The sequence below is a fragment of the Rutidosis leptorrhynchoides genome, chromosome 7 (assembly GCF_046630445.1).
Source record: "Rutidosis leptorrhynchoides isolate AG116_Rl617_1_P2 chromosome 7, CSIRO_AGI_Rlap_v1, whole genome shotgun sequence".
NCBI lineage: Eukaryota > Viridiplantae > Streptophyta > Magnoliopsida > Asterales > Asteraceae > Rutidosis > Rutidosis leptorrhynchoides.
Window position 1 is genome coordinate 158,909,195 of NC_092339.1, and position 72,089 is coordinate 158,981,283.

Sequence of the window (72,089 nt, forward strand, 5' to 3'; positions counted from 1 at the left end):
CTATTTCTTCTCTAAAATTTCTTTAAAATTTCAAAACGAAAAATTATTTTAAGTGGTTAAATTGATAGACATCCATTTTCTGATTCGTAGAAATAGTTGGATTTGTACGTGGACCGGGTTATTGGAGCCAAACAGTACTCAATTATATTGAGACCAAACGAATCCTGCCCCTCTGCTGCATCTTTTGGCTATTCGAAACGTGGGCAAAATCAGAAAAGTCTATTAATTTGATAACTTATATAATTTTTCTTATTTTTATAACTAATAGGATATTCAGTGAATGCACCGAGCAAAACGGTCACCACATTTTGTACGTTCACCACCTGTAACTAGATCAAGACATCTAGCAAATATTGTCGCCGTTGATTTTTCTTTAGAATCGTCATCCAGTCGACCAAGTACTCCAATTCAAATTTCCGATAATCCATTTTTTGAACCCGACCTCACAATTGAGAATCCGGAGAATATTCAGGGACAATTCAGAGATCCTGAACCATTAATCTTTCCTCCGGAACCACCAATCATTCAAACAGAGATTGTAAAGGAACCAACCATTAAATCAGAATCCTCTAGTGATTCAGATTCAACATATTCAATCATGGAGAATCTGGAACCTCTAAGTATGGAAGACCAAATGAGAGCTAAACGCACTGGCCAAGGTCACGCAATTACTCAAACAGGCATTAATGCGCCAGATTATGAAATCAAAGGATAAATCCTACATATGGTAACAAATCAATGCCAATTTAGTGGTGCGCCGAAGGAAGATCCAAATGAACATCTTCGAACCTTTAATAGGATCTGCACTCTATTTAAAATAAGAGAAGTGGAGGATGAACAGATATATCTCATGTTATTTCCCTGGACTTTAAAGGGAGAACCCAAAGATTGGTTGGAATCGTTACCTGAAGGGACAATTGATTAATGAGATGTTTTAGTTGAAAAATTTCTTAAACAATTCTTTCTGGCATCTAAAGCCGTAAGACTTCAAGGAGAAATTGTTACGTTCACACAGAAGCCAAATGAAACTTTATATGAAGCGTGGACAAGATTTGGAAAGTTATTAAGAGGATGTCCGCAACATGGTTTAGACACTTGTCAAATAGTACAAATATTTTACCAAGGATGCAACATCACTACAAGAAAAGACATCGATATAGCAGCTGGTGGTTCTATTATGAAGAAAACCGCAACTGATGCTTACAAAATTATTGATAACACTGCTTCCCACTCACATGAGTGGCACCAAGAAAAAGATATCGTTAGATCATGTAAAGCAGCTAGAGCCGATTCTAGCCATGACTTAGATTCCATTTCTGCAAAAATAGATGATGTCGAGAGACGAATGGAAAAGATGACTAAAGATATCTACTCAATACGAATTAGTTGTGAGCAGTGTGGGGGATCACATTTAACAAAAGATTGTCTCAGTATTGAACTAACAATGGAACAAAGAGAGAAAGTTTCATACATAAACCAAATGCCTGAAAATAATTATCAGAATAATTATCAACCGCCAAGACCCATCTACAATCAAAATCTGAATTATAACCGAAATGTTCCATACAACAACCAACAAGGTCATAGTAATCAACAAGTATCCAACAATACTTACAATCAGCAAAGACCTATTTTTCAAAATAAACCACCACAAACCAATGATAAAAAGCCAAATTTAGAGGATATGATGTCAAAGCTAGTTGAATCTCAAACACAGTTTTTCACATCTCAGAAACAAACTAATGAACAAAATGCTCAAGCATTTAGAAATCAACAAGCCTCTATTCAAAATCTGGAACAAGAAGTGAGCAACCTAGCAAGGTTGATAGGTGAAAGAAAACCGGGAAGTCTACCTAGCGATACAAATGCTAACCCCCGGAATGAAACAGCTAAAGCCATTACCACAAGAAGTGGTATTTCACTTAAACCACCTGAAATACCTGTAATTTCTGATGAAGCTATTCCTACTCCACAAGAACCACAATCTAAACAAGATAAGGAAAAAGAACCGGTAGTTGAAAAGATTAATGAAGATAACACAGTTAAGGCAAAACCTTATGTTAAACTATACCAACCACCACTTCCTTACCCGAGTAAAATGAGAAAAGAAAGACTTGAAGCCGAGCAATCCAAATTCTTGGATATGTTTAAACAAATAAATGTAAATCTTCCTTTCATTGATGTGATTTCAGGAATGCCTAGATATGCTAAATTTCTGAAAGATCTAATCACAAATAGAAAGAAAATGAAAGAACTCTCGGCTGTTACTATGAATGCTAATTGTTCTGCAGTACTGTTGAATAAGATACCAGAAAAATTATCAGATCCAGGAAGTTTCACAATTCCATGTTTTCTGGGTAGTCTTAGTTCAATAGAAGCATTGGCAGACTTAGGTGATAGTATAAATCTAATGCCATATTTACTATACGCTAAACTAGACCTTGGAGAATTGAAACCAACACGAATAAGCATACAACTAGCCGATCGATCAGTAAAATATCCTAGAGGGATAATGGAAAACATGCTAGTTAAAGTTGGTACTTTAGTATTTCCAGTAGATTTTGTTATTCTGGACATGGAAGAAGATTCTCGAGTTTCTCTCATATTAGGAAGACCATTCTTAAACACGGCCAAAGCAATAATAGACGTGTTTGGTAAGAAACTGACCATAAGTATAGAGGACGAGAGTGTTACCTTTTCTGTTGATAGAGCCATGCAACAACCGCAATCTGCAGATGATACATGTTATTATATTCAAACTATAGATTCACATGCAGAATTGTTAGAAGAATTTCCAGAATTACAAGGAACAGGAGAATGTTCTTTAGGAGAAGGAACTGAACCAATTGATGAAACTGAAATGTTAACTACACTTATGGCTAATGGATATGAACCAACAACAGAAGAAATTCAAATGCTAAAAGAGGAAGACAGATATCGATATAAATCATCGATAGAAGAACCACCGATATTAGAGTTAAAGCCACTTTCAAACCATTTGGAATACACTTATTTACATGGTGAATCTGAATTACCTGTAATAATATCGTCTTCTCTTACTGAAAATGAAAAATCTCAACTCATTTCTGTGCTAAAAGCTCATAAACCAGCTATTGCATGGAAGATTCATGATATTAAAGGAATAAGTCCTTCGTATTGCACACATAAAATCCTTATTGAAGAAGGTCATAAAACGTATGTGCAACGCCAACGAAGACTAAATCCTAATATGCAAGATGTTGTTAAGAAAGAAATTATTAAACTACTTAATGCAGGTTTAATTTATCCAATTTCTGATAGTCCATGGGTAAGCCCAGTTCAATGCGTACCTAAGAAGGGTGGCATGACTGTCATCACAAATGAAAAAAATGAGCTTATTCCTACTAGGACTGTAACAGGATGGCGTGTTTGTATTGATTATAGAAAATTAAATGACGCCACCAGAAAAGATCACTTTCCCTTACCTTTCATTGACCAAATGTTGGAAAGATTAGCCGGAAATAGTTACTATTGTTTTCTTGATGGTTTTTCCGGATATTTTCAAATTCCAATAGCACCCGAGGACCAAGAGAAAACCACGTTCACGTGCCCTTATGGTACTTTTGCTTACAAACGCATGCCATTTGGACTTTGCAACGCCCTTGCAACCTTTCAAAGGTGAATGATGGCGATTTTTCACGACATGATAGAAGAATGCATGGAAGTTTTCATGGATGACTTTTCAGTCTTCGGTGATACTTTTGAATCATGTCTAGTTAATCTTGAACGATTGCTTATTAGATGCGAACAATCAAATCTAGTTCTTAATTGGGAAAAATGCCATTTCATGGTTAAAGAAGGCATCGTTCTTGGACATAAAATTTCAAAGGAAGGAATTTAAGTGGATAGAGCTAAAGTAGATGTAATTGTTAAACTTCCACATCCCACCAATGTTAGAGGAGTTAGGAGTTTTCTAGGGCATGCCGGTTTTTACCGACGTTTCATAAAAGATTTTTCTAAAATTGCCACTCCTATGAATAAACTCCTAGAAAAGGATGCCCCATTCATCTTTTTAGATGAATGCATAAAATCTTTTAATATTATTAAATAAAAACTCACTAATGCGGCAATCATGATAACTCCAAATTGGAGTCTACCGTTTGAACTAATGTGCGATGCAAGTGATTTTGCAATGGGAGCCGTTTTAGGTCAAAGGATTGAAAAATGATTTCAACCTATATATTATGCTAGTAAGACGTTACAAGGAGCACAAAAAAACTATACAACTACTGAAAAAGAACTCCTTGCTATTGTCTTTGCTTTTGATAAATTTCGTTCATATCTCGTTCTAGCTAAAACGGTGGTCTATACTGACCATTCTGCTCTTAGATACCTATTTTCGAAACAAGATGCTAAACCACGATTAATCCGTTGGATCTTACTCTTACAAGAGTTCGATATTGAAATCCGAGATAAAAAGGGAGCAGAAAATCTCGTCGCTGATCATCTTTCTCGTCTTGAAAATCCTGAATTAGAAGTTCTAAATGAATCGGCAATACAAGACAACTTTCCTGATGAATATCTATTGAAGATAGATTATAATGAAATTCCATGGTTTGTAGAGTATGCAAACTACTTAGTATGTGGATTCCTTGAAAAAGAATTGTCGTACCAAAAACGAAAGAAATTCTTTAGTGATATAAAACACTATTTCTGGGAAGATCTACATTTGTTTAAAAGTTATCCCGATAGAATAATACACCGATGCATATTCGGGGATGAAGCCAGTCAAATCTTAAACCATTGTCACACAGGACCAACAGGAGGGCATTATGGGCCTCAGCTCACAGCAAGAAAAGTTTACGATGCTGGATTCTATTGGCCTACAATTTTCAAAGACGCACACCTTCTTTGCAAATCCTGTGATGCTTGTCAAAGGGCCAGAAAAATAAGTCAACGTGATGAAATGCCACAAAATGTCATTCAAGTATGTGAAGTATTTGATATTTAGGGTATTGACTTTATGGGTCCATTTCCAAAATCTCATAATAATCTCTACATTCTCGTTGCCATTGATTATGTATCTAAATGGGCGGAAGCACAAGCTCTCCCAACTAACGATGCACGAGTTGTAGTCAACTTTTTAAAACGTCTTTTTGCAAGGTTCGGAACACCGAAAGCTTTAATAAGTGATCGGGGTACTCATTTTTGTAACAATCAACTTGAAAAACTTCTCAAAAGATATGGAGTAACTCATAAAATCTCAACCGCTTATCATCCACAAACAAGTGGACAAGTTGAAAATACCAACCGAGCTTTAAAAAGTATTCTAGAGAAAACTGTAGGATCAAATCCGAAGGAATGGTCCATGAAATTGGAGGATGCACTCTGGGCTTTTAGAATAGCCTACAAAACTCTAATTGGAACCACACCTTTTAAACTCGTTTACGGAAAAGCATGTCATCTTTCAGTAGAAATTGAACACAAAGCATTTTGGGCTTTGAAGACATGTAATCTTGATTTACATGAAGCCGGACGTCTACGTTTAAGTCAATTAAATGAATTAGAAGAATTAAGACATGAAGCATACGAAAATTCGTTAATCTATAAGGAAATAATGAAGAAATGGCATGATAAAAGAATTAGAAGTTCAAAAGAATTTAAAGAAGGAGACAAAGTTCTTCTTTTCAATTCACGATTCAAGCTATTTCCTGGAAAATTGAAATCAAGATGGTCTGGACCATTCATAGTCAAAAGAGTTTTCCAGTACGGAGCAGTAGAATTAATAAATTCAAATGGGATTGAATTTAAAGTTAATGGTCACAGAGTTAAACATTACATACATGGTCCGATGGAAGTTGACAACGAAGTTAATCACAATTTCAACACCACATCTAACTAAGTGTGGGGAGGTTCGAATCTCTTTAGGGTAATATGTATTTCTGTTAGAGTTAGATATTCTGTTTTCGTGTAGTTCTCGAGAATGGAATCCAAATGGTCTTTCCCTAGCAGACCCTAAAGAACTAGTCTTCTCCCCCCATTCTGAATTTTTATTTTTTTTTAGGTTTTACAAGATGAAGACTTCCTGTGAACTAAACCATGGTCTAATGCTACACGCTTTAATCACTAAACGAAATAATGACACCCTTCCAAGTGAATTGGTATCATTAATCAGAGGCAAATTGGACGGAGTAAGAAAAGAATCCAGGAACGAAAATAATAAGTTACATTTTGGTAAAGGAAAATCAAAATCCGCAGCGAAAAGAAGAGCACGACACCTTGAATGATGTCACAAATGCGAAAAATGGTCACACGAAGGTAAATGATCAAATAATCAAATATATTCAAATACCGAGTTCGTTACTTTATGCAGAGAAGGACCGTTCATATGTTTCGAAGAAAAAACGTTGAATGCTCGAGGTTACGCCTATGTAGCTATGGAAAACCAATTAGTCCGACTATCTTATGAGTGGGCTAAAGCAGGTCACTGAGAATTCTATCTCACAGGTAAGTATGTACAGTTTTTTATTTTTTTTATTATTTTTAACCTTTTGATAATAAACGCTAAATCGTTCTCTATAAAGTATTAAATTGGTATTCAATAAAATTAGGTTTTGCGACCGAAATTATTGATATCATACAAAAATTTATTACATCACTGCGAAATTTACCGTTTATTCTTAAGGTATAAATATCTTTAATCAATCAACCCAAAATATTTCAAAAATTCGTCAGGAGTAAAACTAGGTAATATAGCCGAAATTACTTTACCGAAAAGAGGGGCGTATATTTTTGATAATATTTGATTGATTAAAGTGGGATAAAAGACCAAAAAGATTTTTAATTTTATTTTTACTTTGTTTTTAAAATTAATATATAAATATTAAATTATTATTGTAAACTTTTTAAATCAATATATATTTAAGTTTGTAAATATTTGAAAAAATTAATATTTTTAATATAAGTTTGTATGTATAAAAACAAAAATATAATATTAGTTTGGTGTGAATTTTTAAATAAAATGAATTTTTAATTTTATGCATTTTAAATTTAAGTTTGGTGTGAATTTAAAAACAAAATTTTACTTTATTTCGTTAAGTTAAAAAAATATGATTTTTAAAATTCGTCGTGAGTTGAAAACTAGGTCGTTGAACCGAAATTGCTCTACCCAAGGGAGGGACGAGAACTTTTATTATCATTATTGTTAATCTTACTGAATTAAAGTATGCCAAAAATATTTAAAAAACCCAAAAATCTTTGCTTTTAAAACAACGTTTTGAATTGACAAAATTTTAAAATTTTGTTGAGGGACGGACTAGGACATCATTCCGAAACTCCCTCATCCTAAAAAGAAACAAATTTTTAAAATCTTATTAATATATGTTTTAAAAGTTATAAGGTTTTTATATAAAAAAAAAGCAAAAATGTACTGTACCCGAACCCCGTTGCGATCGCATGGGATTTGGCCTTCCAATCCATGCGATCGCATGGAGCTGAAATTTTGGCCAGGATCAAATATCAGTCGACTGGTCTGTCTCCTCACAAAAACACACACATATCACGATAATACACCCAAATAATCTCTAAAAATCGAAATTTTTTACCGTAATTCGTCAAATTTCTTGCTCTAATCATGCCTAGGTTCGGATTCTTCAACAAAAAGGTAAAAATTACACCCCTAAACTCATAAATTTTCGAGTTTTTGTGATAATTACCAATATTTTACCTACTGCAATTTTGTTAATTTCTAGTGTAATTAATGTTAAATTGTTAGTATTTTATGCATGTATAACCTAGATTGATGCTATTTAACATGATTTGAAGCCAAAAACTTCAAAATTTTTAGAAATCTAGGGTTTGTGTTCTTGAGCAATTTGGGGCTTTTTGATATAAACAGGTTATGGCCGATTTTTGTCATGAATTATTGCTAAATTAAGTAGTGTAACATGTTTAGGTAGTTAAATGATCCAAACTTTGATCCTAAACATATTTTTTGGAGATTAAAGTGGACTTTTTAAGTCTAAAATTCATAAACTTGATTAATTTGATGTAAATGCCATTTGAGACTTGTTTAATTGCTAGTAATGACTATTTTGACATGTTATTTGAGTTAAATGCTTATGAACTTTGTATACATTTTCATATGTGCTTATTTGAAAAGGTGTAAAATTGTAAAAAATGTGAAAATGTGTATAAGTTTAATTTTGATTGAACATATTATTGTGATTGTTTTAAGTTGTTATTTTGCTAACACTAATGCACATTTGGATGCACAAATTTTGTGTTTAATGTGTTTTGCAGAAAACCGATACTGCTGGTGCTTCATCATCATCTAGACAACCACAACAAGAACCTGAACCAGAATATGAGCCGCAATACGAGCCAGAACCCGAACAAGAACCACAACAGGAACAACAACATCAACCTGATCAACATGTACCTTATTATGATCCGCTACAATTTGTTGATGCCTTCACAGTATTTTCGATACATCCGCCAGTAGAATACCCAACGATTCCTGAACATACATTGCATCCTAATCTGAGATTTGATAGAAGCTGGAGAGATTACCCGGCATATCAAAGTAATAAATTCAAATTAGTAACGAAAGATGTAGAGGTGCCTAGGGTAATTGATTAGAATCCTTTGGAAATGGTACATCTAGCTGACCGTGTTAGACTGCTACTGATTCAAAGGTATGGCAGTTCTTCTTTTACCGATTGGGAACGTCTATTCACCATTCGTAGGCCTGTATATAAGGAATGGTGTGTCGAGCTTATGAGTACTATAGCATTAAATGCAGATGTAGATAGGTTAGATGATAGAAGTTTTCTTAGATTTATACTTGGCCGTAGGATGTACAGGATGTCCATGCTGGACATGGCCAGGGCTTTGCAGATATATACGCCCGCTGAATTACTACTACCAGATTGTATTAATTTGATTTATCGTGGTGAAAGGGTAGATAGGAATTTTGATGCGAATGCCGTCTGGAGGCGTATGTCAGATTATAATGTTTTTGGGCGGGCAGGAACACATACCTACTTACATATTAACAGAGCCAAGCTTCGTATTATTCATAGATTTTTGGCTAACTCGATTACACAGAGAGGTCACAACAAGGAAAAATTGACCTTACATGATTTATTTTACCTAAAGTTTATTCGAGACCCAAGAGGCTTTGTTAATATCCCTTACTGTGTTGGTTTTTATTTATCTAAAATGGTGGAAGGAATACAGTAAGGGGGGATAATTGGAGGAGGTATTTTTGTTACTCTCATTGGAGAGTATTTAGGTGTAGATAGGGATCAAGGGGGTCCACTTTTGGTATGTAGAGAACAGGTTGAGCCTTTAGGATTGAGGGTTTATGCGGGTGCTAAGGTATTAAAGAGTAGACGCAATCAGGCAGTACCCTATGACGGTAGTCATCCTCAGGTAGAGAGAGGTTCAGACGAGGAAATGGAGGAAGCGAATGACATTAGGGATGTCATTCGGGAGGCTATGACTGACGTCTACCAGCATATAGATGAGGTAGATATGACAAACGTGGAGAGATTTCGTCGGATGGAGTAGTGGCAAGCCCGGAATGATTACGAGCATTCCAGAAACGACGGCATGATAGATGGGACTATCATCAACGTCAGATTATGAGCCGGCTATCACCTCAGGAGCACTACGTCCCGACCCGACCAGCTTACTATCCTCCACACCAGCCCGAGATGAGACCACCATTTACTCTCTACGACCCTAACCAGGCATACCAGTACACCTATCACCAACCATGGAACCCGGACGATGACATGAACTGGAACCCCTATCTAGATTGATTTAGTTCCTGTTGGTAATTTTTATGATTTTTATCTTTATTTATGTTTATACACATTATATTATGATACTTTTATTGTAATGTTTAATATTTTTATTTGTTGTACTAATGTTTCATATTTGATTTGAAAGTGGGATTTTAAGTCCCATTTCAAATTACCATGCATGTTTATATTTGTATTGTATGTATTTTATTTCATGTACATAACAGGGTAAAACAGCGCATTTTCAAAGACTGGCATTAAGTTCAGCAAAAGCTAGTACTTTTGATGACAAAACGAAAAAGAAATATGATGTAACAACAAGACGGAATGAACAAATGATGTGCACCATTTATCATTCAACAAACAAACGCCAATATGTTTGGAAACTTTGGTAAAATTTAATCATTTTTCTACGCTAATCACCCTCAATAATTTAAATTGTTACCGATTTCTTGCAAATGAGGGCATTGCAAGATCTTAAGTGTGGGAAGGGGTTAAATTCTTTTGGAATTTTAAAAATTTTTGACTTATACACTTGGTTACCATTAGAAATACTAGTAACGCAGTAGTTGTATTAGAATCTAGTGCTCTCTGATAATAAAGAACAGCCCTAGTCTTATATACTGACTACCCAATTTGAAATGTCTCGTTCATATTGATTATAAACATTCCATATTAACTAATTTCGTTGCGAGGTTTTAACCTCTATATGAGACGTTTTTCAAAGACTGCATTCATTTTTAAAACAACCATAACCTTTATTTTATCAATAAAGGTTTCAAAAGCATTACGTAGATTATCAAATAATGATAATCTAAAATATACTGTTTACACACGACCATTACATAATGGTTTACAATAGAAATATATTACATCGACATATGTTTCTTGAATGCAGTTTTTACATAATATCATACAAACATGGACTCCAAATCTTGTCCTTATTTTAGTATGCAACAGCGGAAGCTCTTAATATTCACCCGAGAATAAACATGCTTTAAACGTCAACAAAAATGTTGGTGTGTATAGGTTTAACCTATATTTATTAAATCGTAACAACAGACCACAAGATTTCATATTTCAATATACATCCCATACATAGAGATAAAAATCATTCATATGGTGAACACCTGGTAACCGAAATTAACAAGATGCATATATAAGAATATCCCCATCATTCCGGGACACCCTTCGGATATGATATAAACTTCGAAGTACTAAAGCATCCGGTACTTTGGATGGGGTTTGTTAGGCCCAATAGATCTATCTTTAGGATTCGCGTCAATTAGGGTGTCTGTTCCCTAATTCTTAGATTACCAGACTTAATAAAAAGGGGCATATTCGATTTCGATAATTCAACCATAGAATGTAGTTTCACGTACTTGTGTCTATTTTGTAAATCATTTATAAAACCTGCATGTATTCTCATCCCAAAAATATTAGATTTTAAAAGTGGGACTATAACTCACTTTCACAGATTTTTACTTCGTCAGGAAGTAAGACTTGGCCACTGGTCAATTCACGAACCTATAACAAATATGTACACATATATCAAAGTATATTCAAAATATATTTACAACACTTTTAATACATTTTGATATTTTAAGTTTATTAAGTCACTCGTTAGTAACCTACAACTAGTTGTCCAACGTTAGATGTACAGAAAAAAATTGATATATATTATCTTGAATCAATCCACGACCCAGTGTATACACGTCTTAGGCTAGATCACAACTCAAAGTATATATATTTTTGGAATTAACCTCAACCCTGTATAGCTAACTCCCACATTACTGCATATAGAGTGTCTATAGTTGTTCCAAATAATATATACACATGGGTCGATATGATATGTCAAAACATTTGCATACGCGTCTATGGTATCCCAAGATTACATAATATATTAGAATACATGTATAATACAATATAAGTTAGCTAGGATATGATTAATATAGATTTGTTACCAATTTTCACGTTGCTACAACAAGAAAAATTATCCAATCTTGTTTTACCCATAACTTCTTCATTTTAAATCCGTTTTGAGTGAATCAAATTGCTATGGTTTCATATTGAACTCTATTTTATGAATCTAAACAAAAAAAGTATAGGTTTATAGTCGCAAATATAAGTTACAAGTCATTTTTGTAAATGTAGTCATTTTTAGTCGAAAGAACGACGTCTAGATGACCATTTTAGAAAACAAACTTTCACTTTGAGTTTAACCATGATTTTTGGATATAGTTTCATGTTCATAAGAAAAATCATTTCCCAGAAGAACAACTTTTAAATCAAAGTTTATCATAGTTTTTAATTAACTAACCCAAAACAGCCCGCGATGTTACTACGACGGCGTAAATCCGATTTTACGGTGTTTTTCGTGTTTTCATGTTTTAAATCATTAAGTTAGCATATCATATAGATATAGAACATGTGTTTAGTTGATTTTAAAAGTCAAGTTAGAAGGATTAACTTTTGTTTGCGAACAAGTTTAGAATTAACTAAACTATGTTCTAGTGATTACAAGTTTAAACCTTCGAATAAGATAGCTTTATATGTATGAATCGAATGATGTTATGAACATCATTACTACCTCAAGTTTTCTGGATAAAGCTACTGGAAATGAGAAAAATGGATCTAGCTTCAAAGGATCCTTGGATGGCTTGAAAGTTCTTGAAGCAGAATCATGACACGAAAACAGTTCAAGTAAGATTTTCACTCGAAATAAGATTGTTATAGTTATAGAAATTGAATCAAAGTTTGAATATGAGTATTACCTTGTATTAGAAAGATATCTTACTGTAAATAAGAAAGATTTCTTGAGGTTGGATGATCACTCTACAAGATTGGAAGTAAGCTAGCAAACTTGGAAGTATTCTTGATTTTATGAAACTAGAACTTGTAGAATTTATGAAGAACACTTAGAACTTGAAGATAGAACTTGAGAGAGATCAATTAGATGAAGAAAATTGAAGAATGAAAGTGTTTTTAGGTGTTTTTGGTCGTTGGTGTATGGATTAGATATAAAGGATATGTAATTTTGTTTTCATGTAAATAAGTCATGAATGATTACTCATATTTTTGTAATTTTATGAGATATTTCATGCTAGTTGCCAAATTATGGTTCCCACATGTGTTAGGTGAATCACATGGGCTGCTAAGAGCTGATCATTGGAGTGTATATACCAATAGTACATACATCTAAAAGCTGTGTATTGTACGAGTACGAATACGGGTGCATACGAGTAGAATTGTTGATGAAACTGAACGAGGATGTAATTGTAAGCATTTTTGTTAAGTAGAAGTATTTTGATAAGTGTCTTGAAGTCTTTCAAAAGTTTATGAATACATATTAAAACACTACATGTATATACATTTTAACTGAGTCGTTAAGTCATCGTTAGTCGTTACATGTAAGTGTTGTTCTGAAACCTTTAGGTTAACGATCTTGTTAAATGTTGTTAACCCAATGTTTATAATATCAAATGAGATTTTAAATTATTATATTATCATGATATTATGATGTACGAATATCTCTTAATATGATATATATACATTAACTGTCGTTACAACGATAATCGTTACATATATGTCTCGTTTCAAAATCATTAAGTTAGTAGTCTTGTTTTAACATATGTAGTTCATTATTAATATACTTAATGATATGTTTACTTATAATAATATCATGTTAACTATATATATAACCATATATATGTCATCATATAGTTTTTACAAGTTTTAACGTTCGTGAATCACCGGTCAACTTGGGTGGTCAATTGTCTATATGAAACCTATTTCAATTAATCAAGTCTTAACAAGTTTGATTGCTTAATATGTTGGAAACACTTAATCATGTAAATAAAAATTTCATTTAATATATATATATATATATATATATATATATATATATATAAACATGGAAAAGTTCGGGTCACTACTGTACCTACCAGTTAAATAAATTTCGTCCCAAAATTTTAAGCAGTTGGAGGTGTTGACGTATCTTATGGAAATAAATGCGGGTATTTCTTCTTCATCTGATCTTCTCATTCCCAGGTGAACTCGGGTCCTCTACGAGCATTCCATCGAACCTTAACAATTGGTATCTTGTTTTGCTTAAGTCTTTTAACCTCACGATCCATTATTTCTACGGGTTCTTCGATGAATTGAAGTTTTTCGTTGATTTGGATTTCATCTAACGGAATAGTGAGATCTTCTTTAGAAAAACATTTCTTCAAATTCGAGATGTGGAAAGTGTTATGTACAGCCGCGAGTTGTTGAGGTAACTCAAGTCGGTAAGCTACTGGTCCGACACGATCAATAATCTTGAATGGTCCGATATACCTTGGATTTAATTTCCCTCGTTTACCAAATCGAACAACACCTTTCCAAGGTGCAACTTTAAGCATGACCATCTCTCCCATTTCAAATTCTATATCTTTTCTTTTAATGTCAGCGTAGCTCTTTTGTCGACTTTGGGCGGTTTTCAACCGTTGTTGAATTTGGATGATCTTCTCGGTAGTTTCTTGTATTATCTCCGGACCCGTAATCTGTCTATCTCCCACTTCACTCCAACAAATCGGAGACCTGCACTTTCTACCATAAAGTGCTTCAAACGGCGCCATCTCAATGCTTGAATGGTAGCTGTTGTTGTAGGAAAATTTTGCTAACGGTAGATGTCGATCCCAACTATTTCTGAGATCAATAACACATGCTCGTAGCATGTCTTCAAGCGTTTGTATCGTCCTTTCGCTCTGCCCATCAGTTTGTGGATGATAGGTAGTACTCATGTCTAGACGAGTTCCTAATGCTTGCTGTAATGTCTGCCAGAATCTTGAAATAAATCTGCCATCCCTATCAGAGATAATAGAGATTGGTATTCCATCTCTGGAGACGACTTCCTTCAAATACAGTCGTGCTAACTTTTCCATCTTGTCATCTTCTCTTATTGGCAGGAAGTGTGCTGATTTGGTGAGATGATCAACTATTACCCAAATAGTATCAAAACCACTTGCAGTCCTTGGCAATTTAGTGATGAAATCCATGGTAATGTTTTCCCATTTTCATTTCGGGATTTCGGGTTGTTGAAGTAGACCTGATGGTTTCTGATGCTCAGCTTTGACCTTAGAACACATCAAACATTCTCCTACGTATTTAGAAACATCGGCTTTCATATCCGGCCACCAAAAATGTTTCTTGAGATCCTTGTACATCTTTCCCGTTCCAGGATGTATTGAGTATCTGGTTTTATGAGCTTCTCTAAGTACCATTTCTCTCATATCTCCAAATTTTGGTACCCAAATCCTTTCAGCCCTATACCGGGTTCTGTATTCCCGAATATTAAGATGCTTCTCCGATCCTTTGGGTATTTCATCCTTTAAATTTCCCTCTTTTAAAACTCCTTGTTGCGCCTCCTTTATTTGAGTAGTAAGGTTATTGTAAATAATTATATTCATAGATTTTACTCGAATGGGTTCTCTGTCCTTCCTGCTCAAGGCGTCGGCTACCACATTTGCCTTCCCCGGGTGGTTACGAATCTCAAAGTCTTAATCATTCAACAATTCAATCCACCTACGCTGCCTCATATTCAGTTGTTTCTGATTAAATATGTGTTGAAGACTTTTGTGGTCGGTATATATAATAATTTTGACCCCATATAAGTAGTGCCTCCAAGTCTTTAATGCAAAAACAACCGCGCCTAATTCCAAATCATGCGTCGTATAATTTTGTTCGTGAATCTTCAATTGTCTAGACGCATAAGCAATCACCTTCGTTCGTTGCATTAATACACAACTGAGACCTTGCTTTGATGCGCCACAATAAATCACAAAATCATCATTCCCTTCAGGCAATGACAATATAGGTGCTGTAGTTAGCTTTTTCTTCAATAACTGAAACGCTTTCTCTTGTTCATCCTTCCATTCAAATTTCTTCCCTTTATGCGTTAATTCAGTCAAGGGTTTTGCTATTCTGGAAAAGTCTTGGATGAACCTTCTGTAGTAACCAACTAGTCCTAAAAACTGGCGTATGTGTTTCGGAGTTTTCGGGGTTTCCCACTTTTCAACAGTTTCTATCTTTACCGGATCCACCTTAATACCTTCTTTGTTCACTATGTGACCGAGGAATTGAACTTCTTCCAACCAAAATGCACACTTTGAAAACTTAGCGTACAATTCTTCCTTCCTCAATACTTCTAACACCTTTCTCAAATTTTCACCGTGTTCTTGGTCATTCTTTGAGTAAATAAGTATGTCATCAATGAAAACAATGACAAACTTGTCAAGGTATGGTCTACACACTCGGTTCATAAGGTCCATGAACACAGCTGGTGCATTAGTTAAACCAAACGGCATGATCATAAACTCGTAATGACCGTAACGTGTTCTGAAAGCAGTCTTTGGAATATCATCTTCTTTCACCCGCATTTGATGATACCTGGAACGTAAGTCAATCTTTGAATAAATAGACGAGCCTTGTAGTTGATCAAATAAGTCGTCGATTCTCGGTAGTGGGTAGCGGTTCTTGATGGTAAGTTTGTTCAACTCTCGGTAGTCGATACACAACCTGAATGTACCATCTTTCTTCTTGACAAACAAAACAGGAGCTCCCCACGGTGATGTGCTTGGTCGAATGAAACCACGCTCTAAAAGTTCTTGTAATTGGCTTTGCAGTTCTTTCATCTCACTGGGTGCGAGTCTGTAAGGAGCACGAGCTATTGGTGCAGCTCCTGGTACAAGATCTATTTGAAATTCAACGAATCGATGTGGGCGTAATCCCGATAATTCTTTCAGAAATACATCGGGAAATTCTTTTGCGACGGGGACATCATTGATGCTCTTTTCTTCAGTTTGTACTTTCTCGACGTGTGCTAGAATAGCATAGCAACCTTTTCTTATTAGTTTTTGTGCCTTTAAATTACTAATGAGATGTAGCTTCGTGTTGCCCTTTTCTCCGTACACCATTAAGGGTTTTCCTTTTTCTCGTATAATGCGAATTGCATTTTTGTAACAAACGATCTCTGCTTTCACTTCTTTCAACCAGTCCATACCGATTATCACATCAAAACTCCCTAATTCTACTGGTATCAAGTCAATCTTAAATGTTTCGCTAACCAGTTTAATTTCTCGATTCCGACATATATTATCTGCTGAAATTAATTTACCATTTGCTAATTCGAGTAAAAATTTACTATCCAAAGGCGTCAATGGACAACTTAATTTAGCACAAAAATCTCTACTCATATAGCTTCTATCCGCACCCGAATCAAATAAAACGTAAGCAGATTTATTGTCAATAAGAAACGTACCCATAACAAGTTCCGGGTCTTCCTGTGCCTCTGCCGCATTAATATTGAAAACTCTTCCGCGGCCTTGTCCATTCGTGTTCTCCTGGTTCGGGCAATTTCTAATAATGTGGCCCGGTTTTCCACATTTATAACAAACTACATTGGCATAACTTGCTCCGACACTACTTGCTCCGCCATTACTCGTTCCGAAACCATTTGTTCCTTTCTTTCTGTTAACCCCTGGTCCGTAGACCTCACACTTTGCCGCGCTATGACCATTTCTTTTACACTTGTTGTAAAATTTGGTGCAGAACCCCGAGTGATACTTTTCACACCTTTGGCATAGCTGCTTCTGATTGTTGTTGTTGTTGTTGCGGTTATTATTGTTGTTGGGATGATTGTTGTAGTTGCTGCTATTGTTGTTGTTGTTGTTATTGTTGTTGTTGTTGTTGTTGTTGTTGTTGTTGGGCCGTTTGTTGTAGTTGCGATTGATGTTGCGATTATTGGGATAGTTGTTGCGATTATTGTTGTAATTGCTGTTGTTGTTGTATTGGTGATTCTTATCACCGTTTTCCTCCCACTTTCTTTTGACTTGCTTCACATTGGCCTCTTCAGCAGTCTGTTCTTTAATTCTTTCTTTAATCTGGTTCACTAGTTTGTGAGCCATTCTACATGCCTGTTGTATGGAGGCGGGCTCATGTGAACTTATATCTTCTTGGATTCTTTCCGGTAATCCTTTCACAAACGCGTCGATCTTCTCTTCCTCATCTTCGAATGCTCCCGGACACAATAGGCATAATTCTGTGAATCGTTTTTCGTACGTGGTAATATCAAATCCTTGGGTTCGTAACCCTCTAAGTTCTGTCTTGAGCTTATTGACCTCGGTTCTGGGATGGTACTTCTCGTTCATCAAGTGCTTGAATGCTGACCACGTTAGTGCGTAAGCATCATCTTGTCCCACTTGCTCTAGATAGGTATTCCACCATGTTAACGCAGAACCTGTGAAGGTATGCGTAGCATACTTCACTTTATCCTCTTCAGTACACTTACTTATGGCAAACACCAATTCGACCTTCTCGGTCCACCGTTTCAATCCGATCGGTCCTTCGGTTCCATCAAATTCTAAAGGTTTGCAGGCAGTAAATTCTTTGTAGGTGCATCCTACACGATTTCCTTTACTGCTAGATCCAAGGTTATTGTTGGTATGTAGCGCAGCCTGTACTGCGGCTATGTTTGAAGCAAGAAAGTCACGAAATTCCTCTTCGCTCATATTCAAGGTGTGTCGATTAGTCGGTGCCATTTCCTTCAAAATAGTCAAATGAAACGAGTTAATCATATAGAATATCAAGAGTAGTCAATAGTATTTCGTAGCGTAATATGAACTTATTTATAAAAGCTCTTTTTTCATATTAGCATTTTATACTCTTTAATCCGGGTAGTACCTACCCGTTAAGTTCATACTTAGTAGCTAACATACCATTTCAACTACTACAATTCTATATGAAAAACTAATCACAAAAAAATATCATATTCAAACCTTTATACGATAACTTGCAAACTTACAATACCGCTTTTTTTTACATATAGCATGAAATATAGCACATAAAACTTTGATACAAAGTAGTTGCGAAGATAATTCTAGTTAATAAATAAGGCGTTCAGCAAAGGCAATAAAGACACGTAATTCATACGTCCAGAAACAAGTCATGCATTATGGTTTTACTAATACCACTTCCCATCCTTGGGTTTTTGGAACATAACCGTTGTGACCGATAGTAAGACAATGTGTTGTAACGTCGTCAAAAGGATGAAGGTTACGTAATGACTAACAGTCTCGTAATAACCTAAAAACCTCATTTCTTACCCTAATTACTGACTCCGTCACTTGTGGGAACGTTTTGTTTAATAGTTGTAGCTCGATGTTCTTGTTCTCACTTTAGTGAGAAGCGAACACTATTAACCCGTAAGCATAACATGCTTCTTTATGTTGCATGTTAGCAGCTTTTTCTAAATCACGAAGTCCTATATTCGGATATATTGAGTCAAAATAATTTCTTAACCCGTTGCGTAAAATAGCATTTGGGTTCCCCGCAATATATGCGTCAAAGTAAACACATCGTAACTTATGGATTTCCCAATGTGATATCCCCCATCTTTCGAACGAAAGCCTTTTTTAAATCAAGGCATTCTTGGAACGTTCTTCGAATGTCTTACAAACTGATCTCGCCTTAAATAGTTGTGCCGAGGAATTCTGACCCACTCTAGATAAGATTTCATCAATCATGTCTCCGGGTAGGTCTCTTAAAATATTGGGTTGTCTATCCATTTTGTGTTTTTATACTGTAAAATAGACAAGAGTTAGATTCATAAAAAATATACTTATTAATACAAGCAATTTTTACATATATCATAAAGCATAAGCACACTATATTACATATATTACACCACACGAATACAACTATCTTATTCCGACTCGCTCGTTTCTTCTTCTTCGGTTTTGGTTCGTTTTGCCAAGTTTCTAGGGATATATGATGTTCCCCTAATACGAGCCGTCGTTTTCCACATTGGTTTAGAAAAACCTGGTGGTTTAGAGGTTCCCGGGTTATTGTCACAACTTAAGAAATACGGGTGTTGATGATACATATAAAGTTCATCGGGTTTGGAATCAAATTTCTCTAATTTTATGCCCTTTCCCTTATTGTTCTCTTTTGCCATATTAAATTATGTTGGGGTAATTTCTATAACATCATCGGAATCCTTGTCGGGATCCGGTTCATCGGAGAATTGGTAATCCTCCCAATACTTTGCTTCCTTGGCGGAAACACCATTGACCATAATTAACTTTGGTCGGTTGGTTGAGGATTTTCTTCTACTTAACCGTTTTATTATTTCCCCCACTGGTTCTATTTCTTCTTCCAGTTCCGATTCTTCTTCCAGTTCCGATTCTTCTTCCGGTTCCGACTCTTCTTCCGGTTCCTCTTCGGGAACTTGTGAATCAGTCCACGAATCATTCCAATTTACATTTGACTCTTCATTATTATTAGGTGAGTCAATGGGACTTGTTCTAGAGGTAGACATCTATCACATAATATCAAACGCGTTAAGAGATTAATATATCACATAATATTCACATGTTAAAAATATATAGTTTCCAACAAAATTTGTTAAGCAATCATTTTTCAAGTAAACAAGGTCGAAGTCCAGACTCACTAATGCATCCTAACAAACTCGATAAGACACACTAATGCAAAATTCTGGTTCTCTAAGACCAACGCTCGGATACCAACTGAAATGTCCCGTTCATATTGATTATAAATGTTCCATATTAACTGATTTCGTTGCGAGGTTTTGACCTCTATATGAGATGTTTTTCAAAGACTGCATTCATTTTTAAAACAACCATAACCTTTATTTTATCAATAAAGGTTTCAAAAGAATTACGTAGATTATCAAATAATGATAATCTAAAATATACTATTTACACATGACCATTACATAATGGTTTACAATAGAAATATATTACATCGACATATGTTTCTTGAATGTAGTTTTTACATAATATCATACAAACATGGACTCCAAATCTTGTCCTTATTTTAGTATGCAACAGCGGAAGCTCTTAATATTCACCCGAGAATAAACATGCTTTAAACGTCAACAAAAATGTTGGTGAGTTATAGGTTTAATCTATATATATTAAATCGTAACAATAGACCACAAGATTTCATATTTCAATATACATCCCATACATAGAGATAAAAATCATTCATATGGTGAACACCTGGTAACCGAAATTAACAAGATGCATATATAAGAATATCCCCATCATTCTGGGACACCCTTCGGATATGATATAAATTTCGAAGTACTAAAGCATCCGGTACTTTGGATGGGGTTTGTTAGGCCCAATAGATCTATCTTTAGGATTCGCGTCAATTAGGGTGTCTGTTCCCTAATTCTTAGATTACCAGACTTAATAAAAAGGGGCATATTCGATTTCGATAATTCAACCATAGAATGTAGTTTCACGTACTTGTGTCTATTTTGTAATCATTTATAAAACCTGCATGTATTCTCATCCCAAAAATATTAGATTTTAAAAGTGGGACTATAACTCATTTTCACAGATTTTTACTTCGTCAGGAAGTAAGACTTGGCCACTGGTCGATTCACGAACCTATAACAAATATGTACATATATATCAAAGTATATTCAAAATATATTTACAACACTTTTAATACATTTTGATGTTTTAAGTTTATTAAGTCACTCGTTAGTAACCTACAACTAGTTGTCCAACGTTAGATGTACAGAAAAAAATTGATATATATTATCTTGAATCAATCCACGACCCAGTGTATACACGTCTCAGGCTAGATCACAACTCAAAGTATATATATTTTTGGAATCAACCTCAACCCTGTATAGCTAACTCCCACATTACTGCATATAGAGTGTCTATGGTTGTTCCAAATAATATATACACATGGGTCGATATGATATGTCAAAACATTTGCATACGTGTCTATGGTATCCCAAGATTACATAATATAGTAGAATACATGTATAATACAATATAAGTTAGCTAGGATATGATTAATATAGATTTGTTACCAATTTTCACGTTGCTACAACAAGAAAAATTATCCAATCTTGTTTTACCCATAACTTCTTCATTTTAAATCCGTTTTGTGTGAATAAAATTGCTATGGTTTCATATTGAACTCTATTTTATGAATCTAAACAAAAAAAGTACTGATTTATAGTCGAAAATATAAGTTACAAGTAATTTTTGTAAAGGTAGTCATTTCAGTCGAAAGAACGACGTCTAGATGACCATTTTAGAAAACATACTTCCACTTTGAGTTTAACCATGATTTTTGGATATAGTTTCATGTTCATAAGAAAAATAATTTTCCCAGAAGAACAACTTTTAAATCAAAGTTTATCATAGTTTTTAATTAACTAACCCAAAACAGCCTGCGATGTTACTACGACGGCGTAAATCCGGTTTTACGGTATTTTTCGTGTTTCCAGGTTTTAAATCATTAAGTTAGCATATCATATAGATATAGAACATGTGTTTAGTTGATTTTAAAAGTCAAGTTAGAAGGATTAACTTTTGTTTGCGAACAAGTTTAGAATTAACTAAACTATGTCCTAGTGATTACAAGTTTAAACCTTCGAATAAGATAGCTTTATATGTATGAATCGAATGACGTTATGAACATCATTACTACCTCAAGTTTTCTGGATAAAGCTACTGGAAATGAGAAAAATGGATCTAGCTTAAAAGGATCCTTGGATGGCTTGAAAGTTCTTGAAGAAGAATCATGACACGAAAACAGTTCAAGTAAGATTTTCCACTCGAAATAGGATTGTTATAGTTATAGAAATTGAATCAAAGTTTGAATATGAGTATTACCTTGTATTAGAAAGATATATTACTGTAAATAAGAAAGATTTCTTGAGGTTGGATGATCACTCTACAAGATTGGAAGTAAGCTACCAAACTTGGAAGTATTCTTGATTTTATGAAACTAGAACTTGTAGAATTTATGAAGAACACTTAGAACTTGAAGATAGAACTTGAGAGAGATAAATTAGATGAAGAAAATTGAAGAAGGAAAGTGTTTGTAGGTGTTTTTGGTCGTTGGTGTATGGATTAGATATAAAGGATATGTAATTTTGTTTTCATGTAAATAAGTCATGAATGATTACTCATATTTTTGTAATTTTATGAGATATTTCATGCTAGTTGCCAAATGATGGTTCCCACATGTGTTAGGTGACTCACATGGGCTGCTAAAAGCTGATCATTGGAGTGTATATACCAATAGTACATACATCTAAAAGCTGTGTATTGTACGAGTACGAATACGGGTGCATTCGAGTAGAATTGTTGATCAAACTGAACGAGGATGTAATTGTAAGAATTTTTGTTAAGTAGAAGTATTTTGATAAGTATATTGAAGTATTTCAAAAGTGTATGAATACATATTAAAACACTACATGTATATACATTTTAACTGAGTCGTTAAGTCATCGTTAGTCGTTACATGTAAGTGTTGTTTTGAAACCTTTAGGTTAACGATCTTGTTAAATGTTGTTAACCCAATATTTATAATATCAAATGAGATTTTAAATTATTATATTATCATGATATTATGATGTACGAATATCTCTTAATATGATATATATACATTAAATGTCGTTACAACGATAATCGTTACATATATGTCTCGTTTCAAAATCATTAAGTTAGTAGTCTTGTTTTTACATATGTAGTTCATTATTAATATAATTAATGATATGTTTACTTATCATAATATCATGTTAACTATATATATAACCATATATATGTCATCATATAGTTTTACAAGTTTTAACGTTCGTGAATCACCGGTCAACTTGGGTGGTCAATTGTCTATATGAAACCTATTTCAATTAATCAAGTCTTAACAAGTTTGATTGCTTAATATGTTGGAAACACTTAATCATGTAAACAACAATTTCATTTAATATATATATATATATATATATAAACATGGAAAAGTTCGGGTCACTACACAATTCTAGTAAAATTTTTCAAAATTTTCAACTAAATGAATTCAAAATCATGTTTATACATATTTATGAACGATAAAACTAGGTGTTAACACCGAAATTATTGTTACCTCAGAAAGGACATAAATTGAGAAATAAACCAAAATGTTTGAATTCATTCAAAATGGAATAGAGGACAATAAAAAGACAAAGAAAGGAAAATAAAAGCCAAGTGTGGGAAAAATTTACCAAGTTATTTTGAACATATATCACATATTTTTGTACAAATAACTGAAGATGCTTTTGCTTTAGACTAACTAATCAGTTTCACCCGATTTACTGTAATATATTTGAAAGAAAGATGGATCTACACGATGAATCAATTCCATCATTTAAAGGAAGTAAAGTCTTCCGAAAAAGACACGCGCTTCTTGATTTAGGTCATGAAGTTGTCGTCCAGACCAGCTGTAGGTTGACGAAAAATCTAGAAAAGTCATCACTAAAATCAGCAGGAAATCCACGGACCTCAACATCAAACAGGGTCGCCAAGTGGTCAGACTTATCCTAACCATGAGAGGATCTGTCTCGTAAAATGGGAAGGACGCCGTGCAAATTAGCTTGATAAGACTAATGAATCAGACCCCCAGAAAGGATAATCTCCTTAAAGATTAAAAATCAGCTTTTAAGACTGATATTACTCAATCCTTGAGATTGACCTTAAAGATTGAGAATTACAAACTCATGGAATTCAATGATATCTAAACTCGAGCTTGAACGAGAAAATATTTTGATCAAAAATAAAACCGATTTATTTTCTGAAAACCTATTTTTAATGCGTTCATTACCATTGAACGTAAAATCCTAGAAATTCACCTGGAATTCATTAGGTCGCCTGAACCAAATAAGGTGTCAACCGTAAGAACGGTGGTTGCATAGTATGGTCAAAGACAGGACCTTGTGCCAGACCAAAAAATTATAAGGGTGAGCTTTACTATTGCTCCTAAAAAGGATAGTAATTGCATTCGACACGTTATAGACCATAATTAAAAGCATGTCAGGGGACATTGCCTCAACAGTTGCTTGTTCAACCTTTCCTTTACAACCGGACGGTAGTTTACTGAAAGGTAATATACGAAGCAAGTATACTGGACGTGTTGCTTTCCCAATACAAGGTTAGCAAGTGGGTGACACAAAACCGCAAGTGTTGAGCTAAAATTTTCAAATCTGAAACCCACCAAACCCACAAAAACAATTTGCAAACACCGGTGAAGGGTCATTCCAGAAAACTTATCTAGGGTAAAAGCTAGATTGAATTTTCAAAAGATCAAATGTTTTCATAAAGATCCAATTTCCTAAAGGATCTAAATTTTTATAGTCATGTGGGACTGTAAACCACATCGTTACTACCATTGTTCATACCGCCGTATAGAAATCACTGATGTACAAAGTGTGAAGAATAAAGAAGTGATTATAGTATTTTTATTTTCAAGACTATATTGCTTGAGGACAAGCAATGCTCAAGTGTGGGAATATTTGATAATGCTAAAAACGAACATATATTTCATAGCATTATCCCTCAAGAAAGACAAGCTTTTAGTTGCAATTGTTCTATTTACAAGTAATATTCGTTTAAATAATAAAAGGTGAAGATAAAAGACAGATTCGACGAATTGAAGACGCAAATGACCAAAAAGCTCAAAAGTACAAAGTACAATCAAAGTGGTTCCAATTATTGATAAGAAACGTCTCAAAATTACAAGAGTGCAAGACGCGAAACGCAAAGTACAAGATATTAAATTGTACGCAAGGACGTTCGAAAAACCGGAACCGGGACCAAAGTCAACTCTCAACGCTCGACGCAACGGACTAAAAATTACAAGTCAACTATGCACATAAATATAATATAATATTTAAATAATTCTTAAAATTATTTATATATTATATTTATTTATTAAACCGTCGGCAAACAAGAAAACAAAGGAGTGTGAGCTGATACCTACCTCCATGCGATCGCATGGCCTGTAGGCTTATTTTCCATGCGATCGCATGGCCCTGAAATCCAGGCCACATGCTATAAATTCGCGTGTTTTGGCTCAGTCTATATCATATATCCTTCATCCATCTCTCTATCTATCACGTATATATATATATATATATATATATATATATATATATATATATATATATATATATATATATATATATATATTTATTTATTTATTTATATTATAATTTTAATTTTAATTTTAAATTCTAATAATAAGGGTATGTTAGCGAATGTTATAAGAGTATAAGTTGAAATTCTGTCCGTGTAATGCTACGCTATTTTTAATCACTGTAAGTTATGGTTAATGTTATTTTTAAATTAATGTCTCGTAGCTAAGTTATTATTATGCTTATTTAATGCCGAAGTAATCGTGATGTTTGGCTAAATATTAAAATTGGGTAATTGGGTTTTGTACCATAATTGGGGTTTGGACAAAAGAACGACACTTGTGGAAATTAGACTATGAGCTATTAATGGGTTTTATATTAACTAAATGATACCTCGTTGATTTAATATATAGACTTATAATTTGACGTATTTATAAATAACCACATACGCTTGACTGGGTACGGTGGGCGGGATATCTATAAATACCAATAATTGTTCATTTTACCGGACACGCAACTGGATTAATAGTTAATAGACTTGTTGAAACAGGGGTGGATTACATTCAAGGGTAATTGGTGTATTCATTAAACAAAGTATTAAGACCTTGTTACAATTCGAATCCCCAATTAGTTGGAATATTTAACTTCGGGAATAAGAATAATTTGACGAAGACTTTCGCACTTTATGATTATGACTGATGGACTATTATGGACAAATCCGTATGGACATATCGAATAATCCAGGACAAAGGACAATTAACCCATGGGAATAAACTAAAAATCAACACGTCAAACATCATGATTATGGAAGTTTAAATAAGCATAATTCTTTTATTTCATATTTAATTGCACTTTTAATTATCGCACTTTTATTTATTGTCATTTTATTTAATTGCATTTTTAATTATCGTACTCTTTAATTATCGCAATTTTATTTTATCGCACTTTTATTTATCGCAATTTCATTATCGTTATTTACTTTACGCTTTAAATTAAGCTATATTTATTTTTAATATTTTACATTAGGTTTTAACTGCGACTAAAGTTTTAAAATCCACAAACCGCTCATTAAACGGTAAAAACCCCCTTTATAATAATAATACTACTTATATATATTTTTGTATTTTTACAATTATATGTTAAAACTAATATAGCGTTAACTTGTTTAAAAGATCCCTGTGGAACGAACCGGACTTACTAAAAACTACATGATGTTATGCGAGGTGTATATGAAATAGCTTATATTTTACTAGGAAAAACTATTAAATACGTTACAATTTTATACAAGATATTTATTATTTATTTACAGATGGGATATACCTAAACCTTGCTACAACACTATAGGCAGTGTACCTAATTGTAGAGTAGTATAGTTTTTAGTAAGTCCGGTTCGTTCCACAGGGAGCGGGCTTATTGTACACTATATTTTAATTAACTATATTTGTACAAAATATTTATAATTATATATAATAATATATAAAAGGGGGTTTACCGTTTAATGACCGGTTTGTCGATTTTAAAACTTTAGTCGCAGTTAAAACCTAATGTAAAATATTAAATAAATAAAAGACTTAATTTAAAGCGTAAAATAAATAATGATAATGAAATTGCAATAAATAAAAGTGCGATGAAATAAAATTGCGATAATTAAAAATGTGATAATTAGAAGTGCAATTAAATATGAAAATAAAGGAATTATGCTTATTTAAACTTCCGTAATCATGATGTTTGACGTGTTGATTTTATTTTATTCCCATGGGTTAATTGTTCTTTGTCCTGGATTATTCAATATGTCCATCTGGTTTTTGTCCATAACATTCCATCAGTCATAAATATAAAGTGCGAGTGTCCTCGTCAAATTATCCTTATACCCGAAGTCAAATATTCCAACTAATTGGGGACTTAAACTGTAACAAGGTCTTAATACTTTGTTTAACAATTACACCAGGATATCGACTGCGTGTAACCCAAGGTTTTAATACTTTGTTATCAATTATGCCAAGTGTCCTTGTACATAATTTCACCCCTGTTTTAATAATTCCATAGACTATTAATCCATTCCCGTGTCCGGTTAAATGAAAGATTATTCGTACATATAAATATCCCGCCCATCGTGTCCGATCGAGTGTATATGGTTATTTATAGGTATGTCCAATTGTAAATCTTTATATTAAAATTAACAAACTATCATTTAGTTAAACAAATATAAAGCCCATTAATAGCCCATAGTCTAATTTCTACAAATGTCGTTCTTTTGTCCAAACCCCAATTATGGCACAAAGCCCAATTACCCAATTTTAATTATTTTTAGTCCAACATCATGATTACTTCATCTTAAATAAGCATAATAATAACTTAGTTACAAGACATTAATTTAAAAAGGAGTACATAACTTACATTGAGTATTTATCGCGTAGCTTTACACGGACAGAATTTTGACTTTAAAACCCGTAAAATAACTTTTACATAACCCAAACTAACTAATATAAAACTACCCTATACTATATATATATATATATATATATATATATATATATATATATATATATATATATATATATATATATATATATATATATATATTTATATATATATATATATATATATATATATATATTTTTATTATTACAGAGGAGTATGATATATATATATGTTTTTTACTCGTCAAATTCGTTGGTTATTTATAGATGTGGCCAGGATTTTGGCCCCATGCGATCGCATGGCTTTTTGCCTTCCAGGCCATGCGATCGCATGGCCAGCTGGATCCAGCCACATTTGCTTGTTTTCTTCTTTGTCGACATAATATATAAATATATATATAATTTATATATAATTTATATAATTATATATATATTATATTATATTCTTGTGCATAGTAGACTCATAATTTTTGGTCCGTTGAGTCGGGCGTTGATAGTTGGCTCGGGTACCGGTTCCGGATTTTCGAATGTCCTTTCGTATAATTTAATATCTTATACTTTGCATTTCGCGATTTGTAATTTTGCACAAAAATTATTTTCCTTAACTTCCAAAATTCGTGCGAGTCTTTTACTCACTTTTTAGTGGCACTTTTGAGTGCACTATGGCTTTAGTGGCACTTTTCCAGCTTTAGTGGCACTTTTTCTCCAATTCTTTAATCTTCATGCTTTTCGTTTCGTAACTTGTACTCTTGTCAATTTTAGACGTTTCTCATCATTAAATTGAACCACTTGGATTGTATCTTGTACATTTGAGCTTTTTGGACATTTGCGTCTTCAATTCTTCATTTTCGCCTTTTGTCTTCGCACTTATTTAATATAAACGATTACAACTTAAAATAGGACAATTACAACTAAATAATTTACATATTGGGAGGATATTGCTACAAAATATATATTCATTTGGAGCACTATCAAATATCTCCACACTTGAACGTTGCTTGTCCTCAAGCAATACAGAACTTTAAATTAAATCACACTTCACTCGAATCACTTTTTTATATTCTCACACTTTATACATCAGTGATTTTGATACGGCGGTATAAACAATGATAGTAACGATGTGGTTTACAGTCCCACATGACTATGAAAATTTAGATCCTTTAAGGAAATTGGATCTTTATGAAAACATTTGATCTTTTTGAAAATTCATTCTAGCTTTTATCCTAGATAAGTTTTCTGGAATAACCCTTCACCGGTGTTTGCAAAATATTTTTGTGGGTTTTGTGGGTTTCAGATTTTAAAATTTTAGCTCAAAACTTACGGTTTTGTGTCACCTACTTGCTAACCTTGTATTAGGAAAGAAACACGTCCAGTATACTTGCTCCGTATATTACCTTTCGGCAAACTACCGTCCGGTTGTAAAGGAAAGAATTGAACAAGCAACTGTTAAGGCAATGTCTAATGACATGCATTTGATTATGGTCCAAAAACGTGTCGGATGTTATTACTATCCTTGGTAGGAGCAATAGTAAAGCTCACCCTTATAATTTTTCTTCGGTCTGGCACAAGGTCCTGTCTTCGACCATGCTATGCAACCACCGTTCTTACGGTTGACACCCGATTTGGTTCAGGTGACCTAATGAATTCCAGGTGAATTCCTAGGATTTTACATTCAATGGTAATGAACGCATTGAAAATGGGTTTTCAAAAAAACAAATCGGTTTTAATTTGATCAAAATATTTTCTCATTCAAGCTCGAGTTTATATATCATCGAATTCCATGAGTTTGTAATTCTCAATCTTTAAAGTCAATCTCAAGGATTGAGTAATATCAGGCTTAAATGCTGATTTTTAATCTTTTAAGGAAATTATCCTTTCTGGGGATCTGATTCATTAGTCTTATCAAGCTAATTTGCACAGCACCCTCCCTATTTTACGAGACAGATCCTCTCATGGTTAGGATAAGTCTGACCACCTGGCGACCCTGTTTGATGCTGAGGTCCGTGGATTTCCTGATGATTTTAGAGATGACTTTTCTAGATTTTTCGTCAACCTACAGCTGGTCTGGACGACAACTTCTTGGCCTAAATCAAGAAGCGCGTGTCTTTTTCGGAAGACTTTACTTCCTTTTAATGATGGAATTGATTCATCGTGTAGATCCATCTTTTCTTTCAAATGTATTACAATAAACGGGTAAAACAATTAATTTAGTCCAAAATAGAAGTACCTGCAATAACTTTACAGAAACATGTGATAGATAGTTTTTTTTTATTGAATAACTTGGTACATTCTCCCCACACTTAATTTCTTTCTTTGCCTTTTTATTCTCCTTTATTCCATTTTAAATGAATTCAAGTGTTTTAAGGTGTTTCTCAATTTATGTCCTTTTCGAGGTAACGATAATTTCGGTATTAACACCTAGTTTTCATCGTTCATAAATATGTATAAACATGATTTTGAATTCATTTATTTGAAAATTTTTAAAATTTTCACAAAATTTGGCAAATAAACTAAGTGCAAACCCGAGAGAATTTATAACCCTTCCCCACACTTGAGATCATGCAATGCCCTCATTTGCATGAAATCAGACTATAATTATAAATTCATGAGGGTGATAAGTGTAGAAAAGTGATTAAAAATACCCATTTTGTAATTACAAAGCTCGTCGAATGATAGATGGCGCGCCTCATCGTTAATTCCTTCTTGTTTTATCACACATGTTTTTTTTTTCCTTCAAAAACGGCTACTTTTCTGAGCTGTTTGTTAATATTTGAAAATGCGTCTTTTACCCTAATCGTGCATTTTTATTAACGAGTTATGCACTAACCCGAACCCCTAATTTAACGTTAAGTGGGGTTAGACTTCCCCACACTTAGCTGATGACATGTGAAGTCGGTAGAATAAGTTCCACGAATTAGAATAGTGAGCCAGTTATTTACATCTCGGGTGGTGTATGATATATCAATGGGTTTAAAGTTTAGACTCACCCGATCGTCACTACTTAATTCTTTTTTAAGTGTAGCTTTTAGTAAATGGACACGTCTCTTTTCTGGTTCTTGGTCAAATGGATCCATATATACCGACATACATATTATAGGGTGGACAATTCCTAACATTTCCTTCCTTTTATTCTCGGGATCAAAGTTTTCACCTCTATTACCCAATTGGGTGAAATTCGAGGTGTCAATATCTATTACAGCTTGTAGTTCATCTTTGGTAGATGACTCGTCTATTGAGAATATTGGGTTGGAAGGTTGTGGAATGGTGAATTTCGGGATCGAAGCAAATTCTTCTTCATTAATGGTACTTATTTGTCTCACAATTTTGGTCTCGGGGGTAAAATTTTCAACGTTATCATTTTCCCAAGAGTACCAATTTGTCACCCTTACTTCTTCTTCATCCATTAATGGATCGACGATTTCGTTGGTAGAGGCTAATGTGTCGATATGTTGTGAAATTGGTAAGACTGAATAAAAAGTATCATCGGGATAGTTGGTGATTTCGGAGCTCTCGAATTCATCAAAATTCGATGATATGAGATTTTCTTGCACACGACTCCTCAGATCAACAGGTGTGTAATCTGATAGAGTTTCAGCTTGCCGATTTACAAACTCTCTCATTTGTTCATTTTGAGCATCAAGTTCTTCGAGTTTGATTTTCATATAATCTAAAAGATTTTCAGACACATAATTTTCCTCGTCCTCTGGTTGTTGAGTTTTGATATATTCTTGGGAATAATCCCAATTTGAATTGTATTCTTCATAATCGTTCCATTCAGGTTCCGTGGGTGCGTAATTTTCCATAGGAACGTAATAATAACATTCCCATGTTGAGTGATAATCTCCACAGATTTCACAACCAGTTATTATTTCGTCAGTCGTGATTCAAGATTGACCGAACGAATTTTCATCAACACTCGTTTGAGAGTATTGATTAAATTGATTTTGGATTTCAAAAAGAGTTTCCATAGCCTTGTTTTCAAAATTTTTCATTTTATTGCGATGGCCAAATTTTAGCTACAATGTGGTGCATTCACTAATTATCCTATTAGTTATAAAAAGATAGAAAAATTATATAAGTTATCAAATTAATAGACTTTTCTGCTTTTGCCCACGTTTCGAATAGCCAAAAGATGTAGCAGGGACCCAGAACCCTTTAAATCGGAAGCTCACAACTCAGCCACTAACAAATCCAACTATTACTACGAAGCAGAAAATTTGGATGTCTATTAATTTAACCGCTTAAAATAATTTTTCGTTGAAATTTAAAGAAATTATAGAGAAGAAATAGAGAAAATAAAAATTCTAAGTCCTAAAAACTAGAGCGTCGAGAAATAAGAAAGAAAAAGAATACGCGTCGAAAAACGTCGAAAAATAAAAATAAAATAACGCGTCGTAACTTAAAAGGTACTAAAATTTATAAACAGCGTCGCAAAATTCTAAAGCACCTAAATCTTAATCTAAAGAAAAGGCACTTAAGGGATTTTACGGCAAAGTCTTAAAAACTAGAAATTTAAAAATAACTGCGGCAAAAACTAAGCTTAAAACTAATTACGAACGATAAAAATACAAATTACAAATTAAAAGATTAAAAGATACAATTTATAAAAAGATATAAAAATTGAATAAATTACTTATTTTATAAAAATATTATTTTATATTATTATTTTATAAAAGTATTAAGTTTATAATTTAATAAAACTAATTAAAACTTAAAAATACAAATTTAATTAAAACTTAACTAAGTATTAATTAAAACCTAATTAGGGTTTAATAATAATAATAATAATAATTAATACTCCGTAATAAATGCTGGTTTAGGGTTTCAAGCGTCTCTGATCACCCCATGCGATCGCATGGGTTTTATGCTACCGGATCATGCGATCGCATGGGCCTTATGTCCAGTTTTTTTTCTTTTTATATTATTTTTCTAAAAATATATATAAGTATATTTATACAAAAATAAATTAAAAATATAGCGTTTCACCGAGTCCCCGGCAGCGGCGCCAAAAATTTGATGTTATGCGAGGTGTATATGAAATAGCTTATATTTTATTAGGAAAAACTATTAAATACGTTACAATTTTATACAAGATATTTATTATTTATTTACAGATGGGATATACCTAAACCTTGCTACAACACTATAGGCAGTGTACCTAATCGTAGAGTAGTATAGTTTTTAGTAAGTCCGGTTCGTTCCACAGGGAGCGGGCTTATTGTACACTATATTTTAATTAACTATATTTGTACAAAATATTTATAATTATATATAATAATATATAAAAGGGGGTTTACTGTTTAATGACCGGTTTGTCGATTTTAAAACTTTAGTCGCAGTTAAAACCTAATGTAAAATATTAAATAAATAAAAGACTTAATTTAAAGCGTAATAAATAACGATAATGAAATTGTAATAAATAAAAGTGCGATGAAATAAAATTGCGATAATTAAAAATGTGATAATTAGAAGTGCAATTAAATATGAAAATAAAGGAATTATGCTTATTTAAACTTCCGTAATCATGATGTTTGACGTGTTGATTTTATTTTATTCCCATGAGTTAATTGTTCTTTGTCCTGGATTATTCAATATGTCCGTCTGGTTTTTGTCCATAACATTCCATCAGTCATAAATATAAAGTGCGAGTGTCCTCGTCAAATTATCCTTATACCCGAAGTCAAATATTCCAACTAATTGGGGACTTAAACTGTAACAAGGTCTTAATACTTTGTTTAATAATTACACCAGGATATCGACTGGGTGTAACCCAAGGTTTTAATACTTTGTTATCAATTATGCCAAGTGTCCTTGTACATAATTTCACCCCCGTTTTAATAATTCCATAGACTATTAATCCATTCCCGTGTTCGGTTAAATGAACGATTATTCGTACATATAAATATCCCGCCCATCGTGTCCGATCGAGTGTATATGGTTATTTATAGGTATGTCCAATTGTAAATCTTTATATTAAAATTAACAAACTATCATTTAGTTAAACAAATATAAAGCCCATTAATAGCCCATAGTCTAATTTCTACAAATGTCGTTCTTTTGTCCAAACCCCAATTATGGCACAAAGCCCAATTACCCAATTTTAATTATTTTTAGTCCAACATCATGATTACTTCATCTTAAATAAGCATAATAATAACTTAGTTACAATACATTAATTTAAAAAGGAGTACATAACTTACATTGAGTATTTATCGCGTAGCTTTACACGGACAGAATTTCGACTTTAAAACTCGTAAAATAACTTTTACATAACCCAAACTAACTAATATAAAACTACCCTATACTATATATTATATATATATATATATATATATATATATATATATATATATTTATTATTATTATAGAGGAGTATGATATATATATATATATATATATATATATATATATATATATATATATATATATATATATATATATATATATATATATATATATATATATATATATATATGTTTTTTACTCGTCAAATTCGTTGGTTATTTATAGATGTGGCCCGGATTTTGGCCCCATGCGATCGCATGGCTTTTTTCCTTCCAGGCCATGCGATCGCATGGCCAGCTGGATCCAGCCACATTTGCTTGTTTTCTTCTTTGTCGACATAATATATAAATATATATAATATATATATATATATATATATATATAATTTATATAATTATATATATATATATTATATTATATTCTTGTGCATAGTAGACTCATAATTTTTGGTCCGTTGAGTCGGGCGTTGATAGTTGGCTCGGGTACCGGTTCCGGATTTTTGAACGTCCTTTCGTATAATTTAATATCTTATACTTTGCATTTCGCGATTTGTAATTTTGCACAAAAATTATTTTCCTTAACTTCCAAAATCCGTGCGAGTCTTTTACTCACTTTTTAGTGGCACTTTTGAGTGCACTATGGCTTTAGTGGCACGTTTCCAGCTTTAGTGGCACTTTTTCTCCAATTCTTTAATCTTCATGCTTTTCGTTTCGTAACTTGTACTCTTGTCAATTTTAGACGTTTCTCATCATTAAATTGGATCACTTGGATTGTATCTTGTACATTTGAGCTTTTTGGACATTTGCGTCTTCAATTCTTCGTTTTCGCCTTTTGTCTTCGCACTTATTTAATATAAACGATTACAACTTAAAATAGGACAATTACAACTAAATAATTTACATATTGGGAGGATATTGCTACAAAATATATATTCATTTGGAGCACTATCACTACACTACTGTACGATTAGGTACACTGCCTATAAGTGTTGTAGCAAGGTTTAGGTATATCCATTCTATAAATAAATAAATATCTTGTGTAAAATTGTATCGTATTTAATAGTATTTCGTTGTAAAAAAGTAATACTACTTCATATACCCCTCGAATAACATCAAGCCTCGTAACAATCTAAAAACCTTGTTTCTCACCCCAATTACTGAGTCCGTCACATGTGGGAATGTTTTATTTAATAGTTGTAATCCGATGTTCTTTTTCTCACTTTGGTGAGAAGCGAACATCACTAACTCGTAAGCATAATGTAACAACCCAAACCAAACCACAATCGAACCCGCGAAAAATATCAAAAAAAACAAATTTTGTTTGTTCAGCTACTGGCGCGGCGCGCCAGAACCCCGCGCGACGCGCCAAACTGGTCTGTCCAAAAAGTCTTGAAACGCGAAAAAGATTGGCCACTTCCCAATGTAATTAGACAAAACGCTTTTAACAACATATTCAAATATGTAAAACTGACACTATTCAATCATAAAATAAGTTTTACAAAGCGGGGCCCACATCGATCGTTTTACGAGTTTAATACATAACGTGAGTTTCGACCACCAAAAAGTTTAAGTACCAAACGACACGATGACCATGGTGTTTGGGATTAAACTACCCAAGTCATGGTCAAACTCCAAAAGTTAACACATCCAAAAAGCGTCCCCTAACAATAAGCGGGATCTTTAATCCAACCGTATGCCCTTACCCTTATCCACACCGGAACCTATAAAATGGTAAACAACGAGAGGGAAAGCTAACGCTTAGTGAGTAGAATAAATATATACATGCATATAAGACTTACCTACTCGCATCCACGATATCATATAACGCATACAAACGCATAACGTCTCAATAAACAAGCTAGTATCATCAATTCGTACAACTAGCAACATCAATAGAATAATATTCATAATAATTAAGTGCTAACGTCAACAACTATAAACCATGGTTAACCAAGTTCTTCGCAAGGGAATGACTTCGCGAAACAAGTCATCGATGTTCATAACAACCGTTAGCTCCCAAATACGTCTATGGTTTACTAATCCCCCGAGGTGTTCCTAAAACAGCTATGGCATCACCCCCAAGTGTTCCAAAAACAGCTATGGCATCACTTGATCAATGTGTGAGTAAAACACGGCTATTACTCACAATCATGTACACAAACACGACTAGGTGCACAAATAAAACGGATAACAACGTGGGAGTAAAACACGGCTATTACTCGCCACTATATGCACAAACACGGCTATGTGCATAAATATTAAACGTGGACAAAAACGGCTATGTCACACAAATATGGTCACAAAACGGCTATGTGACACCATTAATACGGCACAAAAATCATATACATACATATATAGATATTCCACTCACCTCAAAGTCTTGGCGAGGGATAACCGAGCTTTCAACTTCAATGTAACACACCTATTACATTATGTACATATCAATCATTCATTTAAGGTGTTCAACCACTAACTTCATTCTAGTGCCATTTTGACCTAAGGTGCAATTTTGACCCATTTGCACCCTTAACCCTAAAATTGGGTTAACCTACACCAAAACCTTAAAATTAGCCAAGATAGGTTTATAACACATTTCAATACAAAGTTTATGCATCTTTCACAACCATTAACCAACTTAGATCCATTATAACCCATTTGACCATTTTAAGGTCAACATACTCATTTTGGGTCATCCACTAACCCACACAACACCCATTTACTTATATATAGGTATGCTAGTAACTAACTAACAAATTTAAGCTCTCAAACATCAATTAATACTTTGAAAAACCCTAGTTAATCATCTTTAGGTCTACATGACCCAAATTCACCCAAAACACCCAATTTACTAACAAAGTGGGTTTTAAGTTCACCATTAACCTTAACACTAACCCTTTCACAAAATTAAGTTAGGAAATCAAGATTAGAGCATACCACTACAATCAAAACGTAGCTATAAGATAGATGAACAACTTTAAAGCTTGCACTTAGACCCAAAATCGGCTTCTTCTTCCTTGATTTGAGTTCTCTCACTCTAGAAAACCCTTTCTCTCACTAAATTAATTTGGAAGAGGTGAAGTAGGTGAAAATGGTGTTATGAGGCTCACCAAACTGAATCTAGAGCCTTAAAGTAGGCCCTTTAGTGAATTTACCAATTTGCCCTCAAAATATCTAATTAAAAGAGAAGGGTGAGCTGTCACAGCATATGGCGCGGCGCGCCATAATTCTGCACGATGCGCAGATAGCCTAGGCAGAATTCTTTTCTCTTTTTTTTTATATAAAGAAACCCCACAATTCATTCAACCTAATTACACATATGTACACTACAAATAATTTGGTCTTACAACTCTCCCCCACTTGAATCGGGGCTCGTCCTCGCGATCCAAGCCGCATGACAAGAGGGAAGATACACCAACACAAATTTTTCGGGCTCCTAAGTAAACTCGGAACCTTTACTACGACGCCATTGGACTTTAAAAGTCCTAACCTCTTTATGTCTCAACCTTTTGACCTTCTCATCAAGTATGGCAATCGGTTCCTCAATATACTCTAACTTATTATTTAGCTCAATCTCGTCTAATGGCACCCAAGATGAATCATCCGCAAGACACTTACGGAGATGGGAAACATGAAAAGTATTATGAATCCCCGCAAGCTCTTCGGATAATTCCAAACGATACGCGACGTCACCAACACGAGCTAAAACCTTAAATGGCCCAACAAACCGAGGAGCTAATTTTTCCCATTTTCTAAACTGAATAATGCCTTTCCATGGCGAAACCTTAAGCATCACCATGTCACCCTCTTGAAATTCGATCATTCGCCTACGTTTGTCAGCATACGACTTTTGTCTATCTTGAGCCTTTTTCAAATGATCCCGAATCATATCAATCTTGCTATTCGTCTCTAAAACCAAATCGGTACCCCCGATTTCCTTTTGTCCCACTTCACCCTAACAAATTGGAGTTCGACATCTTCGCCCATAAAGCATCTCGTAAGGTGGCATCCCGATACTAGTATGATAACTATTATTGTACGAGAATTCGACCAAAGGTAAGTGCTCTTCCCAACTACCACCAAAATCAATAATACACGCCCGTAACATATCCTCCAATGTTTGATTCATACATTTGGTTTGACCCTCCGTTTGAGGATGATACGCCGTGCTCAATTTCAATTGTGTACCCATATCTTCGTGAAACTTTTCCCAAATCCGAGATGTAAAACGGGTATCTCGATCCGAAATAATAAATATAGGAACACCGTGTCGAGAGATGACTTCCTTGATGAACAACTTAGCCAAAGTCTCCGACGATATCGCTTCCCGAATGGGAAGAAACAAAGCACTTTTCGTCAATCGATCAACTATAACCCAAATCGAATCAAATTGGGTCCTCGCCGTCTTAGGTAACTTTGTGATGAAATCCATGGTAATGTGTTCCCATTTCCATTTTGGGATTTCTAACGGTTGTAACTTACCATACGGCTTTTGATGTTCGGCTTTTACTTGTAAACACGTGACGCATTACTCAACATACTTCACAACATCACGTTTCATGCCCGGCCACCAATAATCCTTTCGCAAATCATGATACATTTTCTTCATGCCCGGATGAATGGAATACTTTGACTTATGTGCTTCATCAAGTAGCACTTGTCGATAATCACCCATCTTAGGCACCCACACTCTTCCTTGAAAAGACAACAAACCACGCGAGCCCATGGTAATGAACTCCGATTGCCCCACGATTCGTTCCGCATGCTTGTTGTGAATGTATGCCTCTATTTGAGTCACACCAAGTTTTTCAAGAAAATCGTTAGTAATAATCATACGTAACAATCCCACTCGTAACGCCGGGTGATGACTCTTTCGACTTAACACATCCGCGACCACATTCGCCTTGCCCGGATGATAAAGTATTTCACAATCATAATCTTTCACCACATCCATCCACCTACGTTGACGATAATTCAAATCTCGTTGATTAAAGAGATGTTTCAAGCTCTTATGATCCGAATAAATCGTACTCTTGACACCATACAAGTAATAGCTCCAAATTTTCAACGCATGCACCACCGCCGCCAACGCAAGATCGTGAGTCAGATATCTCGTTCCGTGTTCCTTTAATTGTCGAGAGGTATAAGCGATGACTTTACCTCTTTGCATTAGAACACACCAGAGCCCATTTAACGAAGCATCACAATAAACCGTCATGTCTTCCACCCCTTCCGGCAAAACTAACACCGGAGCTTGACACAACTTCTCTTTTAACAATTGAAAAGCAATTTCTTGCTCGTTCTCCCACATAAATCTCGCGTTCTTCCTTGTCAACTTCGTCAATGAAGAAGCGATCTTAGAAAAGTCTTGGATAAACCGACGATAATAACCGGCCAATCCGAGAAAACTTCGGACCTACGTAGGCGTAGTCGGTTGTCTCCAACTCTTCACCGTCTCTATCTTCCATGGATCAACTTGAATACCGTCTTTGTTCACAATGTGACCAAGGAATTGAACCTCCCTTAGCCAAAATTCACATTTGGAGAACTTAGCATACAACTTCTCCTTTCGTAATGTCTTCAATACTTCACGCAAATGACGTTCATGTTCGTTCATACTTTTCGAGTGGACTAATATGTCGTCAATGACCACAATCACCGACTTGTCCAACATAGGTTGGCACACTCGGTTCATAAGGTCCATGAATTCCTCTGGTGCATTCGTAAGACCAAAAGGCATAACTACGAATTCAAAATGCCCATAACGCGTTCGAAAAGCCGTTTTCTCAATATCTTCCTCACGAACCCGCGTTTGGTGATAGCCGGACCGTAGGTCAATTTTAGAGAAATACGTTGCACCTTGGAGATGGTCAAACAAATCGTCAATCTGAGGTAATGGATAACGATTCTTGATCGTCACTTTATTTAACTCCCGATAATCGATGCACATCCGCATAATTCCATCCTTCTTTTTCACGAATAAAACCGGAGCACCCCATGGCGAAGCACTCGGTCGAATGAAACCCTTCTCAAGTAACTCTTGGGTTTGATTTAACAACTCTTGCATTTTCGTATGCGCTATACGATATGGAGTTTTAGCAATGGGCATAGCCCCCGGAACCAACTCAATGCGAAATTCAACTTGTCTTTCCGCCGAAACACCCGGTAACTCGTCCGAAAAAACGTCTTTGAATTCAATAATCACCAGAATTTCACGAATGGGTGGTGGCTCATCACGAGTATCAACAACATGGGCAAGAAAAGCCATGCCACCACTAAAAAGGAAACGATGTGCCCGTGCAAAAGTGCATATCGACACAAGTCTCCTACGCTTATCACCGTGAATAATTAACTCTCCCCCACTAGGGGCTTTCACACGAATAAATTTTTTATGGCATGCAATATCGGCTCTATTATGATCGAGCCAATCCATACCAACAACGATATCAAAATCACCCAAAGTCATCGGGATAAGATCAATCTTAAAGTTTTCGGCACCAAAAACAACATCACAATTCTTACACACATCAACCACTAGCACCGTCTTGCCGTCCGCTATTTTGACTTCTACCGGATGACTTAACTTAGCTTACGGTCTATTAAGTTTAGGCACAAATTTTGGAGACACAAACGACAAATTTGCACCGCTATCAAAAAGAATCCTTGCCGAAGTAGAGTTAACTATAAAAGTACCTGAGACAACTTCGTTGGATTGTTTTGCTTCATCATTGGTCATCAAGTAGTTGCGACCCCTAGCCGTGCCCACCGGCTTTTCTAACTTCTTGACATGATCATTATTCAAATCGGGACATTCCGGCCTCTTGTGCCCTTCCTTTCCACCATTAAAACACGTGATCGACTTGGTCAAACAATCACGGGCGTAATGACCCGACTTCCCACAACTATAACAAGTAGGCATAAAAGTATTTGAACCACCCTTCTTCACACTTTCGACGCTTTCGGACCCCTTCTTGTTCTTGTTTTTCTTGTTTGAGAAGTTAGAATGACTAGAACCTTCAAACTTTCTTTTGGAAAAAGCGAAATCACTCTTTCTTGGAACCTCCGGCTCAAAACCCCTAGCCAATTCGTATAAATCTTCAAAAGACTTAGCCATACCCCAGCTAATCTTACCCTTCAACTCATCACTTAAAGTACGGTAGAAATCTAGCATCAACTTGTGATCATCACCTACATACTCCGGACAAAAATGAGTCTTTCCCAAGAAGGTAGACTTGAGAGTAACCAAATCCATTGAACCTTGTCGCAAATTGTGCAACTCGTCCCGGATTTTATCAAGATCGGAAGAAGTTCGGTATGCTTGGAAAAAATTCCTTCTTAAACTCCTCCCATGTCAAGCACATGCATTGCTCTTCACCATATAATTTGATTTTATCGTCCCACCACAACTTGCCCTCTTTGTGCAACATGCTAGACCCATACCTCGTCTTCTTCTCGGGAGGATACTCCGCGGTACGGAACGCTCCTTCGATATCGGAAATCCAACAAGTTCTTTTCAATGGATCCCTCACCTCATTAAACATCGGAGGTGAAATGTCCCGTTCTTATTGATTAAAAACGTTCCATATTAATTGATTTCATTGCGAGGTTTTGACCTCTATATGAGACGTTTTTCAAAGACTGCATTCATTTTAAAACAAACCATAACCTTTATTTCATCAATAAAGGTTTAAAAAGCTTTATGTAGATTATCAAATAATGATAATCTAAAATATCCTGTTTACACACGACCATTACATAATGGTTTACAATACAAATATGTTACAACAAAATAAGTTTCTTGAATGCAGTTTTTACACAATATCATACAAGCATGGACTCCAAATCTCGTCCTTATTTAAGTATGCGACAGCGGAAGCTCTTAATAATCACCTGAGAATAAACATGCTTAAAACGTCAACAAAAATGTTGGTGAGTTATAGGTTTAACCTATATATTTCAAATCATAATAATAGACCACAAGATTTCATATTTCAATACACATCCCATACATAGAGGTAAAAATCATTCATATGGTGAACACCTGGTAACCGACAATAACAAGATGCATATATAAGAATATCCCCATCATTCCGGGACACCCTTCGGATATGATATAAATTTCGAAGTACTAAAGCATCCGGTACTTTGGATGGGGTTTGTTAGGCCCAATAGATCTATCTTTAGGATTCGCGTCAATTAGGGTGTCGGTTCCCTAATTCTTCGATTACCAGACTTAATAAAAAGGGGCATATTCAATTTCGATAATTCAACCATAGAATGCAGTTTCACGTACTTGTGTCTATTTTGTAAATCATTTATAAAACCTGCATGTATTCTCATCCCAAAAATATTAGATTTTAAAACTGGGACTATAACTCACTTTCACAGATTTTTACTTCGTCGAGAAGTAAGACTTGGCCACTGTTGATTCACGAACCTATAACAATATATACATATATATTAAAGTATGTTCAAAATATATTTACAACACTTTTAATATATTTTGATGTTTTAAGTTTATTAAGTCAGCTGTCCTCGTTAGTAACCTACAACTAGTTGTCCACAGTTAGATGTACAGAAATAAATCGATAAATATTATCTTGAATCAATCCACGACCCAGTGTATACGTATCTCAGTATTGATCACAACTCAAACTATATATATTTTGGAATCAACCTCAACCCTGTATAGCTAACTCCAACATTCACATATAGAGTGTCTATGGTTGTTCTGAAATATATATAGATGTGTCAACATGATAGGTCAAAACATTGTATACGTGTCTATGGTATCTCAAGATTACATAATATACAATACAAGTTGATTAAGTTATGGTTGGAATAGATTTGTTACCAATTTTCACGTAGCTAAAATGAGAAAAATTATCCAAATGTTGTTTTACCCATAACTTCTTCATTTTAAATCCATTTTGAGTGAATCAAATTGCTATGGTTTCATATTGAACTCTATTTTATGAATCTAAACATAAAAAGTATAGGTTTATAGTTGGAAAAATAAGTTACAAGTCGTTTTTGTACAGGTAGTCATTTCAGTCGAAAGAACGACGTCTAGATGACCATTTTAGAAAACATACTTCCACTTTGAGTTTAACCATAATTTTTTGATATAGTTTCATGTTCATAATAAAAATCATTTTCTTATAATAACAACTTTTAAATCAAAGTTTATCATAGTTTTTAATTAACTAACCCAAAACAGCCCGCGGTGTTACTACGACGGCGTAAATCCGGTTTTACGGTGTTTTTCGTGTTTCCAGGTTTTAAATCATTAAGTTAGAATATCATATAGATATAGAACATGTGTGTAGTTAATTTTAAAAGTCAAGTTAGAAGGATTAACTTTTGTTTGCGAACAAGTTTAGAATTAACTAAACTATGTTCTAGTGATTACGAGTTTAAACCTTCGAATAAGATAGTTTTATATATATGAATCGAATGATGTTATGAACATCATTACTACCTCAAGTTTAGTAGGTAAACCTACTGGAAGTGACAAGAAATAATCTAGCTTCAAAGGATTTTGGATGGCTTGAAAGTTCTTGAAGTAGGATCATGACACAAAAACAAGTTCAAGTAAGATTTTTACTCGAATTAAGATAGTTTATAGTTATAGAAATTGAATCAAAGTTTGAATATGAATATTACCTTGAATAAGAAAGATAACCTACTGTATATAACAAAGGTTTCTTGATCTTAGATGATTACTTGGAATGGATTAGAAAGCTTGGAAGTAAATTAGTAAACTTGAAGGGATTTTTGAAGTGTTCTTGAAGTGTTCTTCCTATGATGATTATAGCTTGATTCTTGAAGTGATTTTTGATGAAGATGATGATTAACTACTGGAAAAATACGTTCATAATAGTGTATGTGTGTTGAGAGAGAATTAGAAAGAGAATTGGAAGTGAAATGGAGTGAATGATGAGTGGTAATTGGTGAGTGGTGAGTGGGGTTAAAAGGAGTTCTAGTTAGTTGACTAGCTCATGGTAGAAGTTAAAATTGATTAGTCATACATGACATAATCAAGAGTGGAATCCCATGCTAGTTCCTATTGGTATATACTCATAGTAAGTACGTTTTGAAGCTGTGTATAATACGGGTAAGAATACGACTAGAATTCTTGATGAAAGAAAAGAATGGAAAAGTAACTGTAACCATTTTCGTTAAGTATGAGTGTTTTGATATATGTCTTGAAGTCTTCCAAAAGTATTTTAATACATCTAAATACACTACATGTATATACATTTTAACTGAGTCGTTAAGTCATCGTTAGTCGTTACATGTAAGTGTTGTTTTGAAACCTTTAAGTTAACAATCTCAATTAATGTTGTTAACCCATTGTTTATTATATCTAATGAGATGTTAAATTATTATATTATCATGATATTATGATATATTAATATATCTTAATATGATATATATACATTTAAATGTCGTTACAACGATAATCGTTACATATATGTCTCGTTTCGAAATCCTTAAGTTAGTAGTCTTGTTTATATGTATATAACTCATTGTTAATATACTTATGGAGATACTTACTTATCATAATCTCATGTTAACCATTTGTATATCCATATATATATATATATCGTCATGTCATTTTTACAAGTTTTAACGTTCGTGAATCGCCGGTCAACTTGGGTGGTCAATTGTCTATATGAAACATATTTCAATTAATCAAGTCTTAACAAGTTTGATTGCTTAACATGTTGGAAACATTTAATCATGTAAATATCAATCTCAATTAATATATATAAACATGGAAAAGTTCGGGTCACTACAGTACCTACCCGTTAAATAAATTTCGTCCCGAAATTTTAAGCTGTTGAAGGTGTTGACGAATCTTCTGGAAATAGATGCGGGTATTTCTTCTTCATCTGATCTTCACGCTCCTAGGTGAACTCAGGTCCTCTATGAGCATTCCATCGAACCTTAACAATTGGTATCTTGTTTTGCTTAAGTCTTTTAACCTCACGATCCATTATTTCGACGGGTTCTTCGAAGAATTGAAGTTTTTCGTTGATTTGAATTTCATCTAATGGAATAGTGAGATCTTCTTTAGCAAAACATTTCTTCAAATTCGAGACGTGGAAAGTGTTATGTACAGCCGCGAGTTGTTGAGGTAACTCAAGTCGGTAAGCTACTGGTCCGACACGATCAATAATCTTGAATGGTCCAATATACCTTGGATTTAATTTCCCTCGTTTACCAAATCGAACAACGCCTTTCCAAGGTGCAACTTTAACATGACCATCTCTCCAATTTCAAATTCTATATCTTTTCTTTTAATGTCAGCGTAGCTCTTTTGTCGACTTTGGGCGGTTTTCAACCGTTGTTGAATTTGGATGATCTTCTCGGTAGTTTTTTGTATAATCTCCGGACCCTTAATCTGTCTATCCCCCACTTCACTCCAACAAATCGGAGACCTGCACTTTCTACCATAAAGTGCTTCAAACGGCTCCATCTCAATGCTTGAATGGTAGCTGTTGTTGTAGGAAAATTCTGCTAACGGTAGATGTCGATCTCAACTGTTTCCGAAATCAATAACATATGCTCGTAGCATGTCTTCAAGCGTTTGTATCGTCCTTTCGCTCTACCCATCAGTTTGTGGATGATAGGCAGTACTCATGTCTAGACGAGTTCCTAATGCTTGCTGTAATGTCTGCCAGAATCTTGAAATAAATCTGCCATCCCTATCAGAGATAATAGAGATTGGTATTCCATGTCTGGAGACGACTTCCTTCAAATACAGTCGTGCTAACTTCTCCATCTTGTCATCTTCTCTTATTGGCAGGAAGTGTGCTGATTTGGTGAGACGATCAACTATTACCCAAATAGTATCAAAACCACTTGGAGTCCTTGGCAATTTAGTGATGAAATCCATGGTAATGTTTTCCCATTTCCATTCTGGGATTTCGGGTTGTTGAAGTAGACCTGATGGTTTCTGATGCTCAGCTTTGACTTTAGAACACGTCAAACATTCTCCTACGTATTTAGCAACATCGGCTTTTATACCCGGCCACCAAAAATGTTTCTTGAGATCCTTGTACATCTTCCCCGTTCCAGGATGTATTGAGTATCTGGTTTTATGAGCTTCTCTAAGTACCATTTCTCTCATATCTCCAAATTTTGGTACCCAAATCCTTTCAGCCCTATACCGGGTTCCATCTTCCCGAATATTAAGATGCTTCTCCGATCCTTTGGGTATTTCATCCTTTAACTTTCCCTCTTTTAAAACTCGTTGTTGCGCCTCTTTTATTTGAGTGGTAAGGTTATTATGAATCATTATATTCATAGATTTTACTCGAATGGGTTCTCTGTCCTTCCTGCTCAAGGCATCGGCTACCACATTTGCCTTCCCCAGGTGGTAACGAATCTCAAAGTCGTAATCATTCAATAATTCAATCCACCTACGCTGCCTCATATTCAGTTGTTTCTGATTAAATATGTGTTGAAGACTTTTGTGGTCGGTATATATAATACTTTTGACCCCATATAAGTAGTGCCTCCAAGTCTTTAATGCAAAAACAACCGCGCCTAATTCCAAATCATGTGTCGTATAATTTTGTTCGTGAATCTTCAATTGTCTAGACGCATAAGCAATCACCTTCTTTCGTTGCATTAATACACAACCGAGACCTTGCTTTGATGCGTCACAATAAATCACAAAATCATCATTCCCTTCAGGCAATGACAATATAGGTGCCGTAGTTAGCTTTTTCTTCAATAACTGAAACACTTTCTCTTGTTCATCATTCCATTCAAATTTCTTCCCTTTATGCGTTAATGCAGTCCAGGGTTTTGCTATTCTGGAAAAGTCTTGGATGAACCTTCTGTAGTAACCAGCTAGTCCTAAAAACTGGCGTATGTGTTTCGGAGTTTTCGGGGTTTCCCACTTTTCAACAGTTTCTATCTTTGCCGGATCCACCTTAATACCTTCTTTGTTCACTATGTGACCGAGGAATTGAACTTCTTCCAACCAAAATGCACACTTTGAAAACTTAGCGTACAATTCTTCCTTCCTCAATACTTCTAACACCTTTCTCAAATGTTCATCGTGTTCTTGGTCATTCTTTGAGTAAATAAGTATGTCATCAATGAAAACAATGACAAACTTGTCAAGGTATGGTCTACACACTCGGTTCATAAGGTCCATGAACACAGCTGGTGCATTAGTTAAACCAAAAGGCATGACCATAAACTCGTAATGACCGTAACGTGTTCTGAAAGTAGTCTTTGGAATATCATCTTCTTTCACCCGCATTTGATGAAACCCGAAACGTAAGTCAATCTTTGAATAAATAGACGAGCCTTGTAGTTGATCAAATAAGTCGTCGATTCTCGGTAGTGGGTAACGGTTCTTGATGGTAAGTTTGTTCATCTCTCGGTAGTCGATACATAACCTGAATGTACCATCTTTCTTCTTGACAAACAAAACAGGAGCTCCCCACGGTGATGTGCTTGGTCGAATGAAACCACGCTCTAAAAGTTCTTGTAATTGGCTTTGCAGTTCTTTCATCTCGCTGGGTGCGAGTCTGTAAGGAGCACGAGCTATTGGTGCAGCTCCTGGTACAAGATCTATTTGAAATTCAACGGATCGATGTGGGGGTAATCCCGGGAATTCTTTCGGAAATACATCGGGAAATTCTTTTGCAATGGGAACATCATTGATGCTCTTTTCTTCAGTTTGTACTTTCTCGACGTGTGCTAGAACAGCATAGCAACCTTTTCTTATTAGTTTTTGTGCCTTCAAATTACTAATAAGATGTAGCTTCGTGTTGCCCTTTTCTCCGTACACCATTAAGGGTTTTCCTTTTTCTCGTATAATGCGAATTGCATTTTTGTAACAAACGATCCCTGCTTTCACTTCTTTCAACCAGTCCATACCGATTATCACATCAAAACTCCCCAACTCTACTGGTATCAAATCAATCTTAAATGTTTCGCTAACCAGTTTAATTTCTCGATTCCGACATATATTATCTGCTGAAATTAATTTACCATTTGCTAATTCGAGTAAAAATTTACTATCCAAAGGCATCAATGGACAACTTAATTTAGCACAAAAATCTCTACTCATATAGCTTCTATCCGCACCCGAATAAAATAAAACGTAAGCAGATTTATTGTCAATAAGAAACGTACCCGTAACAAACTCCGGGTCTTCCTGTGCCTCTGCCGCATTAATATTGAAAACTCTTCCGCGGCCTTGTCCATTCGTGTTCTCCTGGTTCGGGCAATTTCTAATAATGTGGCCCGGTTTTCCACATTTATAACAAACTACATTGGCATAACTTGCTCCGACACTACTTGCTCCGCCATTACTCGTTCCGACACCATTTGTTCCTTTTGTTCTATTAACCCCTGGTCCGTAGACCTCACACTTCGCCGCACTATGACCATTTCTTTTACACTTGTTGAAAAATTTGGTGCAGAACCCCGAGTGATACTTTTCACACCTTTGGCATAGCTGCTTCTGATTGTTGTTGTTGTTGTTGCGGTTATTATTGTTGTTGGGATGATTGTTGTAGTTGCTGTTGTTATTGTTGTTGTTGTTGGGCCGTTTGTTGTAGTTGCGATTGATGTTACGATTGTTGGGATAATTGTTGCGATTATTATTGTAATTGCTGTTGTTGTTGTATTGGTGATTCTTATCACCGTTTTCCTCCCACTTTCTTTTGACTTGCTTCACATTGGCCTCTTCAGCAGTCTGTTCTTTAATTCTTTCTTCAATCTGGTTCACTAGTTTGTGAGCCATTCTACATGCCTGTTGTATGGAGGCGGGCTCGTGTGAACTTATATCTTCTTGGATTGTTTCCGGTAATCCTTTCACAAACGCGTCGATCTTCTCTTCCTCATCTTCGAATGCTCCCGGACACAATAGGCACAATTCTGTGAATCATCTTTCGTACGTGGTAATATCAAATCCTTGGGTTCGTAACCCTCTAAGTTCTGTCTTGAGCTTATTGACCTCGGTTCTGGGACGGTACTTCTCGTTCATCAAGTGCTTGAATGCTGACCACGGTAGTACGTACGCATCATCTTGTCCCACTTGCTCTAGATAGGTATTCCACCATGTTAACGCAGAACCTGTGAAGGTATGCGTAGCGTACTTCACTTTGTCCTCTTCAGTACACTTACTTATGGCAAACACCGATTTGACCTTCTCGGTCCACCGTTTCAATCCGATCGGTCCTTCGGTTCCATCAAATTCCAAAGGTTTGCAGGCAGTGAATTCTTTGTAGGTGCATCCTACACGATTTCCTGTACTGCCAGATCCAAGGTTATTGTTGGTATGTAGCGCAGCCTGTACTGTGGCTATGTTTGAAGCTAGAAAAGTACGGAATTCCTCTTCATTCATATTCACGGTGTGTCGAGTAGTCGGTGCCATTTCCTTCAAAATAGTCAAATGGAACAAGTTAATCATACAGAATATTAAGAGTAGTTAATAGTATTTCGTAGCATAATATGAACTCATTTATAAAAGCTTTTTCTTCATATTAGCGTTTTATAAGTTTAAATTCGGGTAGTACCTACCCATTAAGTTCATACTTAGTAGCTAATATACAATTCAACTACTACAATTCTATATGAAAAACTGATTGTAATAATATTTCGCGTTCAAACTTTTATACAATATTTTACAAACTTACAATACCGCTTATTTTACATAAAGCATGAAATATAGCACACAATAACTTTGATACAAGATAGTTGTGAAGATAATTCTAGCTAGTACACAAGTCGTTCAGCAAAGGCAATAAAGACACGTAATTCATACGTCCAGAAACAAGTCATGCATTCTGGTTTTACTAGGACTACTTCCCATCCTTGGTCTTGTGGAACATAACCGTTATGGCCGTTGATAAGACAGCATGTTGTAACGTCGTCAAAGGGACGAGGGTTACGTAATGACCAACAGTCTCGTAATAACCTAAAAACCTCATTTCTTACCCCAATTACCGACTCCGTCACTTGTGGGAACGTTTTGTTTAATAGTTGTAGCCCGATGTTCTTGTTCTCACTTTGATGAGAAGCGAACATTACTAACCCGTAAGCATAACATGCTTCTTTATGTTGCATGTTAGCCGCTTTTTCTAAATCACGAAGTCCTATATTCGGATATACTGAGTCAAAATAATTTCTTAACCCGTTGCGTAAAATAGCATTTGGGTTCCCCGCAATATATGCGTCAAAGTAAACACATCGTAACTTATGGATTTCCCAATGTGATATCCCCCATCTTTCGAACGAAAGCCTTTTATAAACCAAGGCATTCTTGGACGTTTTTCGAATGTCTTACAAACTGATCTCGCCTTAAATAGTTGTGCCGAGGAATTCTGACCGACTCTAGACAAGATTTCATCAATCATGTCTCCGGGTAGGTCTCTTAAAATATTGGGTTGTCTATCCATTTTGTGTTTTTATACTGTAAAATAGACAAGAGTTAGATTCATAAAAAAAATACTTATTAATACAAGCAATTTTTACATATATCATAAAGCATAAGCACACTATATTACATATATTACACCACACGAATACAACTATCTTATTCCAACTCGCTCGTTTCTTCTTGTTCGGTTTTGGTTCGTTTTGCCAAGTTTCTAGGGATATATGATGTTCCCCTAATACGAGCCGTCGTTGTCCACATTGGTTTAGAAAAACCTGGTGGTTTAGAGGTTCCCGGGTCATTGTTACAACTTAAGGAGTTCGGGGGTTGACGATACATATAAAGTTCATCGGGGTTGGAATTAGATTTCTCTATTTTTATGCCCTTTCCCTTATTATTTTCTTTTGCCTTTTTAAATTCAGTTGGGGTAATTTCTATAACATCATCGGAATTCTCGTCGGAATCCGATTCATCGGAGAATTGGTAATCCTCCCAATATTTTGCTTCCTTGGCGGAAACACCATTGACCATAATTAACCTTGGTCGGTTGGTTGAGGATTCTCTTTTACTTAACCGTTTTATTATTTTCCCCACCGGTTCTATTTCTTCTTCCGGTTCCGATTCTTCTTCCGGTTCTGATTCTTCTTCCGGTTCCGACTCTTCTTCCGGTTCCTCTTCGGGAACTTGTGAATCAGTCCACGAATCATTCCAATTTACATTTGACTCTTCATTATTATTAGGTGAGTCAATGGGACTTGTTCTAGAGGTAGACATCTATCACATAATATCAAACACGTTAAGAGATTAATATATCACATAATATTCATATGTTAAAAATATATAGTTTCCAACAAAAATGTTAAGCAATCATTTTTAAAGAAAACACGGTCGAAGTCCAGACTCACTAATGCATCTTAACAAACTCGATAAGACACACTAATGCAAATTTTCTGGTTCTCTAAGACCAACGCTCGGATACCAACTGAAATGTCCCGTTCTTATTGATTAAAAACGTTCCATATTAATTGATTTCGTTGCGAGGTTTTGACCTCTATATGAGATGTTTTTCAAAGACTGCATTCATTTTAAAACAAACCATAATTTTTATTTCATCAATAAAGGTTTAAAAAGCTTTACGTAGATTATCAAATAATGATAATCTAAAATATCCTGTTTACACACGACCATTACATAATGGTTTACAATACAAATATGTTACAACAAAATAAGTTTCTTGAATGCAGTTTTTACACAATATCATACAAGCATGGACTCCAAATCTCGTCCTTATTTAAGTATGCGACAGCGGAAGCTCTTAATAATCACCTGAGAATAAACATGCTTAAAACGTCAACAAAAATGTTGGTGAGTTATAGGTTTAACCTATATATTTCAAATCATAATAATAGACCACAAGATTTCATATTTCAATCCACATCCCATACATAGAGGTAAAAATCATTCATATGGTGAACACCTGGTAACCGACATTAACGAGATGCATATATAAGAATATCCTCATCATTCCGGGACACCCTTCGGATATGATATAAATTTCGAAGTACTAAAGCATCCGGTACTTTGGATGGGGTTTGTTAGGCCCAATAGATCTATCTTTAGGATTCGCGTCAATTAGGGTGTCTGTTCCCTAATTCTTCGATTACCAGACTTAATAAAAAGGGGCATATTCGATTTCGATAATTCAACCATAGAATGCAGTTTCACGTACTTGTGTCTATTTTGTAAATCATTTATAAAACCTGCATGTATTCTCATCCCAAAAATATTAGATTTTAAAAGTGGGACTATAACTCACTTTCACAGATTTTTACTTCGTCGAGAAGTAAGACTTGGCCACTGTTGATTCACGAACCTATAACAATATATACATACATATTAAAGTATGTTCAAAATATATTTACAACACTTTTAATATATTTTGATGTTTTAAGTTTATTAAGTCAGCTGTCCTCGTTAGTAACCTACAACTAGTTGTTCACAGTTAGATGTACAAAAATAAATCGATAAATATTATCTTGATCAATCCAAGACCCAGTGTATACGTATCTCAGTATTGATCACAACTCAAACTATATATATTTTGGAATCAACCTCAACCCTGTATAGCTAACTCCAAAATTCACATATAGAGTGTCTATGGTTGTTCTGAAATATATATAGATGTGTCAACATGATAGGTCGAAACATTGTATACGTGTCTATGGTATCTCAAGATTACATAATATACAATACAAGTTGATTAAGTTATGGTTGGAATAGATTTGTTACCAATTTTCACGTAGCTAAAATGAGAAAAATTATCCAATCTTGTTTTACCCATAACTTCTTCATTTTAAATCCGTTTTGAGTGAATCAAATTGCTATGGTTTCATATTTAACTCTATTTTATGAATCTAAACAGAAAAAGTATAGGTTTATAGTCGGAAAAATAAGTTACAAGTTGTTTTTGTAAAGGTAGTCATTTCAGTCGAAAGAACGACGTCTAGATGACCATTTTAGAAAACATACTTCCACTTTGAGTTTAACCATAATTTTTGGATATAGTTTCATGTTCATAATAAAAATCATTTTCTCAGAATAACAACTTTTAAATCAAAGTTTATCATAGATTTTAATTAACTAACCCAAAACAGCCCGCGGTGTTACTACGACGGCGTAAATCCGGTTTTACGGTGTTTTTCGTGTTTCCAGGTTTTAAATCATTAAGTTAGCATATCATATAGATATAGAACATGTGTGTAGTTAATTTTAAAAGTCAAGTTAGAAGGATTAACTTTTGTTTGCGAACAAGTTTAGAATTAACTAAACTATGTTCTAGTGATTACGAGTTTAAACCTTCGAATAAGATAGTTTTATATATATGAATCGAATGATGTTATGAACATCATTACTACCTAAAGTTTAGTAGGTAAACCTACTGAAAATGACAAGAAATGATCTAGCTTCAAAGGATCTTGGATGGCTTGAAAGTTCTTGAAGTAGGATCATGACACAAAAACAAGTTCAAGTAAGATTTTTACTCGAATTAAGATAGTTTATAGTTATAGAAATTGAATCAAAGTTTGAATATGAATATTACCTTGAATAAGAAAGATAACCTACTGTATATAACAAAGGTTTCTTGATCTTAGATGATTACTTGGAATGGATTAGAAAGCTTGGAAGTAAATTAGTAAACTTGAAGGGATTTTTGAAGTGTTCTTGAAGTGTTCTTCCTATGATGATTATAGCTTAATTCTTGAAGTGATTTTTGATGAAGATGATGATTAACTACTGGAAAAATACGTTCATAATAGTGTGTGTGTGTTGAGAGAGAATTAGAAAGAGAATTGGAAGTGAAATGGAGTGAATGAGGAGTGGTAATTGGTGAGTGGGGTTAAAAGGAGTTCTAGTTAGTTGACTAGCTCATGGTAGAAGTTAAAATTGATTAGTCATACATGACATAATCAAGAGTGGAATCCCATGCTAGTTTCTATTGGTATATACTCATAGTAAGTACGTTTTGAAGCTGTGTATAATACGGGTAAGAATACGACTAGAATTCTTGATGAAAGAAAAGAATGGAAAAGTAACTGTAACCATTTTTGTTAAGTATGAGTGTTTTGATATATGTCTTGAAGTCTTCCAAAAGTATTTTAATACATCTAAATACACTACATGTATATACATTTTAACTGAGTCGTTAAGTCATCGTTAGTCGTTACATGTAAGTGTTGTTTTGAAACCTTTAAGTTAACGATCTCAATTAATGTTGTTAACCCATTGTTTATTATATCTAATGAGATGTTAAATTATTATATTATCATGATATTATGATATATTAATATATCTTAATATGATATATATACATTTAAATGTCGTTACAACGATAATCGTTACATATATGTCTCGTTTCGAAATCCTTAAGTTAGTAGTCTTGTTTATATGTATATAACTCATTGTTAATATACTTATGGAGATAATTACTTATCATAATCTCATGTTAACCATATGTATATCCATATATATATCGTCATGTCATTTTTACAAGTTTTAACGTTCGTGAATCGCCGGTCAACTTGGGTGGTCAATTGTCTATATGAAACATATTTCAATTAATCAAGTCTTAACAAGTTTGATTGCTTAACATGTTGGAAATATTTAATCATGTAAATATCAATCTCAATTAATATATATAAACATGGAAAAGTTCGGGTCAATACAGGAGGTTGAGTATCCTTGAAATTTTTGTAGTGGAAGTCCCGTATTCCACCCCCACCATTACCTTCACCCCCTTCGCCTCGAGGATAAATGTTTCTAGCCTCTAAAGCCTCCTCTATTGCGGCTTTTATTCGATCATTGATCATTTCGGTCACTTGTCCATCGACCGACTCTTGGAAGACCTTTTGAACGTCGTCAATAAAATCCTTCTTTAGCCTTTTAAAGATGGCCTCAACCTTGGCCGTGAGTTCAACGTCCTCACTCGTACTTCCGTCATTGGTGTCGTGTCCATTTCTCATCTTCATTCTATAAAACGAAGTAAATTAAGCTACAAAACGAAAGGACTTAATACAAATGTATATACATATACGCCACACTACCCCATCTTGCTCAACAATCGTCGTACGTCGCTTGTTTGACACGATTTGAACCCGTAATAATGGTAGCTAATCATTGTTACGCAAGCACATCGCGTTAACTCACTAGTACCACGTCTATCTCGCTTGACGATTCAAATACCACACAAAACAATAGCGCATGATTTGTTCACATAAACCTATGCACTAACCAAAACCCGATCCGACCCGAAGTCCTACAAGTCCCGCATAACGCTCACACAAAAAGTCTAAGTCTAGGCGCCTATCTCAAGTCACCTAAATCCCTTAGACCATGCTCTGATACCACTTGTAACAACCCAAACCAAACCACAATCGAACCCGCGGAAAATATCAAAAAAAAAATAAAAATTTGTTTGTTCAGCTACTGGCGCGGCGCGCCAGAACCCCGCGCGGCGCGCCAAACTGGTCTGTCCAAAAAGTCTTGAAACGCGAAAAATATTGGCCACTTCCCAACATAATTAGACAAAACGCTTTTAACAACATATTCAAATATGTAAAACTAACACTATTCAATCATAAAATAAGTTTTACAAAGCGGGGCCCACATCGGCCGTTTTACGAGTTTAATACATAACGTGAGTTTCGACCACCAAAAATTTTAAGTACCAAACGACACGATGAGCATGGTGTTTGGGATTAAAGTACCCAAGTCATGGTCAAACTCCAAAAGCTAACACATCCAAAAAGCGTCCCCTAACAATAAGCGGGATCTTTAATCCAACCGTATGCCCTTACCCTTATCTACGCCGGAGCCTATAAAATGGTAAACAACGAGAGGGTAAGCTAATGCTTAGTGAGTAGAATAAATATATATATGCATATAAGACTTACCTACTCGCATCCACGATATCATATAACGCATACAAACGCATAACGTCTCAATAAACAAGCTAGTATCGTCAATTCGTACAACTAGCAACATCAATAGCATAATATTCATAATAATAATTAAATGCTAACGTCAACAACTATAAACCATGGTTAACCAAGTTCTTCACAAGGGAATGACTTCGCGAAACAAGTCATCGATGTTCATAACAACTGTTAGCTCCCAAACACGGCTATGGTATACTAACCCCCCGAGGTGTTCCAAAAACGACTATGGCATCACCCCCAAGTGTTCCAAAAACGGCTATGACATCACTTGATCAATGTGTGAGTAAAACACGGCTATTACTCACAATCATGTACACAAACACGGCTAGGTACACAAATAAAATGGATAACAACGTGGGAGTAGAACACGGCTATTACTCGCCACTATATGTACCAACACGGCTATGTGCATAAATATTTAACGTGGACAAAAACGGCTATGTCACACAACTATGGTCACAAAACGGCTATGTGACACCATTAATACGGCACATAAATCATATACATACATATATAGATATTCCACTCACCTCAAAGTCTTGGCGAGAGATAACCGAGCTTTCAACTTCAATGTAACACACCTATTACGTTATGCACATATCAATCATTCATTCAAGGTGGTCAACCACTAACTTCATTCTAGTGCCATTTTAACCTAAGGTGCAATTTCGACCCATTTGCACCCTTAACCCTAAAATTGGGTTAACTTACACCAAAACCTTAAAATTAGCCAAGATAGGTTTAAAACACATTTCAATACAAAGTTTATGCATCTTTCACAACCATTAACCAACTTAGGTCCATTATAACCCATTTGACCATTTTAAAGTCAACATACCCACTTTGGGTCATCCACTAACCCACACAACACCCATTTACTTAGATATAGGTGTGTTAGTAACTAACTAACAAATTTAAGCTCTCAAACATCAATTAATACTTTGAAAAACCCTAGTTAATCATCTTTAGGTCTACATGACCCAAATTCACCCAAAACACCCAATTTACTAACAAAGTGGGTTTTAAGTTCACTATTAACCCTAACTCTAACCCTTTCACAAAATTAAGTTAGGAAATCAAGATTAGAGCATACCACTACAATCAAAACGTAGCTATAGGATAGATGAACAACTTTAAAGCTTGCACTTAGACCCGAAATCGGCTTCTTCTTCCTTGATTTGAGTTCTCTCACTCTAGAAAACCCTTTCTCTCGCTAAATTAATTTGGAAGAGGTGAAGTAGGTGAAAATGGTGTTATGAGGCTCACCAAACTGAATCTAGAGCCTTAAAGTCGGCCTTTTAGTGAATTTACCAATTTGCCCACAAAATATCTAATTAAAAGAGAAGGGTGAGCTGTCACAGCATATGGCGCGGCGCACCATAATTCTGCTCGGCGCGCAGATAGCCTGGGCAAAATTCTTTTCTCTTTTTTTTTATACGAAGAAACCCCACAATTCATTCAACCTAATTACACATATGTACACTACAAATAATCGGGTCTTACACATAACATGCTTCTTTATGTTGCATGTTAGAAGCTCTTTTCTAAAGCACGAATTCCTATGTTGGGATAGGTAGAGTCAAAATAGGTTCTCAACCCGTAGCGTAAAATTGCTTCTGGGTTTCCCGCATTTAATGCTTTAAAGAAAACACGGCGCAACTTATGGTCTCCCCAATGTGATATACCCCATCTATCAAAGGAAAGCCTTTTATTAACTAAGGCATGTCTGGAACGTTCTTCAAATGTTCTACAAACTAATTTTACCGTAAACAATTGTGCCGGCGAATTCTGACCGACTCTAGACAAGATTCATCAATCATGTCCCCAGGTAGGTCGTCTAAAATTTTTGGTTGTCTACCCTTAACATCCATTTTGTGTTTTTATACTGTAAAAATAGACGAGGGTTAGATTCATAAAAAATACTTAACAAACAATACAAGCAATTTTTACATTTATCATAAAAGCACAAGCACACTATATTACATATATTACACAACATGATTACAACTCTTTAATCCGACTCACTCGTTTCTTCTTCTTCGGACTTGGTTCGTTTCGCTAATTTCCTAGGGATATACGGTGCTCCCCTAATACGAGCCGTCATTTTCACAAATAGTTTAGAAAAACCGGGTGGCTTAGAGGTTCCCGGATTATTGTTAAAATTTACGAAGTACGGGTGTTTATATATATATAAAGTTCATCGGGGTTGTAATCAGGTTTCTCTATTTTGATACCTTTTCCCTTATTGTTTTCTTTTGCTTTTTCAAATTGGGTCGAGGTAATTTCTATAACATCATCGGAATCCTCGTCGGGATCCGATTCATCAGAAAATTGGTAATTTTCCCAATATTTTATTTCCTCGAAGGAAACACCATTGACCATTATTAACTTTGGTCCGTTGGTTGAGGATTTTCTTTTATTTAATTGTTTAACTGTAGGTATTAATATTTCTTCCTCCAAAACCTCTTGTTCTTCCCGTTCCTCCTCTTACGGTTCCTCCTCTTCCGGTTCCTCCTCGGGATTTTGTGAATCTTCCCAAAATATATTCGACTCTTCATTATTATTAGGTGAGTCGATGGGATTTGTACTAGAGGTAGACATCTATTACACAATATCTGTAACGACCCGGAAATTTCCGACCAAATTTAAACTTAACCTTTATATGTTTCCGACACGATAAGCAGAATTTGTAATGTTGAATCTTAAAAAGTTTGGAACTACATTCATGTAATCAATTACCCTATGACCGTGTTTGACGATTCACGAACAATTATGTGTATATAGATATGTATATATAATATATAATATTAACTGAAAACATTAACAAAGTATTAGATATATGATAATTTACATGAACATATTTGTTTCGATATATTTATCGACAGAATTAAGAGATAATATCAAATGATTGAATTATCAGATACATTATGATATGATTACGGGCCTATGTTATGAGGTCCACTGTGATTTAAGAAATCTATTCTTTTTGACAACTCATTACTTAACCAGTATGATAAAGATAACGATATTTATATTTTATTTTATTAAATATATATAACGATTTAAATTAATATTATATATTTTTATACTCGTATTATACGTACATAGTTTTATACTTTTACTATACTTTAACTTTACCTTTACTTTACTTTTACTTTACTTTAACTTTAATAATTCATACTTTAATAATTCACTTTAATAATTCATACTTTAATAATTCACTTTAATAATTCATACTTTAATAATTCACTTTAATAATTCATACTTTAATAATTCACTTTAATAATTCATACTTTAATAATTCACTTTAATAATTCAAAAATCTATTATAAATAGAATTCAATAGGTTTCATTATTTCATAGAAACTTGAAAATATATTTCTCTAAACTCTCTCAATCGAATTACATATATATATATATTTACTTAGTACTATTTCAAGATATTATTAGTATACATAAAATACTACGACGGAGTTATATTCAGACGATTTCAAAATAAGTTTTCAAATGGGATATAGCTAAGGAAATTATGGATTATAGCTATGAAGGTTATGGGTATTGATCGAGGGTATTGCTCGTGAGGTCAACCTAACGTTTATCATTTTCGTTGCGTCTACGTACTTTCCTGCAATATTGAATCACAATATTGATACGTGAGCATTCATATCTTATCTTTTATATATTAATAGTGTATCCCTGACTAGTGCTCGAGTATATATGATTATGCATGTTTGTATGCTTAGTTTCGTCGTTAAATAGTTTATGATAAATCACGAATTTGATACATATGCTACTGAGATAAGTTATATGATATGCATGTCGTTGAAAAGCTGAAGAAAAAAAATTAATAACTTTTCATTTAGAAATCGTGTGGTTTCGATGAACGGATTAAAAGATATGGTCAACTGAATTATCATTAATTTTAATATTATTATTAAAACGATTATTATAACTGTTATCAGTTGATGTTATTACTAAAATTATCTTTATTACTAAAAATTAATATTTTTATTGAAACTATCATTTTATTATTTTTATCATTATTATTATTATCAATATTATTTTATCAAATAAATATGCGTACAAAGATATTTTTACCACACGTAATGTAATTACATTAATAATACATACCACTATATTTTTATGATATTAAGTGAATTTTATAAATTTTATTACTTGAGATATATAAAAGTATATTTTTATCATATATGAATTTTAATATAAATTTTTATATATTAATAAATGACTTGTATTATTTAGTATAATAAGATCTGATAAATATATTTAAATATATAAAACTACTATATATAAGTTATATACTAAACATGTATAGATTTTGAAAGTCATTTTGGGTCAAGTTGACTTTTGTTGACTTTTGCATGTCGGTCTCGAGCATTAGGATTGTGATACACTACGACTTGACCTAAATTGTTAGACAGATATTGACCAACATATAAATATATATACTTAATATAGGTTCGTGAATCCGAGACAAACCCTGCACTTGTTCAGTGCCGTCATATACATAATTGCTACAAAATACAGTATTGTGAGTTTCATTTGCTCCCTTTTTATATATATTTTTGGACTGAGAATACATGCGCTGATTTATAAATGTTTTACGAAATAGACACAAGTACTAAAACTAATTCTATGTGGGTTTAAACCAGAAATATACCCTTAGCTTGGTAACATTAAACTACTTGTCTATGTACGGTAGGCGCGAATCCTAAAGATAGATCTATTGGGTCTGACAAACCCCATCCTGACTATGGGATGCTTTAGTACTTCGAGGTTATTTTAAACACACCTGATCTGGTGTACTTCAGAGGGTAAAACATGAACGTTAAAACTTGTTATCGGGTGCCTACAACTTATAGAATACTTTTATACACTTGCGAGTGTACGGATATTTATAGAAACTGAAATCTTGTGGTCTATTACTATTACGGAAATGATGGATTATGATAAACTAATGAACTCACCAACCTTTTGGTTGACACTTTAAAGCATGTTTATTCTCAGGTATTAAAGAAATCTTCCGCTGTGCATTAGCTCATTTTAAGGATATTACTTGGAGTCATTCATGGCATATTTTGAAAGACGTTGCATTCGAGTCATTGAGTTCATCAAGATTACTATTAAGCCAATTATAGTTGGATGTATTATGAAATGGTGTGCATGCCGTCAACTTTCGTTGTAAAGAAAGTTTGTCTTTTAAAAACGAATGCAATGTTTGTAAAATGTATCATATAGAGGTCAAATACCTCGCGATGTAATCAACTATTGTGAATCGTTTATAATGTATATGAACGTGTCCTTTCAGTTGGTATCAGAGCGGTGGTCTTAGCGAACCAGGTCTTGCATTAGTGTGTCTAACTGATAGTTGTTAAGATGCATTAGTGAGTCTGGACTTCGACCGTGTTTGCATGTCAAAATTTTTGCTTATCATTTTTAGTCGGAAATCATCTACTTACCATCCTTAGGAAATTACCTGCTTATCATTCTTAAGTCTAGACGCGTTTTCCTACATTTATTTCATAATAGTGTATAGACGAATTCTTATCTTAGCATATCTGTTACTGTGAACTTTGACTGACATCTTTCAAAGATTCCTCCGTAATTTATGGGATTTTGGTATTATATATACATATGTAAATTATGTATTGAAGAATACCAAATCTAAATTCTACAATCTATTTCATACCAAAAAAATTCTTTCCCTGACCATACAAGATGGATCCCTCAACCAGTTCGAGTTCCTCGGATTCCGACAGCTATGCCGATATGGATTTCCACATGAGCTCCGAAAGCAGCGTGACCGGAATGAATCAACCAATTAGCCATCATCTATTCTGGATGAATTGGGGATGGGTTCGTAATCTACTTAACCATTGGAGACAAGAAGAAGGCGATCCCTTTCATCCACCACATTGCCCTCTTGGCAATGAACCTGAAGCACTTACCGGTGAACCTGTCCGAAACACCATTTTCTCTCTCATTTCCAGAGTATCTCGTCATGATTGTATACTACACCAAATTCTAGATCTTATTTATCCGCTCGCCCGAACCGACAATTACCCCGGTGTAATAGAAGAAGTCAACGAGCTTCGCGCTCGGGTAGTGGCTTTGGAGAATATGGTGCAAAGATTACAAACACCAGCAGCAGCACCAACAGCATAACCAGTACCACCATCAACAGTACCATTACCACCACCAACAACAACCGCATCGCAAACCTCAACTTCACAATCTGTCCCACGAGCATCGACATCATACGCCATGTAGATACCAAGGAATACCACAACGATGAAGTATTGATTCATAACTTCATTGGGGAAACATTCTACGGCGATTATGTAATTTCTAAAGTTTAGACATTATCTATCCTCGCCTTAACCATAAATCAAATGAGTTTAATTTAATATTAACTCATTAAATCAATATTACATCTGAAGAAATATACACATATATATTTCCATAAAGACTGTAATAAAATTCTTTTGTACAAAATATTAATTGTGAATTTTTTTTAACGGGTAGGTAATACCCGAGAGATATATAAATTCATAATTATTATGTTACATTCTTCGAATCTGATTCAGCAAATCATCCATTATACTCCCTACTTTCACAACAATATACATTCTTTTATAAAAATCAAAACAACCATACTCATTCAAAATCTAATTACATATTATGATTTTGAAATCTCATAATTCGATTCAAGATATAACCGAAATCGTCACTCTTAGATTCCTACATCTTTTAAAACTATACTTTGACTTCAAAACTGTCCTAGAACCTCATTTCTATTCATGGAACTCACAAAAATATTTATATCATTCAAAATCTTAGAACATCATATGTATATTAACAATTACAATATGTGTTCAAACACTTCGAAATTCCTAAAGACATGCGAGACGATGATCCAACCACATATTACCCACTGTCATGCATCTGAAAAGCTCTCGAAACCAAAGTTATAGTTTAACACGTATCCATGTCAGATCCTTTGATATTTATTACCAAATATAATTTTTCAATCTCTTTCCAAAATAGACAGTTTTGTCACAGCTCCAGCAAATCACCTTCATTTGTTTATACGAATAAACCTTATTATAACAATTACCCCTTCATCATTGTTACCGGAGAACCTTTCATATCTCGCCACATTAGCAGTAAACTTATCAACAACTTCATTAACCTTCGACTTAAGCCTCTCCGAAAAGCCACTATATTTATTCATTAAAACCCCATCATGTACTCACCTACATCCTGTAACAATAATTGTCACACCAACCACTGGGAATTAGCAATCAGTATTTTGAATTTCGCTACAATTTTACGTCAAAAGTTATACATATAACGTCTATCTCCTAGACTTACATACTTCGAATGTGAATTTTCTGAAAAACATCCCAAACCATGAACTAGTTCTCCAAAATTGGAAAAATGCTAATGAAGCAGCAAAAACTGTAAACGACTTTAACCGTCAAAAGTTTGATGATAAAGAATAGTATGGTGGTAAAGTTGAGAAAAAGAGAAGGTTTGAAACTGGAAAACGGATTGAGCATACCATGAAGGAGGCTGTGGACAAATCACAAAGACTAAACCTGCCTTCAAAGGATCCAAATGATTCAGTGTCTACTGAAATCGTTAGCAAACAACTTACTTCTTATTCTAAACCTTCACAGACAAATCTTCTTCATCATCCATATTATCGTATCTTTTATTATAATATCTTCGATATTCCTGAAGATATTTTCACAACTATTCTTATCTGAAATCTTTTATCTCTTCGCAATATCTGCGTTACAACATAAAAAGAAACTGTGTTTGTTTCTAAATTCTAAAAAAAAAAAATTTTGAATTTAAAATAGAAATGTTTTTGAAGTAGTGTTGGGAACTGAAGCATGAATTAGTATAATATAATGACACTTGATCAACGTGATTATATTACAGTAAGTCATGCTGAGTTTCTAATGGAACGTGATGATTCACAGAACATACTGTCATCATGTACTGTTTACACGACTCTTACACTCTACCCAATTTCCAAACATATTAAGAACATATCATCTTGATAGCTCTATATTTTCGGATATTCTGGTAATTTGCCAAATCAAGATCGTGCCATTACGATTTTCTTCTTGGAATATTAACTATGTTCATCCAAAAATTCATATCTACGAATTCTGGACTATTATCCGCTTGACTTAAGGTCGGAAAGAGAAAACGAAAGCATGAAGCTCCGAAATATAATGGAGAATATAAAGCCCGATAACAACCCCAAAATTACAAACCTTGTATATCAATGCGTATAGCAATATAAAGACACGGGAGAATGAAAAACACAATAACCCCAAGGTAATGGTAGAAGAAAATAACTTCCTCCGGTGGTAGATGAAAAAGAAGAATGACATATATGAAAGTTAAGAGTATATCAAGAATCAATACTGGATGAAGCATATTAACGAATGCTTTAAAGTATGAATTGGGGAGAAAGACTAGAAGGTGTGAGATGTGGAAATAAAGAAACGAAGGGGGTGGAATTATAGTAAAATATCAGACAGAGAAATCGAGACAGATTATCGCATTTAATCAAAGAAGATCCTGATTTCCTTAATCGCCGAAGAACCAAATCTTATTGCAAAGATTTTCTTTAAATCCCATGAATTCCGAAAATCAATCATAACTACGTCATCGGTTAAAACGAATATACGTTTACTCATTTCACTCTCTTGCGATAGCTTCACTTATACTCTTCGCGTAATCAAATTATTTTATCTATATTACTCAATGATGATAAAACTCTATTTATCAACTCATATTCATCATGAAAACATTTTTATAGTTAGCCATGACGACCTCGATCAAATTTCGGGACGAAATTTCTTTAACGGGTAGGTACTGTAACGACCCGGAAATTTCTGACCAAATTTAAACTTAACCTTTATATGTTTCCGACACGATAAGCAGAATTTGTAATGTTGAATCTTAAAAAGTTTGGAACTACATTCATGTAATCAATTACCCTTTGACCGTGTTTGACGATTCACGAACAATTATGTGTATATAGATATGTATATATAATATATAATATTAACTGAAAACATTAACAAAGTATTAGATATATGATACTTTACATGAACATATTTGTTTCGATATATTTATCGACAGAATTAAGAGATAATATCAAATGATTGAATTATCAGATACATTATGATATGATTACGGGCCTATGTTATGAGGTCCACCGTGATTTAAGAAATCTATTCTTTTTGACAACTCATTACTTAACCAGTATGATAAAGATAACGATATTTATATTTTATTTTATTAAATATATATAACGATTTAAATTAATATTATATATTTTTATACGCGTATTATACGTACATAGTTTTATACTTTTACTATACTTTAACTTTACCTTTACTTTACTTTTACTTTACTTTAACTTTAATAATTCACTTTAATAATTCATACTTTAATAATTCATACTTTAATAATTCACTTTAATAATTCATACTTTAATAATTTACTTTAATAATTCATACTTTAATAATTCACTTTAATAATTCATACTTTAATAATTCACTTTAATAATTCAAAAATCTATTATAAATAGAATTCAATAGGTTTTATTATTTCATAGAAACTTGAAAATATATTTCTCTAAACTCTCTCAATCGAATTACATATATATATATTTACTTAGTACTATTTCAAGATATTATTAGTATACATAAAATACTACGACGGAGTTATATTCAGACGATTTCAAAATAAGTTTTCAAATGGGATATAGCTAAGGAAATTATGGATTATAGCTATGAAGGTTATGGGTATTGATCGAGGGTATTGCTCGTGAGGTCAACCTAACGTTTATCATTTTCGTTGCGTCTACGTACTTTCCTGCAATATTGAATCACAATATTGATACGTGAGCATTCATATCTTATCTTTTATATATTAATAGTGTATCCCTAACTAGTGCTCGAGTATATATGATTATGCATGTTTGTATGCTTAGTTTCGTCGTTAAATAGTTTATGATAAATCACGAATTTGATACATATGCTACTGAGATAAGTTATATGATATGCATGTCGTTGAAAAGCTGAAGAAAAAAAATTAATAACTTTTCATTTAGAAATCGTGTGGTTTCGATGAACGGATTAAAAGATATGGTCAACTGAATTATCATTAATTTTAATATTATTATTAAAACGATTATTATAACTGTTATCAGTTGATGTTATTACTAAAATTATCTTTATTACTAAAAATTAATATTTTTATTGAAACTATCATTTTATTATTTTTATCATTATTATTATTATCAATATTATTTTATCAAATAAATATGCGTACAAAGATATTTTTACCACACGTAATGTAATTACATTAATAATACATACCACTATATTTTTATGATATTAAGTGAATTTTATAAATTTTATTACTTGAGATATATAAAAGTATATTTTTATCATATATGAATTTTAATATAAATTTTTATATATTAATAAATGACTTGTATTATTTAGTATAATAAGATCTGATAAATATATTTAAATATATAAAACTACTATATATAAGTTATATACTAAACATGTATAGATTTTGAAAGTCATTTTGGGTCAAGTTGACTTTTGTTGACTTTTGCATGTCGGTCTCGAGCATTAGGATTGTGATACACTACGACTTGACCTAAATTGTTAGACAGATATTGACCAACATATAAATATATATACTTAATATAGGTTCGTGAATCCGAGACAAACCCTGCACTTGTTCAGTGCCGTCATATACATAATTGCTACAAAATACAGTATTGTGAGTTTCATTTGCTCCCTTTTTATATATATTTTTGGGCTGAGAATACATGCGCTGATTTATAAATGTTTTACGAAATAGACACAAGTACTAAAACTAATTCTATGTGGGTTTAAACCAGAAATATACCCTTAGCTTGGTAACATTAAACTACTTGTCTATGTACGGTAGGCGCGAATCCTAAAGATAGATCTATTGGGTCTGACAAACCCCATCCTGACTATGGGATGCTTTAGTACTTCGAGGTTATTTTAAACACACCTGATCTGGTGTACTTCAGAGGGTAAAACATGAACGTTAAAGCTTGTTACCGGGTGCCTACAACTTATAGAATACTTTTATACACTTACGAGTGTACGGATATTTATAGAAACTGAAATCTTGTGGTCTATTACTATTACGGAAATGATGGATTATGATAAACTAATGAACTCACCAACCTTTTGGTTGACACTTTAAAGCATGTTTATTCTCAGGTATTAAAGAAATCTTCCGCTGTGCATTAGCTCATTTTAAGGATATTACTTGGAGTCATTCATGGCATATTTTGAAAGACGTTGCATTCGAGTCATTGAGTTCATCAAGATTATTATTAAGCCAATTATAGTTGGATGTATTATGAAATGGTGTGCATGCCATCAACTTTCATTGTAAAGAAAGTTTGTCTTTTAAAAACGAATGCAATGTTTGTAAAATGTATCATATAGAGGTCAAATACCTCGCGATGTAATCAACTATCGTGAATCGTTTATAATGTATATGAACGGGTCCTTTCAATATCAAACATGTTAAGAGATTAATATATCACATAATATTTACATGTTAATAAAATATAGTTTCCAACAATAAGTGTTAAGCAATCGTTTTTGAAGAAAACACGGTCGAAGTCCAGACTCACTAATGCATCCTATCAACTCGGTAAGACATACTAATGCAAAATTCTGGTTCTCTAAGACCAACGCTCTGATACCAACTGAAATGTCCCGTTCATATCGATTATAAACGTTCCATATTAATTGATTTCGTTGCGAGGTTTTGACCTCTATATGAGACATTTTTCAAATACTGCATTCGATTTTTAAACAAACCATAATCTTTATTTTATCAACAAAGGTTTAAAAATATTACGACGATTATCAAATAATGATAATCTAAAATATAGCGTTTTCACACGATTATTACATAATGGTTTACAATAATATTACACATCAATTTAAATCTTCGAATGCAGTTTTTAAACATTATTATACAAGCATGCTGACTCCAACTCTTGTCCATAAATTAGCATGCAACAGCGGAAGCTCTTAATAATCACCTGAGAATAAACATTCTTTAAACGTCAACAAAAATGTTGGTGAGTTATAGGTTTAACCTATATATATCAAATCGTAATAATAGACCACAAGATTTCATCTTTCAATAACATACAATCTGTATAAAAATCATTCATATGTTGAACACCTGGTAACCAACATTAACAAAATGCATATAGAATATCCCCAAAACAGAAATCCATCTGTATTAATAATTCGAAGTACTAAAGCATACCATTTTCCAGTATGGGAGGAGTTAGTGCCCGTAGATATACCTTTAGGATTCGCGTCAATTAGGGTGTCTGTTCCCTAATTCTTAGGCTACCAAGCTAAAAGGGTGATATTCGGTATTCATAATCCAACATAGAATGTAATTTCAAGTACTTGTGTCTATTTTGTAAAACATTTACAAAACTGCATGTATTCTCATCCCAAAAATATTAGATTTAAAAGTGGGACTATAACTCACTTTCACAGATTTTTACTTTGCTGGAAATAAGACTTGGCCACTGGTCGATTCACGAACCTATAACAAATATGTACATATGTATCAAAGTATGATCAAAATATAATTACAACATTTTTTATTACGTTTTAATGATTTGAGTTTGTTAAGTCAGCAGTCCTCGTTAGTAACCTACAACTAGTTGTCCACAGTTAGATGTACAGAAATAAAGCAATATATATTATCTCGAATCAATCCACGACCTCGTGTATACAAGTCTCAGGCTAGATCACAACTCAAAGTATATATAATATTTTGGAATCAACCTCAACCCTGTATAGCTAACTCCAACATTACTGCATATAGAGTGTCTATGGTTGTTCCGAAATATATATATAGATGGGTCGATATGATATGTCAAAACATTGTATTCGTGTCTATGGTATCTCAAGATTACATAATATATGTTAGAATACATGTATAATACAATATAAGTTAGTTAAGTTATTATTTTTATAAATTTGTTACAAATTTCACGTAGCTACAACAAGCAAAATTATCCAATCTTGTTTTACCCATAACTTCTTCGTTTTAAATCCGTTTTGAGTGATTCAAGTTGCTATGGTTTCATATTGAACTTAAGTTTATGAATCTAAACAGAAAAAGTATAAATTTATACTCAGAAATACAGGTTGCAAGTCATTTTTGTAAAGGTAGTCATTTCAGTCGAAAGAACGACGTCTAGATGACCATTTTGGAAAAACATACTTCCACTTTGAGTTTAACCATAATTTTTGGATATAGTTTCATGTTCATAAGAAAAATCATTTTTCCAGAAGAATAGCTTTTAAATCAAAGTTTATCATGGTTTTTAATTATCCAAACCAAAACATCCCCCGGTTTTACTACGACGGCGTATATCCTGTTTTACGGTGTTCTTCATGTTTCCAAGTTTTAAATGATTAAGTTAGCATATCATATAGATATAGAACATGTGTCTAGTTGATTTTAAAAGTCAAGTTAGAAGGATTAACTTTTTTTTGCTAACAAGTTTAGAATATACTAAACTATGTTATAGTGATTACAAGTTTAAATCTTCGAATAAGATAGTTATATATATATGGATCGAATGATGTTATGAATATCATTACTACCTCAAGTTTAATAGGTAAACCTACTGGAAGTGACAAGAAATGATCTAGCTTCAAAGGATCTTGGATGGCTTGAAAGTTCTTGAAGTAGGATCATGACACAAAAACAAGTTCAAGTAAGATTTTTTACTCGAATTAAGATAGTTTATAGTTGTAGAAATCGAATCAAAGTTTGAATATGAATATTACATTGAATAAGAAAGATAACCTACTATAAATAACAAAGGTTTCTTGATCTTAGATGATTACTTGGAATGGATTAGAAAGCTTGGAAGTAAACTAGTAAACTTGAAAGGATTTTTGAAGTGTTCTTCCTATGATGATTATAGCTTGATTCTTGAAGTAATTTTTGATGAAGATGATGATTATTTTACTAGAAAAATTCGTTCATAAGTGTGTGTAAGTGTTGAGAGAGAATTAGAAAGAGAATTGGAAGTGAAATGGATTGATTGGTGAGTGGTGAATGATGAGTGTTGAGTGGGGTTAAAAGGAGTTCTTGTTAGTTGACTAGTTCATGGTAGAAGTTAAATTTGATTAGTCATGCATGACATAATCAAGATTGGAATCTCATACTAGTTCCTATTGGTATATACTCATAGTAAGTACGTCTAGAAGCTGTGTATAATACGGATACCAATACTGAATGACTACGAGTAGAATTGTTGATGAAAATGAATGGAAATGTAATTGTAAGCATTTTTGCTAAGTATAATTACTTTGATATGTGTCTTGAAGTCTTTCAAAAGTGTACTAATACATCTTAATACACTACATGTATATTCATTTTAACCGAGTCGTTAAGTCATTGTTAGTCGTTACATGTAAGTGTTGTTTTTGAAAGCTTTAAGTTAACGATCTCATTTAATGTTGTTGAAAGCTCGATCCCAGACAGGGGCTCTGCCCCTTGGAACCCGCCAGGGGTTGCCACCCCTTGGACCCCACTATCAGGGGCGCTGCCCCCGAACCCCCGTCATAATCAAGATAAGTTCAAACAAGTGTGCACTCCACACTTTCCCAAAACTTGTTCGATATTTATCAAGGTTATTTTGGTTAACAAATTAATCCCATTACACTTAAATCATATTGGTGACACAAATCACCAAAAATGAATATATCATAATATGATACATATGTATTTAGTAAGGCGTTGCTATAACGACAATCGTTATATATATCGTTTCGAGTTTCATAATTCAATAGTCTCATTTTATGTATATAACTCATTATTAATATACCTAGTGAGATACTTACTTTTCATAATATCATGTTAGCTATATACATATCCATATATATCATCATATAGTTTTTACAAGTTTTAACGTTAGTGAATCGCCGGTCAACTTGGGTGGTCAATTGTCTACATGAAACCTATTTTAATTAATCAAGTCTTAACAAGTTTGATTGCTTAACATGTTGGAAACATTTAATCATGTAAATATAAACTTCATTTAATATATATAAACATGGAAAAGTTCGGGTCGCTACAATGATGACAACGAGGATGACGTTGATGATGATGATGACTACAATATGTCCGGACAACTTATTCAAAACGTAAATATGATGACGACGACGTTGAAGATGATGAAGATGATGATGATGATGATGATGACGATGATGATGATAATGAGGATGAAGATGATGGTGTATATGATGATGATGATGATGACAATATATCCGGATGAGTTATTTATAAACGTAAGTATGATGACGAGGATGATGATGATGATAGCGAGGATTATCATGATGATGATGGCCACAATATGTCTGGACTAATTATTTATAAACGTAAATATGATGACGAGGATGATGATGATGATGATAATGATGATGATGAAGATGATGATTACGATGATGATGATGATGATAAAGAGGATGACGATGATGATGATAATGAGTATGATGATGATGACGAGGATGATGATGATGATGAGGATGATAACGAGGATGATGAT

At 33.9% G+C, this 72,089-nt stretch overlaps 1 non-coding gene across 1 annotated transcript; it reads right to left on the reverse strand.

Moving 5' to 3' along the window:
* Window positions 1-982: 982 nt before the first annotated feature.
* LOC139861028 (small nucleolar RNA R71) lies at window positions 983-1,089 on the reverse strand. Its single transcript, XR_011763647.1, has one exon. It is a non-coding gene; the product is annotated as a small nucleolar RNA R71 (small nucleolar RNA).
* Window positions 1,090-72,089: the final 71,000 nt, after the last annotated feature.